The sequence below is a fragment of the Mytilus edulis genome, chromosome 7 (assembly GCF_963676685.1).
Source record: "Mytilus edulis chromosome 7, xbMytEdul2.2, whole genome shotgun sequence".
NCBI classification, from domain to species: Eukaryota; Metazoa; Mollusca; class Bivalvia; order Mytilida; family Mytilidae; genus Mytilus; species Mytilus edulis.
In genome coordinates, this window is record NC_092350.1 from 44,103,391 (window position 1) to 44,175,479 (window position 72,089).

Sequence of the window (72,089 nt, forward strand, 5' to 3'; positions counted from 1 at the left end):
TTATTTTAAGTCCAGATTTTTAGTATTCGTATTGTTATCTTAGAAAGTCTTACTGATTAAAATACTACAATAGGGAGCAATTTGACAATGCTTGAATTTAGTAGTGATTATGACCCGTGTATATACATGTAGCAAAATACTAAATACACCGTTTGGTGGTGCGCCTGTCAGATGCGGAACGTACAAATAAGGTAATAATTAACAGGTGACTATACTATTGGTATCGGTATCGGATTCGACCCGGAACTTGTTAGTTATTGGCAATATTAATTATGTGGAAAACAAAAGGGTCTGGAGTGGTGTAATTTGTAATCTACACCACTGTCCTATATTAGCTATATAATATGATGCAGGCATTACCTGTGAATGGGGACGAAGTCTGTATGATTTTTTTTTTGTAACTTTTTAAAATATTTGTGAAAAAAAGAAACGGAAATACCGTAACGTTTCCGATTTTAATTCTGTTGTTAGGGATTTTACCTGTGACGTTATTTAAGTTATGACGTCATGTTCAATGTAAACAAAATAACGCAATGCATCAGGTAACGTTTATTCATATCAAAGACAAAGAATGATTAAAAATGAAATGTTGGTATTGTGTTCCTTGAGTTCCTATATTTTACTAGACTCATCAAAGTCTCACGACAACAAGACCGGAAAAAGGAAGTAGATTTCTGCGTTCTGTGCAGATCCGGAAATTAAAAAACACGACAAGAAAAAATTTAACGATTTTGAGTTCATTAGTACAATGAAAAATTCGGGGACATTTTCCCGATGTTTTTTTTTTTTTTTTTTTATTGATTTTTCTACTGTTATTCTTTGATTTGTCGTTTTTACCCCATGACGGCTGACAAATAGGACCACGTTATTTTAGTATTATAGATAGCAAAGGGAAAGCGGTTGTATTTATTCTTCCAAAGGCGACAATACTAAAATTTTCTAAATTTACCATTTTCTACAATAAAAACCTTGTTAAAACAGTTATGAGTGATATAAGTACTATGAGTAAATTCCCGCAAACGTAATACCATTTCTTCGCGCAAACGTAATACCATTTCTCCGCCCAAATGTAAGGCGTGTCATTTTAAAATTGGCGCAAATGTAGGTCGCCCGTTTTGTTAATTGGTTTTAAATCGGTGCATTACGTTTGTCCGCATTACCATTACATTTGCGCGCAAAAATCATTACGTTTGCGCGCAGCTTTTCATTACTATTGCGCGCATTTATTTGACAGGTAAACTCAGGCAAGTTTATGCAATAACTCTTATTTATCTATGAATTTATTCAATTATTTTAAGTAAAAGTACCCTTTCCGTTAGACTAAATCACCTACTCACCCACGAGGAGGTAGAAGTTGGATACAAGCAGGATAAGTCGGTTGCATTATATTCTATCAATTCTACCTTTTCTTCACCTGAGTTTACCTGTAAGATAAATGCGCGCAAATGTAATCAAAAGCTGCGCGCAAACGTAAAACATTTTAATCCCCAAATGCGCGCAAACGTAGTGCGCCCTTTTAAATATATGTCTATTGACAACTTTGAAAAGACAGTAAATTTGTCTCACTCAGGATAACACATTTGAGTTGTTAAAAACAAGTCATGAAGTACACTAAACTTGATATCATTAATAGCAATACGCATAGGTAACAATTACATGCAATGATGTAGACTGCTGATAATAATTGAAACAGTTTTTAGTGTATGATCAAACCTACACTAAGATTGCACTGTATGTTATGCAAACAGAAAGTTATCAATTTATTTCACAGATCTGTTTATTAATATGACGTTCCATATTTGGACAACATTGAAAAATATAAACAAGACCTTTGAAATGTAGATTTGTTTTTTCAGCCCAAACAATAAAAAAAATTTTCAGGGAACAAAATTCTGATTAAACTATTTAAAACAACCGATGAACTTCATAAAAAACACCTTATTAATTACATGAAAGCATCAACCTGTTTGAAAAGTTTTCAGCATTATATAACTATATAAATACTGTATATTATGTTTTAAGTACAATAGCATTTACCGTGTCAATTCACTGCACCAGATAGGTATCTCGAAAATAAATGTCTTTTTAGTAAAACATCAGCCCGAAATTTTTGGGCTTCGAATATTCAACAGAAAAATCTGACAGGTATTTTCATTCTTTTTTTTTTTCATTTTTGATAATTTACACTTCCATCTCCGAGTTCATGAAAAGCAGATATAGACAAAGTAAAGGGATAGTTATAAATAGGTAAAAAAAAATAGTATGATTTACTTGTATTTACATGTAAAATTGATAAACGAAAATGTATTTAAAAAAAATGCCCGCATCCTATCGATTTTTACGCGCAAATGTAACGGTAAATATCGACATTTTACTGACCAAGGGCAAACAAGGCTTACGAAAGTCTAACAGAAAGCCAGACAATTAAACAAACCGATCCAAAATTTCCTAGGAAAACCGCTCTTTACTCGCCTCCCCTCTCCTTAAAGAAAACAAATAAAAACAATTCTTTTTGATGGCGCTTGCTCCTTTGTTCAAATGTTGAAGATACATTTATACAGATGAATAAACGTATATTTATACCTTCAATTCTATCAATTATTAAAAAACAATCTAAACAAACATCTCTTATATTTGATGTTTCAAAAGAAGATAATCGATCTCATTTTGTCCACGTATGCTTGCACATCTGAATTGACAGCAGTTGTAGAATGGTTCTGCATGTGCTTAGCAAGTCTGTTCTATAAATAAAAATTAAAAGAACATAAAAGATGCAAAGTTAAACAAAGGAGTCAAAAGGAAGATCCATCATCAACGGTTCCTTTACTGGTTTATGTTTTGATATTCTGTGAAATGAACTCAAACAAACCCAGAAAACTCATTATTTTTGGCACGTGCCTGTTTTTCTAAAAAAAGAAAGTACGTAAATGTTTTAGTAAGTCATAAATCATTATACAACAGTTTGAATTCCTATGATAGGAAGGAATTTAACGGTTAATTCGTTTTTTTAGAATTTGGATGTTTTCAAACCACTTTTATATTCATATAGATAGCCAGTATATAAATTTATTTTTTTTGGCTGTTTTCCCAATATTTGTTATTTAAAGCTAGAGGTTCTGTGTTTTTAGCGTCGTTCTTGATCAAAGTTGATAGAAATTATCTGTGAATGCTATAAAACCAAAGGTAGATTTTCACATTATAAATATTTGGATTTTTTTTTTTAAATAATTAATTTATGTGGTAGAAAGCGTGTTAACGCCAACCATATAGATACCAATTTTATACAGTGAAATGATGAACATGATGTTGTTTGTGTTAGTTGTGTTTATCTGTGAAGGTGTGTTAAGTTTTCCAAGCCGTGTAGTCAACCAAGATTTTAACAAATCTAGGAACGCACTTATTGCTTTGAAAATGAATCTTAGTGAAACTGTTGATACTTTGGAAACCGATGTAAAGAATACCTTGACCACTTTGAAAAGTAATATGAAAGATGTGGATGGGAAGATTTTACAATTAGTAGAAAATGATTTTAAAGGTAAGTTGTTATTTTACGACAAGATAGTATAGTTAATGCACACCAATTGCTATAATATGTAGAAATGTATGTGATGGTTCATGTAGATCCATATCAATTGTTCTTTGATTTTTTCTTTTACTTTCCTACTTATGTATAATGTAACAAATTATCAACCAAGTTATGTCATGTTTTGTTCAATAAAGGATAAAGAATCACCTTAACCCCGCCACATTATATATGTATGTGCCTGTCCCAAGTCAGGAGCCTGTAATTCAGTGGTTTTCGTTTGTTAATGTGTTACATATTTGTTTGTCGTTCATTTTTTTGTATATATAAATAAGGCCGTTAGTTGTATTGTTTGAATTGTTTTACATTGTCATTTCGGGGCCTTTTATAACTGACTATGCGGTACGGGCTTTGTTCATTGTTGAAGGACGTACGATGACCCATAGTTGTTAATTTCTGTGTCATTTTGGTCTCTTGTGGATAGTTGTCTTATTGGGAATCATACCACCGTGACATCTTTTTTTATATTAACGTTTAAGACAAGTTCATACGGTCAATTTATTTGTTTTGGTTCTGCGAGATGAGAATATATTTACAGACGGTATTTTTTCGTAAAACACTGACTTTATATTTCCGACATCAACAGTTGACCGAATATCTCGTTCGTCTTTTAAATTATTATATATTTCAATTTATCGTTTGACATCCATGAGTATTATACAAGAGAGTCAAGAAGACGAGTAGTAGTAAAATTCTTAACATCCCAATAATATGCATAAGACATCTTAGAACTGAAACATAAAGACTCAAGTGAACAAATCAACAAATTCAGATTAACCGATACGATGTCGCTTCATAGTATTTCTAAACTCACTTGAAACAGTTTCCACAAGCTTAGACCTTTTAAAACTGGAATGGTCAACCTATCTGTAAATTTACAGATTGTTTCCTATTACTGATTTAGATAATTTGACACATGCCCAGTAGTCAGCACTTTTCATTGGTTTTTCTCTATATATGTAACATTCATTAAATTGGAATAAATCGAAAATACAAAGGTTTTAAACCTCAACATATAATAGATAACCTTAGTCGAGTCAAGTTACTAGGGTTTTGTTTTTTAATCTTGATTCGCATCTCCTTTAGGAACACAAGATAGATATGAACAAAATAATCTGCCTCAATTTAACTATAAAATATGTTGTTTTGTGTTTAATTATAGATATCATAATGTGGAAAACTTGCTTTCTTGTAACATTAAACGAGGTTAATTTTCAGTTGTGTGTGGTCTTCGCCATAACTTCTTTCTTGCAATTTTAATATATTTGATTCGGACGTCACTGAAATGTCTTTTGTAGACAAAACGTGCGTCTGGATTTTTTTTATTATTTCAAATTCGTCGACGTCAACACAATATACACTTCGCTAGTTGTAATTTCAATATCCAAATGTATAAATAAAGGTAACAGTAGTATAACGTTGTTCGACATTCATAAATCGATAGAGAAAAGAAACAAATCCGGGTTACAAACTAAAACTGAAGGCAACGCATCAAATATAAGAGGAGAACAACGACACAACAGAAACAAAACATTAAAATGTAACACACACAGAAACGAACTATAATATAACTATGGCCATTTTCTGACTTGGTACAGGACATTTTAAGAAAAAAATGGTGAGTTGAACCTGGTTTTGTGACATGCCAAGCCTCACGCTTTTATGGCAATGTTATATATAACATTAAAATGACAACACTACATGACAAGACTACAATACAAATAAATTGGAGAACATATAGGACAGAGAAACACACGAATAAATAACAAAAGGTATCAGGTTTAAAAATTAATAGTCCAGACGTGCGTTTCGTCCACACAAGACTAACCAGTGACGCTGGGATGAACAATGTTCGAAAGCCAAAATAAGTACAAAGTTGAAGAGCACTGAGTACCAAAAGTTCCAAAAAGTTGTGCAAATTACGGCTAGGGTTTACAGCTGCCTGGGATAGAACATTCTTATTATTTAGAATAATTCATACTTTTGCAAACAGTAAATTTTATAAAACAAAAATGAAATTCTTAAAAAAAACACAAAGTGACGTCATATTTGATTTTGTAAAAATATTTCCCATAAATAAGATAGAATTAGGATTGATTTGAGATGAGATTTGTTATACTGATATTACATTTACTAATAACAAAAAAAATTACAATACTTATTATTATCAAATTGTGGTAGTAATTAGATAATTAATTTCATTACATACTTAGTAGTAAATACAGATAAATTGTATGTGTAATACAATTGATGGCAAGCGTGCTGTATCAGCCACCCGTGATGATATCGATATCAGCACGGTTGCAAAAGCTTTATCACACCTTTAATCTGTATGACGTCACGTCATCGATTGCAGTCACTGTTGCAAAGGCTTTATCAAATCCCTAATCTGTATGACGTCATGTCAAACCTATAATCTGTATGACGTCATTTCAAACCACCTTATCTGTATGACGTCATGTTACATAAAAAACCTCTACTTGAGGTATATGTATATAATGAAGTGTATATGATATAGCTTTTTCAATATCACACACCATATCAACCCTCATCCCAATATAATCCCTCGAGCAAAGCTCTTGGGATTATATTGGTGTCTCGGGTTGATACGGATGCGATATTGAAAAAGCCATATGATATTCTCTATGTATTATCTAGCTCTGTCGGTGTTTGTTCTGAATCAAACTGTAAACCAAATATATCGCATAAATTTCGTTGAACAAAACTTAAATCTAATAAATGAAAGGTGTGATTAATTATATTTACCATTACACTCGAATATAACAGAAAAGACGTTAAGACATTTGACAAAACCCGATGATAATAACAAACATCAACACTAAATACATCAATTTGCGATAGAAAAGTACCGTGACACGTCTTATAGCAATGCGAATTTACACTCAGCAAAACAGTCACAATCGGGAATAAGTCACGTTCGGTAATTAAAAGATCAGACGACGTAATGACAAACCACAATTTAACACATGGTAAAAATGTATAACAACAAATTTAATTTTTAACATCATTATAGTTTTCTAAACTATTACTCTAACCACTATCCTTCTTAAGAATTCACCTTCAATATATCCGTGATCATTGTTTTATCATTAAAAACTGTTCAGAATTTCATCTCTGTTGGAAACGTAGCAAGAGGGTCTATCAAAATAATCTCCAAAATATTGAGATTCTCATTTGCTGTGATCAATTCCCAATAAATCAACATGACAGTAGTGAAGTTTTGCTTTTTTTATCCCTCTGTCGAATATTTTTAATGAATGGCTATTATTTATTTTGAATTTATTGAACCATAAAATTTTTGACTCTTCACATTCAATAATCCACGAAGCCAAAAATTAAGTGTATGGTTCAATAAATTAAAAATCAATTATCGCCATTCATTATGAATAAATTTCGATCAAAAATAAGTCTCAACGAACTTTTTATATTATTTATATTAACAATAACAACGTACACACATGTTGGCGTATAAATACACAACGTCAGAGTGGGCGTGTCGACAAAATTGGAAAAAAGACAGTAAATACACCAAATTTATTTATTTGTCTCTAACTCTAAAATAACGAAGTTGTGTGTTCTTACAGGTGAGACAAAGTATATTTATATATAAGTTCCATAACAGAATTTTGGAATTGGACTCTAGATAATGTTTACGACAATTTGACCTTGATTTACGAACATCATATCCTAGTCAGATTGTTAGAAACGTTTATCTATAATTAAAGTGTAAGACAAATGTCAGTTTTTGTTATCAATTGTTCGACATTCAGTTGGAGTCCATTGTTGGTTTATTTTTGTTTAGAAATATAGGTATTTGTTCATATCCTACCAGTAACAGACTGTAGAACAGAGCATTTTCAGTTGCTTGACGTAAGTTAGTTTTGACAATATCATTAGCAAAATTGCGAAATCAGCACATTCCATTAATTCCTACAGTATCATTGTGTATCATATGGCCGTTTGTCACTGCAAAGACGTACCATTTTACCTTGTATGATGATTTATAAATCTATGTTTAGTTCAACTCATGTACATATAGGTCATAAAGGTCTTCATATCTTTCGGTATCATTTAGTAAGGGTTCCTAAATCTACATTCTATCTAATATCTCCCATTACTTCTGTTAAACTGTTTCCCTTGCCGCTTTCCTTGACAATCCTTGATATATCTCTGACTGTTTTGATTCAGAACATCATATTTGTCATTATTATAATTCACGTTAAAATGTCATATTTTGATTGGCTAATACGAGGAGGTTGATTTACTCTATCACATTGCTGAGCGGGTGACAATTTTTTTGAATGTCACCCTCGCGTCCAGACCAATCAAAAATCGACAATTCAAAGGACAATAAATTGAATTTACATCAAGTAATTAAAGACAATGCTTATGTTCTACGTTTCAAATCAGATCTTATTATTTGACTGTCAAAATAAAAAATGAAACATTTTGCTTCACTTCTGTTGATTTTTCTAATACTCGCAACGTTGTTATGTACGTGACGTCATAGAAAATACTTTCAAATACAATTCATCTGTAAAAAGATAATAATGATAGGACATTCAGTATAATAAATTAAATAACATATATCTGAGAGGGTGATAGAGCAGATTGGTACCTCTTGAAAAAGCATTGTCAACCTTTGCTTCGCCGCGGTTGACAATGTTTTCTCGGGGTAACAATCTGCTCTATAACCCTCTGATCTATGTGTTATTTATATTTTGTTAATAAACATTCCTGGGTTTTTACAAATATACTCGTTACTGTCAATTTTGTTATAATGTAATCCTGTCACTTCAATTCAAATTCAGTCTCAATTGAGTTTAGTTTATTGCCATCAATTGCATTCAAAATACCTTGTTTGTTATAGAGAGACAAAAGATATAGCAAAGAGACATTCAAATTCAAATTAAAAATACAAACGGACAACACCATGGCAAAAAAAAACCGAAAAACGATCAAAAGGCAAAATACAGCATAGAAAGCTAAAGAAAGAGCAACTCATATCGGTTTGGAAAATTCTAGACCTTAACGCGATTACCCAATTTAAGTTATGTGAAATAATTTGTATACATACTAAGTGATCGCGTATTCGTGAATACATACATGAATTTTGTTACGTCACTGGTTAGATATATTGAATATTTGACTTCTTCAATTTGATATTTTATATCATAAGCATGGTCTTGAACATTTTTAAAATTTTCATTATTTACTAAACACAATTATTGTAATGGAGCAATATCTTCATGGAAATAAAATCAATGCACTTAGATAAACCTCAATCCTTAAAATAAAAGAGGCAAAAGTTTATAAGAATGTTTTCCTTTAATTTTGATTTCTCTGTTTTACCTTAAAGCACGACAATGGGAGAAACATAACGGGCACTGCTATTATTTTGGAACCGAGAGAGTAAACTGGTTCACATCAGAGGTAACCTTCCATGAAGTATAATCTATGATATATTTGTGATTTACATATGAATTTCTTTGAAACTTAGGCATACTGTATGTCATCTGTTGCATTGTGTTGTCTTATTCTTAAATATACTCATAACAGATACCAAGATTAAAATAGTATACGCCAGACGCGTTTTTCGTCTGCAAAAGACTTATCAGTGACGCACAAATCTTAAAATTAAAAAAAAACACTTCTGTGTACGAAATTGAAGACACAAAATTCAGACAGCTGAGATATTCTTTTCCCTTAGTTTGTCAAAACGTTTAATGTTTTGTAAATAGCTTTATTTATACTTATGACCACGTTAATGATAATTAATGTATACACAGAAGTGCTGATACCCTCGGGTATGAAATTTCAACCACCAGTCCATTGGCAAATTGATTGTTTATAAACTCGTCACAGCCACCTAGACTGACATGTTATGTTAGTTTCTGTTCAAGCAATGCAAAGGCATTCAAATTATATTTGTGCCTTTGCAGTTGTTTATGAATGATTAACAAGTAAATAGCAACAAACAAACGTTTAAAACTATCAGTTTGAAGGAAAAACAAACAAAATGTCGGAAAACGAAAACAAAAATCAAATTGAGAATGGTAGCGGTATACAAACCACAATAAAAACAACTGAGTATAATAGACAACTTAGGACTGAGGAAACCGTACTCCTTTAACAGAATATTAAAGAAACAGGCATCCAAAAATATTCAGCAGTTTTTTTGGTATGAAAAGCTGCACCCGTCATGTAATTACGTATAAACAGTTAAATCCCAAGTGTACGTCAATAATTGTGATTAAGATATATATGATAGAAACAAATGAATGCCACATAACTATAATGTGCTCATCTTTCTAAAATTGGAATCTTTGTAGAGAAAATGCCGGGAAATTGGTGGATATATAGTGAAAATTGACGACAGTTCCGAAAACAGCTGGGTAGCAACAAAAAGGCCAGATAGTAAATAGTTAATAGGTTAATCGCTCCTCTTTCGTATTTTAAAAATATTCTTTGGTATCTCTTAACGAGTACTCCTTTGTTAGTATCACTTTCAGATAACTTTTAACCAACTATTAATTGTATTTTTGAAATATAATGTATACTTCTGGGTATTAATATACGACAATGAAAAAGCAACTAAACGGGATCTGAAACAAATTATAATTATTCTTAACACACGTGGTACTCGATTGTATGTCTTTTCATATTATTTACAAGTTCATGTGCCTCCAGTTGTCGAAAAATATATACAAGACTCACATGCATGGCGGGTTGTAGATCTATGGCAGATTCCAAACATGTGGTAAGTATCACGTTGTGTCATCCAAAATTGTATGCCTAGTTTTCCAGTTACCCATTCTATGGCAGATGGTGTAGTTTCTAAATCTATGTTATGATCTGCAAGCGGCATTCGTTGCAGTAACCAGAGGTTATAAAAAAGCCGGTAGTAATAACAGTCAGTATTAAAAAAAATAGATAAGGAGTACGACAACGAAATCATATTGACCATTTGTAAAATTGACCTTCCGTAATGGGCCATTAAATCATGCTGGTGATTATAATAATTATAACCTAAATGAAAAAGTTTTAAACATTGAAACAAACTTAATAAGGAAAATTATGTAAAGGAGCAAAGTGGTATCCTGTGTATTCGTCCCTGACTATATGCACTTTGCCAGACGTAGACGCTAAAATAATAAATACAATTCCTTTCTTAAATATTCGTTTCTAGAAACAGCGGTGCCTTTATTCATCGCGGGATAAGGACGGTACATGTTGTTCCTCACCCGGTCACATCTTTTTTCATGTTTATTTGTTGGTAAAACTCTGAGAGTCCCTTGTAATATGACGTTACTTAATGTCCGTAGTCTGTAGTCTGTAGTTTACCCTTTTTCCTGGACGATTACGTATTTTGAAATATACCATTTTGTTTCGGAATATAAAATCAAGAAGAACAAGTATTATCAAGTATGTTTTCGTCAACCTCTGATAGAGTTTGGCGTATGCCAGTAAAACAATTGTTCTCTAGGAATAGTAAATAAATGGTCGTCAATCAAGCATTCAAACTCATTCACTGGATTGGACAATGATCCAGGTAAACTTAAATTGGAGGGAACTATGATAATTTGTACATATCCGTATATAAGTATACAATACAAACTAAAAGTGGCATTTGTAGTATTCCATATTACGTTTTAAGTTACAGAAATTTTAGAGGAAATTTAAGTCTAAATTATGAAACACAATACTTTAAATAATTCATTAGGAAAAAACATTTTTTTAATCAGATATGATATCAAATGGTTACGTGTAATGTAGACATTCAGGAAAAAACATGCATTTACAATTGATTGCTGAAATTAGCCTTGATAGCCGAAAATAATTTTATATCACAGAAAATACCCATTACTGGATAGGATTGACGGATGTTGTAGAAGGTCAGTTTCGCTGGAGTTATGACCAGTCCCCCATGACTTACAAAAAATGGTATAGTGGATGGGGTTCAAAAGGAACAGGCCACAACTGTGTCATGTACAGTTATCCAAATGATAAGTGGTTGGACTACACATGTATGTCTCCCTGTTTCTACATATGTGAGAGTAATTTTTGTAAGTGTATATTAGTATCATAATGATATTTTTTATTTGAATACAACAAGTAATGTTACAAGCTTTTGTAAAGTTCTAATTGACTAAAATATCAATCAAAATGACACTGCGTCAAATCTAAACTATTCATAAGTAGGAACATGTAATTTATATGTACATAATAAACAGACCGAGGCAGTCGGTTCTCATGTCAATACGTTATAACAATATAAAAAAAATCAATCAGTAAAAACATTAAAATATCAGCAAAAAGTAAGTGTATATAGTTCAACAATGTTATACTTGGAATACACGTTTTACTGCATAAAAAAATATCACGTTATTTAGGTAGTGGCGTTTTATTATATTGTTCAAAATTGTACCACCATTTTTTATAGGTTATTAATTTGGAAGAAATATTTCACACTCGAAAGAATGAAGAGAAAAAACTTGAGATACGCGTGTTTTAGTGTTATTTTTTTTTTTGCGTTTTGCTAACTAGAGAAGCAACTTCGAAGATTACCTTGAAGGAGAAGATGCGATTATGGTGTAATTTTGTACTAAGGTTGTTCAAAGATCTAATTTTAGATGGACTTTTTTTTTTATCGATTTGAAGTTTGAGGTGAAACAATTATACAGGTAGTTTACCATCCAAGGTCATTATGACATCCCAATTAATTAAGTTATGAACTCATGAACATCTGCAGTTTATGCGTTTTGATGGCAAAATTTAAGAATTTGGACAATTTTATTACTTTGACACTTGATATTGTATAGCAAATGTTGGTCATTAAAACATAAATTATTACTAATAGTTATGTTATAATTTTCGTAACCAAAAAATTGTCTTCTATCCTCGAATTAGATCTAACATCGAATTTAAACTACCATGAGTAGGTGTTAGTATCAAATGTAAAGCAGGTTTTGGCCAATCTACCAGAGCAACTGTGTTGTCAATTTGTCTTCGATTTTAATGTATGTCGCCTCTTTAATGTTAAAAAATAGAGATATCGGAAATCGATTATCATCATCAATTAGATACGTTCTGCAGTGTCTCATAGTTTCAATTTTCAAGAGAACATTCACTTTTTAATACGTCCCACATGTCCACTCCTGTCTTTAGGATTTCAAAAACGGCTTTCGACATTTATCATTTTAAACTCTGGCTCCATGTATGTCGATTCAATCAATTCATTTTCTCTTGGATTAGATTGAGAATTTTGCCTTAAATTAGCCAACTTGTGTATGAGTAGTGATGCAAACATTCAACTTGCAATAAAAATGGGTTATGAAAGCAAACAAATGGAAATTAAATGATCATCATTTAAAGAGAAGAGGGACGAAAGATACCAGAGGGACAGTCAAACTGACAACGCCATGGGTAAAAATGAAAAGGACAAACAGACAAACAATAGTACACATGACACAATATAAAAAACTAAAGAATAAACAACACGAACCCCACCAAACACTAGGGGGTCTCAGGTGCTCCGGAAGGGTAAGCATATCCTGCTCCACATGTGGCACTCGTCGTGTTGCTTAGGTTTTATTACAAATCCGGTATATATTTTAATTCGGTAGGTCACATACATAAAAGGGAAGGGGATTAAGGAATGATCCATGGTGTAGTGGTTAGTGCATTGGACTATTAACACAAAGAAAGAGGTTCGATTCCCGTTCTGTGGAAAAATTACAGGGACTGAATTTTTGGCTCTCCCTTGACACCATTTGCGAGTATGGTCTTGAGGAACGATCACAGTCCGTCAGCAGAGGACGATCAATGGTTTACCCATAAAAGAGAGCAATATCTCTTGCACGTAAAAGACACCCTTGTTAATTAAGAAAAAGGACAGGATAATGCCGCTACAAGGCAGCACTCGCACCCGAAAAGTGAACAGGGATTCATATTGTAACATCTTGTTTCCAAATCCCCTGTTAACATATATGTTTACACTAAAGAATTGATTGAAAATCCACATGCATCAAATTTTTCTAGAGAAGACATTTAAAACTATTTCCCCGTCTTGCCCTTCAAATTAAAAAAGTGCAATTTTTACAATTTGGTTCAACCGTTCTTTCGAAGTTTTTCCAAGTTCAGACAATCAGAAATTTAAAACGTTCATGGCATTGGTGTAAGCTGATGTGCATTTGGAAGGCTTCATACGAAAAACAAATATTCTACTTATTTGCCGCACAATCTTATTGGCGCTTTTTTTTTATGACAACCATTTCAATTTTATTTAACCAGTCACTGAAAAAAATATGCAAATGTTTAAGTCATCTATAATTTGTCTTCACAGATATGAATTGTTTATCGTGTTAACCTTCTGTTCCGGTGACAATGAAGTACGAAATGATGTAGTAAGATGTTAATAAAACGACTATTCACCTTATACAAAATGTCTTCGATTTACCTAATTATACATTTAGGTCATCGTAGGTCATTCCACCATGCTCACAAACTATGAAGTATTGTGAAAGGTAAAATAACAAAAATACCGATCGTCACGGATTATTTAAAACGGAAATATCCTAATCAAATGGCAAACTCAAAAGTTCAAACATATAAAACGAATGGTAACAAATTTCATATTCCTGACTTGGTACAAGCATTTTCATAAGTAGAATATGGTTGATCAAACATGGTTTTATAGCTAGCCAAACCTATTTAGTTTTCTTCATTAATTCTTTGTTTATTTTGAGTAAATTGCAACACTGGGAACACAGTTATTGTCACACGTAGAATGTCTAGCCAAGGTTATAATAATCCTGAACCGACATGTTTACTACTATTGTCTGAATGTCTTTTATAGATATATTGATCGTTACTTGCATAATATAAGATTATTGTCGTAATTGAATCAATGCTTTATGTCAAATAAGAACTTGTGGTGTGCATGCCCAAGAGACAACTCTCCATGAATGTTAACAACGTATAAAAAGTAACAATGTCTAGCTCATAGAAAGGCTTTCAATACGGAGCCTTGGATCACACAGAGCAGCAAGCTGTAAAACGCTCTAATATGGCTCCAGGAAAACCAAAAGTCTAATTATAGTCTATACATATATATAAAAGGCGAGAAACAACAATGAACAACACAACCAAACGACAACCACTTAACAACAGACTCCTTACTTAGGACAGGTGCATAAAATACAGTGGATTTAAACAGGCGCCAACTTATACACCAACCTAATATAATAGTTTAACATTACAAAAAAGACAATAAAATCTCAATTGAAATAGCTTAACTCGATCACAAAGACTTTTAAACCACAACAAGTAAACATATTGGTTTAATCATCGAAACGACATGAATACAATATAAGTAGGGGCGTATTTAACATAGACGTTATAGGTAGTAATTAGAAGCTGTAGGAGGAGTGTCAACATTTTTTTTACCTGTTACAAAATGGCGCTTAAAACATTGTGCAACAGGTAAATATAATAATTTTATAACAAACCTGAAGATGTATCGTCATCCTAAATACTTATATAAAAAAATAATTTAAATACAGAAATGCATAACAAATTGTGTCATCATTCAATACGCTTACTGTAACATATCACGAGGGATATTTAACATTGCTATTAAGATCTTGGTTTGGCAAGCTACAAAACCATGTTCAATCCAACATTTTTTTTAATGTCCAGGACCTAGTCAGGAATTGTGCAGTTGTAATCTAATAGTTCGTTTCTATGCATGTTGCATTGTCGTTTGTTTCTTGTTGCACTTCAGTATTTCTGTTTTTGCGTTGTTAAATGTTGCTTTTCTCTTCAAGTTGAAGTGTTTTCCTCAGTTTTATTATGTAGCCCGGATTTTTTTCTCTCATTCTTTGGATAAATGAGTTTTGAACAGCAATTTACTACTGTTGCCTTTAGCTTTCGTAATTTGTAGAAGATTGTACGTGTCCTAATCCTTACATATTGTGTTTTTGTCCTTGTTTTCATGGGGTTTTTTTACTACTGTGTCTTAGTGTTAACGTTTATGTTACTTCTGATTATCTATCATTCTATTTTCCATTATTTTAAACGATGTTTTTATATCGCCCACCTACAACAAAATAATCCACAACTACGTATTAGACCAGGAAGACGTATTTGAATACCAAAAAATAATGTCACAGAACTAATATATATGTCATGTAAGGAGCGTCATGATAGATTAAATACATAACGTGTGTTGGCATTAAAAATAATATGTACATCAATATAAAAGAAAGTAACAGGGCGCGGAAGGGGGCACACAAGAGCGATAAGTTGAAATAAGCCATACAATTTCCAGCTGGCTAAGGTAAAACATCGGAAAGACACATTGACATCTACAAAAATATACAAGTTGTTAAATTGCCGACTGTGAACCTCGCCCAAAAACCTAGTGAACCATCCGTACATGTAAAGTATCGAACCTCGAACCGGCTTTAGCCCTTTTAAAATCGGTTTAGAAAACACAACAAAGTTCACTGCAAATGTAACAAGGAAATTTAAGTAAATGGAAGGGAAAACAAATTTGCGAATTTACTACAATGAACGTGGTCATTCATTTCTTGGTTATGCTCAAAATGCTTTTAATACATTTAATTTTATTTCTTACTCATTACTTTGTTAAATTATGTGCCTTTTGATATCTATATACAATCAAAGAAAAGATAAAGGTGTATCGCAATGATATTCAATCTTATTACCATTTTACCGTAACCACAAGTCAAAAATGGTTCTAAGCAATAAAAAATCATTGCGACGCCTTATATGTCTTAGGGTTAATATATTATTTTAAAAATAGGCAAACTTTTGATATATATGAGTAACGAACTTTATTTTTTAAAATCATAATGAATGTTTCTATTAATTTCATTTACTCCTTTATTTTCGATATTCTTGAAGTATTTGATGACTACGTTAAAATTGCAAATTCAAAAATTCAAAATTCAAAAAAAACATCTGAATACCCTTTCAAGAAAGGATTGGGAATAAATTTTCGACAACAAAGATGATTTTTTTATATGATGCTGTCATCCCTTTCAAAGTTTTAGGGATGTCAGCATGATTTGGTTGATCGTTTTGTAATATATGTGTCACAAAGATGACCGCAGATATGTTACAGCTGTTGTAGTTAGCCACAAACCCTTTTATCTTACCCTCAAATATAATTTCAGCGAATGCGACTTATAAGAGGGTTACTTTCTATTTGCAACCAAAACGGAAAGTCTTTCCAGAGCACCTGTGTTCTCCGTTGTTCTTTGGTTTTGTCGGTTTGAAATCCATTATCTTCTGATATTACTTGTTTTGTGAAAAGTGCGTTCGTGCCAGTTTTCGTTTGATTGTACACCCCAAAAATAGGCAGATAAGTTTGTATTTTGCTTAATACTTTGCCTCTATATCCTTTACTATAGATAATTAAGCTGGTCTGTAAGAATAACATCCTCATGCCTTATATATCATGTACTGTAGTATGACGCTAGATTAAAACTGCCGTGGAAAGGTAACACCCGGCCACCGAAAGCTTCATTTTAATGAAGCCCAGGTGGTCGTGTGGTCTAGCGGGACGGCTACAGTGCAAGCGATTTTGTGTCACGATATCTCAGTAGCATGGGTTCGAATCCCGGCGAAAGAAGAACAAAAAATTTGTCAAAGCAAATTTTCAGATCTTACATTTTTGGGTTGATGTTTAGACGAGTTGTATTAACCAAAAAACATATATACCTTTCTACATTGGCTAGAGGTATAGGGGGAGGGTTGAGATCTCATAAACATGTTTAACCCCGCCGCAATTTTGCGCCTATCCAAAATCAGGAGCCTCTGGTCTTTGTTACTCTTGTATGATTTTTAATTTTAGTTTCTTGTATATAATTCGGAGTTTAGTATGACGTCCATTATCACTGTACTAGTATACATATTTTTTTAGGGGGCTCGCTGAAGGACGCCTACGGGTGCGGGAGTTTCTCGCTACATTGAAGACTCATTGGTGGCCTTCGGCTGTTGTCTGCTCTATGGTCGGATGGTTGTCGCTTTGACACATTCAACATTTCCTTTCTCCATTTTATACTGTCGTGCATTATGGTGAATTATAATTATAACAAAACGAACTATATGGGTTATTTGCTTGTAATTCAAAATGTGCTGTGAATATACACCATTCGTTAATTCATTATTATTATTACCCAAAATGTGTCATCACTATAAATATTTTTGTTTCTTTACCTTGTTTACAAATTGTATAGACGCGTGTTTCTTTCCAAAAGCTAGACACATAATACTTCTTTGTTTTTTGTTTTTTTTTATTTCGTTGTTAACTCGATCTCTTTCATTGGTTTGATCAATATACATAGCTTCCGATTACCTACAGTTTCATTTCCTTTAATTTTTCAATGATAAATTTTATCGTCCACCTGCTATCAAATGATGTGCACCTACATCTTAAACCCGGAAAACATTTATTTTAACTAAATAAATTGCTTTAAGTTCAGAGAACTGACATGTATCTTGTTCAACAAAACCTCAATTCAAACAAGTTAGCTGACATTAAAAAACACATGGCATATGAAATGTATTCCCGAGATCAAGTTTTTCTAGGATTAAAACAGATAATATTATTTAATTTATTTATTCGAGACATGACAATATATTTTGACCTGCATTGAACATCCGTTGAAATGTGAAAAAGACACATTTACAATACACCTTATCGCTATTTAGTCCATTCCGGGAAAAACAGTCATTTATACAACTTCCTGTTTGAGGTCACCGGCCGAAAAATGGAGGTCATCAGTAGTGAGCTGAGGAAGAAAAAACTTAAGAAAGTGAACATCAAGAAACTTTGATATTGTATGATCCACTTTTTTCGAAATTAAAATTGAAGTAAAAAAATATTTTGTTTGAAGTATTTACGGTAGTTTAAACAGGTCTCATTAAAAAGTATCATGCATGGTGAATTGTTTAAACAGGGTCCCAGATAGCTTCAACTGGATGAAAAAGTTGTGTAATTTTAGAACTTATCCGGAATCGAATAAATAGCGATTAGGTGTATACCGTTGTAATAGATTATTAAAGTACTGTCTTAACTGCTCTTTGGTCGGGTTGTTGTCTCTTTGAAATATTCCCGATTTCCATTCTCAATTTTACAAAATTGTAAGTTTGTAACAATTAATTAAACATACTGCTATAAAAATGCAGAGCAGACTTGTGATCATCAAGTTGATATATTCAAAATCTGCTAGTTTTAATTGTGATTGTCTCATTTTGAAACTCTGACTATGTACATACTGAAAATTCAATTTATTTTAAATGCAGGTTGATTACTGCAATCAAATCTCGAATATGACCTACCGAATTTGACCAATAAACAGGTTTGTACTCACATGAGCAACATGACCGATGCTACATTTGGAGTATTATCTGCTTATCCTTGCAGATCACATTTTTTTTGACAGTGTCGGTTTAATATACATGTACATACAAAGATGTGTTATGGGTGTAAATGGGATTACTCTCCATCCAAGCCACAATGTATAAAACTTGTTTTGTTTAACCACCATTGTAGTATATAAACTCATCATAGATACCAGAAATAAAATTCAATATTTACGCCAGACGCGCGTTTCGTCTACAAAAGACTCATCAGTGACGCTCGAATCAAAAATGTTATAAAAGGCCAAATAAAGTACGAAGTTGAAGAGCATTGAGGAACAAAAAATCCTACAAATTTTGCCAAATACAGCTTAGGTTATCTATTCCTGAGGTAGAAAAGCCTTAGTTTTTCAAAAATTCAAAGTTTTGTTAACAGTTAATGTATAATGATTGTATTCTACAAAATGAGCTATTGGTTGAAACGGTATTGATACTTTCCTTTATCATCGAGTTTTCGCGAATGACTTTGAGTTTTGTTAAAACAAATAGTGTCGATACCACAAATGATGTTATCAATTTAACTTAGCACCTCGAATCAGTTTCTGTAATTTAACGTTTGTATGTTGCCTGAAGTGTAACATACATTGCTTTTGTCCTTGATTAATTTACACTTTGACTTGGTTTTTTTTTCTATAAAGATATAAGTATCGTCTGATATCCTTTTATCTTCATTTCCTTTATTTTTCAAAGATGTTATTATATCGCCCACCTGCAAAAGAATATTTCTACTTAATTCTAGGTCCTGGAAGTCGTCCAACTGAATACAAAAATCAGGTCACAGAACTGATGTATCTCGTTCAAGAATCTTAAGAATAACAAAAAACACATAAAGTTGGCTGACATTTAAAAAAATGTTGATTATGATATACATTCTGGAGATAATCAATAAAGATTTGTCTAGGATTTGAAAGGATAAAATTATTGAAAATGAGCATTTAATGTTATCTTTTAAGACAACGAGTAATATTTTGACTTTTCTCTCATTAAATCTCTGTTACGTTGTTTCAAAGATGTGTTCAAAACACCGTTAAAAGTAATACAAATTATAATCATTGTACAGTCACCAATAGAATGATTTCTGTCGAAGTCATAGAACAACATTATTATGCTTGTGTGTGTAACTAATTATATTATATTATAGGATAAACCAAATTTTTGCTCGAGGTTATTTGTGCGTTTACAAGGGCGACTAATTCAAACAAGTTTCCCATTAGTATCTATTTTTTAACCCCTTTAAATATTTATATAATAAATACTTGATAATTCAAATATTGATAAATATTCATCAAGAACCAAACAACACATTTATTCACGAATGCGCGTACTTAGTCACTAGTTGAATATTTTTTTATATTTGAATTCTTCAATTAGTTATTCCTTTCAAAGTGGTGTGGGAGTCTAAATACAAATAAAACTGATAGAATTTGTTCATACTTTGCCAAAATGTATTATTTATTTATATATGTTCAAAAGTATAATAAAAATTATAGGTCAGCGCGCATTTTTCAAGCTACAGGTTGTGACAAAATGGCACATTTTGTATGGATTAAACAGGAAATTCCACCATTTTGTGATAAGTAATTAAACAAAATGATAGAATTGTAAAATAAATTGGGAAAAGATAGCTTTCAGACAATGATTTGGGAATACCAAAAGATAAGATAGGGTCACCGTACGTTTTATCCGGGTAAAATACAAAATAGGAAAATTCCATATAGATTCCTTCAGAAAATGCACTGTTTCAGAGTTACGTCCCCTTAAAATGCCAATTTAAAAAAAAATTTAAAAAAAAACAATCAACACTTGTATTTGGAATTTATAAGTTATATTTTTATAAATTGGTTCTTTTGAAAATTCACATTAAATATCTGCATTCCTACATCAAATTCTGCTAACTTGATAGAAAATCGGGACCTTAGGTTCTGTGTTTTTTACAATCCAAGATTGCGAAAGACACCCATACCACCTCAATTCTTGTTCAATGAAATTCAAGTAGAAAATGTAAGCACCACTATTTTTTTCTACTCATTTACAATTTTTTTTTATCTGCCTTTTTCGACATCTTAACAACGCCTTTTGTTTTATGACGTCAGAGGAGTTAAATAGCCACGTTTATTTCAATTGTTTCATTGATTTCCTCTTATAGTAAATATGTTTACCTCGGTTTTAGTTTGTAACCCGACTTTCTTTTCACTCAATCGACTTTTTATTTTAGAACAGCGGTATATTATTGTTGTCATTATTTATTTCAGATGTGAAATATCGGTTTTTATTTCACTGGGAAATCTATTTAATTCATTGCAACCAATGTAATAATGTAGCATAACAGACGAAGGGGAAATCCTTTACCTCTTATAACTATCAAGCTAGTTAGTGCCTGTTAACATTGAATGTGAAGGTGATTTAACGTTTCAATTGAAAGTAGATACATTGCTGAAAATTTCAACAACAAAATACCGATCGATGTATTTTGAATTTTAGAAACATGAATTTCAATTCATTTGAAAAGTAAAAAGTAAGTTATTCATCATACGGTAGTATGAAAGAAACACACTAACAATGCGACCATAATGAATTAATAATGATTAGTATACATTTTCAATGAAATAAATTTCTAATATAAAAATGCAGTTATATGTATTAAGATTCTTTTACATAAAACCATTGCAATGTCTTGACTTGTTCACTGATGAGTTAATATGTCTTTTGATTGGGTTAAGCCATTTCAATTAATATTGTATAGTGTCTTTCTTTGTTGTGATTGTACACACTATTGTTTCAGGTAAGGGTGAAGGCTGTCACCAATTAAATCTTTTAAACCCGCTGCATTTGTTTTCACCTGTTCTAAGTCAGGAATCTATTGGTCAGTAGTTGTCGCTTGTTGATGTGTTTCATTTCTCGTTTGTTTTATAAGTTAGACCGTTGAATTTCCCGTTTAGATGGTTTATACTAGTCATTTATTGGGCCAGTTATAGCTTTCCTGTTCGGTGTGAGCCAAGGCTCCTTGTCGAAGACTGTGCTTTGATCTATGATGGTTTACTTTTACAAATTGTGACTTGGATGGAGAGTTGTCTCATTGGCACTCATACAAAAGGTAAAATCATAAAAGTACTGAACTCCAAGGACAATTCAAAAAGGAAAGTCCCAAATCAAATGGAAAAATCAAAAGTTCAAACACATCAAACGAATGGATAACAACTGTCATATTCCTGACTTGGTACAGGCATTTTCTAATGTAGAAAATGGTGGATTGAACCTGGTTTTATAGCTAGCTAAACTTCTCACTTGTATGACAGTCGAATCAAATTCCCTTATATCGTCACCGATGCGTGAACAAAACAAACAGACACAATAGGTAAAAATGTCAAAAATAGGGGTACAGCAGTCAACATTGTGTTAACCCAGGTAACACAAAACATTTTCAAAACATTTTTATAAGGTTGTTTAAATGTCTTCTCCAAACGTTGTCAAAAACATATTTTCGGGATATTAATATGTAAATATTTTGTCTTGGATTTTTAAAACATTTATTAAAAACATTTTTTTAAATATTTTTACAATGATGTTAGAATATTCATGAAAATGTTTTCAATAACATTTTTTAAGATAAATTGAATCTTTTATTAATGTTCAGAAGATATGAAGGTTCTACCTCTGAAAAACATTCAAAAAATATATGAGTAGAACTTTCCTAACAATATTACTCCGATGTTTTTAAAATATTTTCTAAAAATGTTTCAAGAAATGTTTAAATAACATGCCTTTAAGATATTTTAACAACAGTTCTTCATAATATCTGATGAAAACATTTTAAAACGTTACTCTTTTAATATTGAGAAAATGAATTTATAAAACATTTTGTTGCTAATATTTTAACAACATTTCAAAATAATATTATGAACACATTTACCCCAAAACATTTAAAAACGTTTCGCATTTAATATTGAGAAAATGAATTTATAAAACATTTTGTTGCTAATATTTTCACAACATTTTAAGATAATATTACATTGTATTATGAATACATTTACCCAAAAATATTTAATATAAAATTTTTAAACAATATTTTTCAATCATTTATTAAGTTTATGTAAAAAACTGTATTTCATTAAATGACAGTGATTGGAGCGGTACTTCGATCCTATATATAGCATTTTATAGTGCACTTATTGCTATTTTCCGGATTTTCTGTTTCATTACCGACAACAAACGTTTACACATTTAAAATCTAACTGTTCCCGATGACCAACTAACATGATCCGAAGGAATTTTGGAACCAGTAACCAACGTTTTACATTATAGATGACGTTTTGCACATAAGAGTTGATATAATCACCGGGTTTGTACCCACATGAGGAACACAATGTGTGCAATATTTGGAATAAGGTCTGTTCACCCTTTCTGGGCAACTGAGATCAGCCGATGTGCATTGCATGTGTTGTTCAGTCTTTCCTTTTTTGGTCATGATGTTGTCCGCTAATGTTGGACAGTGTTGTGTTCATGCTTTGTATCTTAACTATCGAATATAAATCATTAATATTGCTGAAAACATTGCAATAGTATAACAGACCTTTTCTGAGCATCTGAGAACACCTGGTGTGTATAGAAGGTGATACTCAGATTTGCTTTTTTTGCCATGACTCTGTCCGTTAATTGTATACTATCTATCACATTGATCTGGAAATATAAAGATTCCATTTCTGGCCTTCAACAGTGGTGTAACAGCAAAACACAAACAAAAAATATAAAATTCATTTGGTGAAGACATGACTCATCAGATGAGTTTTAAGCAACTACGTAAAAAAAACATTCGACAGAAGACACAGATAGACGACCTATAGAGTAATTACAATAAGCTGTTGGTGGCAATAATTCTATAACACCTCAGATGTATTTAGAAAGGAAAAGTCAAAATTAGTCTAGGACAGTCGTGTATTATTCGAAAACAGGTTAATTTTCAGTTTTGAAAAGATAGTTATTGCTTTACCACAATATTGTTTTATTTATTTGTTACTAGTTACTATGCACTGTGTATGTATCTCAAAGTGTATGATAACTCGTGCATTATGTAAATGAGCATTTCATTTGATATATTCAGTATTCCAAATAGTGATATACATGGACAAAAGAAAGATTAATTCATTCATTTTAAATATCTGTAAAGGTGTCATAATGGTCAACTTTAAATAATATTACAGGTACTGGGATAATATTGATGGTAATATACTCAGATTTTATAAGGCTCTATTTTATATTTTTAATATTGAAATGGAATAGACAAACGCCTACTTAAAAATTCCAAAGATCTTTTAGAGTAAATACAATCTAACTCTCTTTCATCTTGTAACAGTATTAAAACATTTGACTTTTCTACTCTTTACACAAGTATTCCACATTCCAAACTAAAAGACAAATTGAAAGAGTTGGTATTACTTTGCTTCATAAAAATGAAAGGCCAACGTAGATACAAGTATCTTGTCTTAGGGAGGGATAAATCATACTTTGTAAAGAATCACTCTGATTCAAACAAAAAATTCTCTGAAACCGATATTATCAAGATGCTTGATTTCTTGATTGACAACATATTTGTAACGTTCGGAGGACGTGTTTTTCAACAGACTGTCGGCATCCCAATGGGAACAAACTGTGCCCCTCTACTTGCCGACTTGTTTCTTTATTATTTGGAGGCTGACTTCATGCAGGAACTTCTTAGGAAGAAAGATAAGAAGTTAGCAATATCCTTTAACTCTACTTTCCGCTATATAGATGACGTTCTTTCACTAAACAATTCAAAATTTGGTGACTATGTGGAACGCATCTATCCCATCGAATTGGAGATAAAGGATACTACAGATACAGTTAAGTCGGCTTCATATCTTTACTTACATCTAGAAATTGACAATGAGGGTCGGTTGAAAACAAAACTTTATGACAAAAGAGATGATTTCAGCTTTCCAATTGTGAACTTTCCATTTCTAAGTAGCAACATTCCAGCAGCACCTGCATACGGGGTATATATCTCCCAATTGATACGATATTCCCGTGCTTGCATTTCCTTCATGATTTTCTTGATAGAGGGTTACTGCTCACAAGGAAGCTAATAAACCAAGAGTTCCAAATGGTGAAGTTGAAATCATCCCTTCGTAAATTTTACGGACGCCATCACGAGTTGGTTGACCGTTATGGAATAACCGTTTCACAAATGATATCGGATATGTTCCTTACGTCGTAACTACAATCCCCTTCCCTTTCATGAATGTGAACTACCGAATTAGACTATTTACCAGATTTGTAATCACATAAGCAACACGACGGGTGCCACATGTGGAGCAGGATCTGCTTACCCTTCCGGAGCACCTGAAATCACCCCTAGTTTTTGGTGGGGTTTGTGTTGTCTATTCTTTAGTTTTTTATGTTGTGTCATGTATACTATTGTTTTTCTGTTTGTCTTTTTCATTTTTAGCCATGGCGTTGTCAGTTTGTTTTAGATTTATGAGTTTGACTGTCCCTTTGGTATCTTTCGTCCCTCTTTTATATTACAGACATATAGAATACATATGTGTAAAAGACATATTTCATTAAATGTGTTGTATTTGGTTGTGACACCCTTGCGCTTGGTGTCAGTTTCTCATTATATAAAGAAGTTCATAGAGGTAATGCTACAATTCTATTTTGAATTGCTTGCATTACGAATTTGATACTCTGTTTGTTCTTTTAAGCTCTATGAAACTCGAATTGGATCTTAAACAAGTCAACTGTTTATAAAAAAAAAAGCGAATTCAACTCATTCTTGTAGCATACGCTTCAATTGTTGCTTTTAGAAACAGACACGTGTTAAACATTTTTTAACGGATTAATTTTCAAAACAGTAACACTTTGTATAAGTGTGCTGCATGATCTTGTTGATAGGATGTTTTTGATAGACACAACAATTTTATGTAGATATTCAAAGATATGTAACTCTCATTATGTTTTGATGAAATTTTCAATAATGTCAGAGGACAACAGAAACATGACAATTGATACCGAATAGCCTCTATGATCGTGAAAGAAGATCAAATCTTTTTCACTTATTTGATATATTATAGGCTAATGGCATTTTCTTTGAAAAGTTCATCAGTTAGTGAAAATTGATACTGTTCAGATGTTTGAACATGTACACGAAGCCATGTAATAATTGGAAAGATGATATGATCTGTACATTGTAAAATCCAGATAAATGGTACTCTGAAAATATATGAGTCGATTGAAAAACTTTCGATTTATTCAATGCCAATTAAGACTGTCATATTAGAGTGGTTTTGTACTTTGATATTTCTTATATTTTCGATATCTTAAAAAACAACAGAGGAAGTGTTATTGAATTAAAGCGATGATGACATCCCTGCAAATTTTCTCTGACACTATTAATATTGTGATTTTATTGACTGAAACAGATCCATGTTTTACGAATGACATGTTCTGCGTTCCTGAAGGAGACACAATTTGTAATCTTTCCTAAATTGCTTAATCACGGAATTTTAACCTGCCTTACGGAACATGACGAGTGTCACTAGTTGATAATATGCTACTCTCCCTTCCGCAATATCTTGACTATCAACTTTTGTAGCCGACTTGTGATAGGATTTGTGATCTACAAACACACATTTTCTGTTGAGTGTTTGTAACTGGTTGTAGCATTTTTGCGGTTGTTTGCCATTGTGTTCTCTGTTGTTCTTATACGTTAAATACTTCTTTGATTTTTCTCACTTTGTTTATTTTTCAGCACAAAAAGCTTGGATCCTATTTAGCACTCGTTTTTTTTTATGACGATAGTTTTTATTTCCTTATATTCCTCTTACAAAATGATGTTTGCTAATATGTACTTGTATTACCATGAAATCGTGTTGATTTGATGTTTCCAAATGATTTTTTATAATACACACATGTCAGTAAGGATTTGGGCAAAAAATTGACATTGATATATTTTAAACTAAACCGCTTATCATTATTCCGTCTTCGTACAACAGACGTAAAACTATGGATCGTTAAATGTGATAAATATAAAAGGTTTCCGATTGCTTTACATTATTTTCAAAAGACACCTTTTAAACTGGACTGACATTACATTGAAAGTAACTTATTCTTCAGAATAGAATACTGCAATAATTGTCAGTATCCAAAATAAAAAAAAAAGCAAAAACAAATGGCCAATAAAATTATATTGAACGGTTACATATCAGAAAATTGAATATTAATGAATTATTTTATACATTCAGAAAAAAGAATAGATTTAGTGATCAGCATGACAAATCCAAAATAATTCAAACGATAAAAATAAAATGCCTGGTTAATTTACACATCTAATAACGAAAAACAGATATTAGAAAGGCTTTCAACGACAAAATCTGTATCGCATGCGTATTCAGAATGTTGTAGGGTTAAACATGGTTGCGTGTGTTCAAACGCTCCTTTACGTGGGACAGTTGGGGTAACAATACACTATTTTGGAGTTCATGTTGTTTTGTCTTTTGTTTTCTAGGTAGTGTGTTGAGAACCTTTTTTAGCTTTTAGTCGTGTTTCCTTATATGAGAAGGCGTCGTAAGTTTCCTTCGATTAATGGGAGTCCTTCGGTATCTTCCATATATTCGTTTGTGTTTAAGCTTTTTCAGAATGACGTCGAAATTTCCGTTTTAAATTTTCTTTGAAGTTAGGTATGTTTGTTATTTTACTGTTATTGAACGGTAACTACAGACTAAACCTTGACGAATAAGTTTGATGTTTTAATAGGATGAGATAATGATCGTTCATAAAAATACATCTGTTAGTCTAGAAAAAAAGAAACTTTTAGGATTAAATCAAAGCTTGTTGATTATAATATTATTTCCCGCATAAATAATAAGTGCAAGAATATAAACTGTTACATGTTTTTGTGTGGCTAGCAAATAATCGAGACATTAATTGAAATAATAACGGTAAACCAAATAACGACAAATCGTATTATAGCCAAAAACAAATTCGTTGTTTTTTTAATATATTATGTGGCAACCATGACATAAATTTATAATGGTTTGAATTTTTCAGGGACTTGGTTGACTAATCAGTGTTTATATCAAATACCTTAATTTTAATTCATTTTTTTCTGTTTTGTTATGAATTTTACTATGCTCAACATTTGCCAATCATCATTCGAAAACATATGTTGTTAATAAAAAAAACTAGCTGTTGTCATAAGTTTGCAATGAATCAATAAATCTAGTTTTCTGCATATATAGATACAGGAAAACGTTCGATTCTAACAAAAGTATGATTTTAAAACTTTAGATTTAAATAAGATGACAACTTCAAACAAATTTAATTTGTATCAAACACAATCCCTCAACCCAAGCTCTTTCAAAATCCCTACAATAGCAACAAATAATACGTAACTTTTATTCGGTAGTTGCCATCTTATGTTACTAGGTTAGATTTGTTCCGTAAAATGTTATTTACATTCTAGGAATGATATAGATCACCAAAAAGTGATAAATATACTGTTTACATGTTGTGATATCGATGTCAACATCTGTCATCTAAACTTATATTTATGAACATTGAACTTCATTATTTTTATATACTACATCGACACTATCAATCCATTGGTTGACAATCGCAATGTAAGTTTTTTTGTTATAATATATTTGATAATAGTTTAACCATAATGTTTGTATCTCTGAAATTTGCAGTATAAAAACGTTGGTCACTGAAAATAGTAATTGCTGGTAACTATATTTGTATATTGAGTTTGTTATACGAATTTCTCAGTATATAAAAACAATAACTAAAACAGTAATATAAAAATTATTTCAAATATGATGATAAATAGTATTTGATAATAATGGTATTTTGATAATAATACAATAACTTCATATGTTACTAAAAACTACAAGAAAAATTAGTGTAAGCAATCTTGTGTGAACTGTTGAGAATTCGCTTTACCAAAAACTAGACTAAAAATATACCCAGATGGTTTTAATGGTAAAATGAGTTTAACGATTGTGTCAATCTCCATCTTCCTCACTTTCAAAATATGAGCTTTTATTTTTACTAGATATTTCCGGAAACGATTTGCGAATTGCTCCTTGCTTGTCAGATATAAATGAAACATTGCTCTTTTGATCAGAACTTAAAGTTCGTCGTACTAGTATAGCCAGATAATAATTGACTCCGAAAAATGTTAAAACGGTTTGATTTGCCAACATTTTAAACATCGATGCATATATATTTAGCTAGTATTGGTTTTTAGCAATGAATCAAATTATTCATCAAATATCTGCTAATATCATTATATAAAGTTAACTATATATTGCGGTGAACTAAAGAGGGAAATCATTAAAATAATTACCTTTGGTATGTAGATTTCATTGAAATTAGCAAAGTTTTTTACCCTAGTTTCAATCAAAGATTACATGTTTCACATATTGTAATTTACAAATTTGAAAATACATAATGTGAATGATATATTAAAAAGAGTGTACACATTATTTAATGAACTGTAAATTTATGTTTTATCAGAACATTACAGATATTTTTTTACAATATTTCTTTAATTTTTCCCAGCTATGTAGATTTAACGTTAATGATTAGTGCCCAATTTTCCCTTCGAGACAGTTTGTATATATCGTTCCTATGTTGTTACCTGAGAGGTGGCATCTCAAAGATTTTACCAAACTTTGCCTATTTAAAAATCTGATACAGGATGATCGACAAAAATAACATGCCTCAAAAGATATTAACTTTATAATACAGAAAATGTTTTAACTTTTATATATTGAGTAAATGTTTGACCTTTTAACTCTTCCAACTGAACAGGTCTGTCTGTACTCTGAGTAGTGTTGGCTAGGTTAAGCATCCATGTTTGTCCTTAAGTCACGATGAATCTTTAGTACATCACGGTCATCTATTTCATTTCTTATCAAAAGATAGATATCGCATGTCTTACTTTGTGTTGATGTTGATGGTGACGGAGCATGGACACAGTTCCCATCGTAGTACGTTTATTTTAAGCTGAAACTGTTGATGGACTTAAAATCGCCCTTGTTAGTTCCTTTATTTTAACTTTTCACTGCTATCTTGACGTAAATCTACCTGCAAAACAGTAACAAAACAAGAACCCCACAAAAACTGAATGTGATCTCAGATGCCCTAGTAAGGAAAGCAGATTCTTCTCCATATGTGGCACCCCTGGTGTTGCTGATGTTAATACACATCCGGTGATGTGTATTATTCAGAGGTTCACAGTCGGGGAAGAGATGAACATACCTGTTGTCCTCTGTAAAACAGATATTCAGTAATAGTGAACTAACGACTAAGAGATGATTTCAAATTTACAACATAAAACTATTGGTTAAAAAGCTTCCTTTTGAGCAGCAACCTTTTAACAAGGAAACCCTGAAATAACGTAAATAAACAAGGAGATATATAATCCGTATATGCTGCTTGAATACTGCTACATATAAATGGAAATTCACAATTGGGAAGATGAAATCATCTCTTTTTTCGTAAGGTTATCTTTTCTACTGAACCTCATTGTCACTTTCTAGATGTAAGTCAAGATATGAGGCTAAAATACAGAAGTTGATGATTATTTACATATCACAAGTCCAGTAGTCAGCACTTACGTGTTGTCATGAATTTCCTTTGGTACTGTCATATTTATAAATTATCTGTTTACAAAACTTTATGTGTTCAACTGACTATTATATTTTTACTCCAGGAAAAGATTTAATTTATTTATGCTTTACTTGGCGGAATCGTTAGATTTTCATGTCTTCAATGCTCTACAGCTTCGTACTTTATTTGAATTTTAAGCAATTAAACTCGAGCTTTGTGTAGATGAAATACGCATCTTGCTTACACACTTGTTTTTGTTGAAGATCTGTATTTCTGTTTTTCCATTGTTTTCCACTTGTAATTGAAGTATTTTCTATGTTTTGGTTTGTGACCCGGATTCATCTCGCTTAATCGATTATGTCTACAAATATTGAACTGTTTCCTTTATGTTACACAGATAAAAACTAGTCTCAACTGTCATTTAAGGGTGTCCTGCTATTTATGTATCGCATTATCTCATTCCTGGGGAAAAAAAGCTTAAAACTAGTGAAAACAAACTACTCCTTATCAATATTCCGGTTTTCGATGTAACTGAAATTTCAAAGCTCGCTAATATCATTTTTACCATTTTTTTCTTTTATCAATAGATAAACATCACTTGATAAATTTTTCGAGTGTTTCGGCCTTTATCGACGAACACTGAATATTTTGTTATGGGGATTTTTACAATTGAACACGACTTATTACATAGGGCGTAAATCCCATTAGAAATGGCAGAGGTGCCACAAGGGAGCACAATTCGCTAGCACTTACAGAGCACCTGATAATAACCCTAACCGTTTGTGTGCTGCTGGGTTCATTTTTACAGTCATGTTTTGTATACTGTGGTTCACCGTTCCGTTGTTTTCTTTTTGATCACCATATGGTCTGTTTTAGTTAGACTGATGGTTTTTGTTTCCTACAAAATAAAGTAATTCGTTAAAAAAAAAATCATTTCAGTAACACGAGGAACATGATTTATCTATTGGTACTTGTGTTAATTCCTTACGATGTCTTAAGTTTACCGTGCCTAACTACTGGATCCAAAAAAGATTTTGACGATTCAAGAAAAGCTCTCACTGCTTTAAAATCATATCTTGATACAACTGTTAATACTTTGGAAACCGATGTACAGAAAACAGTAGCTACGTTAAAAGGTCATATAAAGAATGTGGATGGGAAGATTAAAACTCTAGACAACGATTTAAAAATGTTAGAAAGTGATTTTAAGGGTAGGTTCTTTCACTTCTTATTTATACCATTTATATAGGTAAATATGTGATAACTAATGTCAGTCATTGTTGATCTTTTTTGTTGTGTATGGAATTAAAAACACAGGTTTTTGCTTTTTTGTCTAAATAACAACTGCAATATCATGACCTCGATTGTCGATTTTAAATTGCTTTGCAACACTGCACCGCTATTTTTCACGAAAATAGAACTGTTATCTATAGCATTATAAAATAAGGATTTTTTTTCTTTTTGCAACACAAAATTAAACCAAACAAACACAAAGTACCACAGGTTTTCTTGTTTCTATTGACCGAATGTGTACTGCTTCGAGATTTTTTTGGAAAAATCAATAGATTTTCTTCATGTATTTGTAAACGGCTTTCTGTCACCAACTGCAGGATTTCACATCCTTCCTGTATGAATGTTTGGTCCTTTTATACTGGAACTGCACATCATAGCTACTAGAAATTTAGGTTCATGTATCGAAAACACTATATCTAGTGTGAAGCATTTATATTCGAATTTATCGGTAATCCACTGATGGCTAAATATTATTTTTTCGTCCCCTTTTTTCATCAGGATATACAAATTAAAGCTTTTTGAGTCAGCTTTCATGTGAGCATGATATACTATTTGATTCCGTTTTATAAACTTATATAACAACTTGGAGTTATTTTCTTTCATAACGTTAGGTCAATCTATTGAAGAATTAACCGTGACGATACAAAGTTTCAATGAGATTTGCTTCAAGGCATAAAATAATGACCTGAATCAGGTCATTATTTTCCTGGTTAAAATATATTACTGCAAACCTTTCTTTATTTGTACAATATTTTTGTTAGAAAGCTATCGTGTGGTGTTTCCGAATGATGGTTAACTGTTTAAATTTTCAAAAATATCGTTGACGCACATATAAACTTCCGAAACAAATAATGTGAAATCATACCTTGACCTATGTCTATTCGTTTTTCCTTATAAATGTGCATGTATCTTGATTTCTGCTATCTTTGTGCTAGTTTCGTTTTGTTTACATCTTTATATACATTTAACTGTATCTAATTATCCATTAATCCAATTTTCGTATTTTCTATAGAATAACAATCCAATTCTTACATTCCTCGGTGAGTTACACCTCAAGAAAAACTTTAAAATATACATTATCTATAACATAACTTATATTCTAATTGGCCAGCTCAAACGAATATAATTTTTTTCATAAATAAAACAATACATAAAACGGATAAGTGTGCCTACTTGTGTAGCAGCTTTTAATATCATTAAATTCACAATTCTTCAAACTTAAGCCCTTCACTATCAATTCAGGCAACACTACCAGTCCAATCATATAAAAGAATATCAAGTAACACGATCAAAATATATTTACAAAAGCGAATATATATTAAAATAATGTAATGTTTGCATATACCTACAGTATTAAACAATAACCAACTCGTACAAGGGGTGGTTGGGTGGGTAAACATTATAACGAACTGTTGCTACGTCATCTATAGACAAACTTCGAATAACTTTATTTTCTGAAACGAAACCCTAAAGTAACACGTGTTCATGCTTCTCACGAATCTCATGAGCGCATATACCCGTAACATCGGCACCTCGACTTATTCAATGTTAATATGAGAATCAAAATGTATGAATGTCATATGTCTTTTGGGATACATCATTCTGTCAACTGATATAAAAAAAAAACAAATAGACAACTTTTGTCCATACCTAGTAATCTAATTCTGTCGAACGATGTTTAACTGTTCCAGTTGCTTAGACTTAATATATTAATTACTTTTGTAGCTGTTTGCTTTAATAAGTAGAGATATATAATTAAATCTATTATAAACGTTTTAAAAACAATCACAAGACGTTGAGATATAAACATGACGAAATATACCTTTTTCATTGACATTACATAAGAAAATAACTATTTAGGAATACATTAGCTGTTCCGAATCGTTATTAACCTATTATGATTTGTTCGCGGCCAATATATTTTTTTATCAAAGAGCACGCTCTATGTTTTTATCTAATGTTTTTTTTTTGTTATGACATTTGATATATATTAGGTCGACAAATCGGAATATAGCAAGTATAGTTCAACTATTCTATAAGACGTTTAATTGGTATAAAATACTTTTTTTGTAATTTAATAGAGTATAATTAAGATCGAAATAGAAATTGGTTGTTATTGAAATCAATCAGACAAAGTTTCAAAATGTAAAAGGTATCAGATTACTGAAATAGTATAATGTCGCCAATTTTCCTTCTTTCATTTACCAAAAAGCAAGACAGTGGCAGAAATACAATGGACATTGCTATTACTTCGGAACCGACATGTTCGACTGGTTTACATCAGAGGTAACCTATATTTAGAATTTTTTTTTCATTTGAAAATATAACGTAATTCACTAAAGTTCAGGTCACACATTTTGGTTACTTGTACAACCGACATAAACAGCATTGAAGGACATATAAGAAATTACATATCATAACTTTTACTCGTGAATATTAATTAATATTTGAAATTAACAGTTGACAATTGGGAAGCTAAAATTATCTCTTTTGTCGTAAAGTTTTGTTTTCAACCGACCAGCATTGTTAATTTCTAGATGTAAGTCAAGATATGAGGCAGACCTAAATCTCTCATCAGTGATGCTAGAATAAAAAAAATGATTAAATTTACTGTTACGCAATTCCGCGCTTAGCGATGTTTAGACGTTTGTGATGTTTGTATTATCTTTCATTTTTACTGGTAGGCTTTGTACGTGTGACTTTTTGTGTTTCTTTGGTACATATGACGTGGCTCTGTACTTTTATACATCTCGCCATTATGTTATTGATCTATTATAATGTCATTATGTTATTGTTCAATTATAAAGCCATTATGTTATTGTTCTATTAATAATTTGAAAATACTTTGAACGACAAAATTAGTTTGTATATCTACCCGTGTGACGTTTACATTCTGACAAAATTCACGCGATTCTACACCAGAGCTGATGTGAACCTAGCCTTTCAGTCAAAGGACTTCAAATATTTCTAACTTTTATGGGTTGATTTGAAATACAAAAATAAGTAAGCAATGAACGTGGTTGTTAAATTTGATATATTGTTGGGTACCACCTTAATGAGTAATTGTACATAATATAGCAGACATGTGTATTTAACCTTCAATTCACTAGCTTACTCAGATTAAACAAATTGTGATTACTGTTAGTAGCAGAAATTGAACATGGACTTTGGTTTATTATGCCAAAATCAAATAAATAACTGTTATGAGTTATTTGTACTGTTATGAGTTACAATTTATGACTATAATTAGCAAAGACGCATCGAAACAACATTTGATACAAAAATTTAACAATACTTTTAGATATTTGGATGATATATTGGCTCTCAATAATGACGACTTTAGTATGTATACTAAAGAAATTTATCCTGTTGAACTTACTTTAAATAAAGCTAATACTAACCATGACCACTGCCCTTTCCTCGATCTTGATATCTATATCATTAACGGGAAGCTTAAAACAAACATTTATGATAAAAGAGATGATTTTTCATTTCCTATCGTTAATAATCCATTTTTAGATGGTGACGTTCCCTTGTCACCATCTTATGGTGTTTATATATCTCAACTTGTACGATTCGCTCGTGTATGCAACAACGTATTATATTTTAGCGAGAGAAATTTATTTATTACTGAAAAATTATTAAACCAGGGTTTTCGATATCACAAACTAGTCAAAACATTTACTAAATTTTATCATCGGTATAAGGAAATAATTCTTAAATATAACTCAACATGCAGACATCTTATACGTTCAGGTATTTCTCATCCAATCTTTTATGGTAACATTCTTTACAAAGCACAAAAATGTCGGTAATCACCTCATAAGCTTACAAAACTTTTAAACAGACTTATTAAGAAGGGATATAGTAACGATACTGTTGTCAGGTCATTAAAGATTGCATATTTTGGCTTTAAAATTGATTCACTTATAGGGTCTTTGCATCGGAACTACACACATTTATTTTAAAAAAACAGTTGTTGGCATGACACGGGTTATGTTCGTCTCCTATATTTTATGATAGTATGATACTTAACCCCTAACGAGAGGGATTGTGCCTGATATGCATATGCTGAAGACATAATATTTTAATCAGTTTAATTGAGGTCTGGAACTGGCATGTCAGTTAACTGCTAGTAGTCTGTTGTTATTTATGTATTATTGTCATTTTATTTATTTTCTTTTGTCACATCTTCTGACATCGGACTCGGACTTCTTTTGAACTGAATTTTTAATGTGCGTATTGTTATGCGCTTACTTTCCTACATTGGCTAGATGTATCGGGGGAGGGTTGAGATCTCATAAACATGTTTAACCCCGCCTTCGGCCGTTGTCTGCGCTATGGTCGGGTTGTTGTCGCTTTGACCCATTCCCCATTTCCTTTTCCAATTTTAAGTATTTTATTTTCTTTTTGCCATTCACGATGCCCAAAATGAGCAGATTAATTACAATATAATTTTCAAACACAATATAAAGTATATTAATAGTTTTGCCTTACTACGTTTTGAAAAAATTATTTATATTGTACCTCCAATCTTGTCGTTATAAAGTCATCTGTTGGTTTCTTGTTACTTGGTAGCTTTCTATCTACATGTTCAAATTAAGAAGATTCTTCATTCTTTTAGGCACCCAGATGAATATAAAAAAAGAAGATGTGGTATGATTGCCAATGAGACAACTCTCCACAAGAGACCAAAATGACACAGAAATTAACAACTATAGGTAACCGTACGGCCTTCAACAATGAGCAAAGCCTATACCGCATAGTCAGCTATAAAAGGCTCCGAAATGACAATGTAAAACAATTCAAACGAGAAAACTTACGGCTTTATTTATGTACAAAAAATGAATGAAAAACAAATATGTAGCACATAAACAAACGACAAGCACTGAATTACAGGCTCCTGTCTTGGGATAGACACATACATACATAATGTGGCGGGGTTAAACATGCTAGCGGGATCCCAATCCTCCCCTAACCTGGGCCAGTGGTATAACAGTACAACATTAGAACGAACTATGAAAATCGGTTGAAAAAGCCTTAACTCATCAGATGAACGAAAAAACAGGTTGACGTGGCCGGGAACTTGTACATCCCAATAATAAAAAGACACCGGGTACATATCTGAGAGTACGTGCAGTTAAAGGACGGCTAGTTAAAGCCACTAACAACTAATAAAAAATTCATGCATCTAAGAACCCTGCTAGACAGATATTATCAAATCAAAATCATAACGTATTCTAAACTAACGATCTGCTAATTTATTGAATCTGAGCGTGCTGAGAAACAGACTCGGTATACACACCATTATTAAATCACTTATAGCCATGAACCAGGGAATTGAGGCTGTGGTTCTTTGAATCCTTCCAGAAAGACATACCCATCTGGCAATATTACATGTACATGTATAATATTATTGCAGACACCAAATATAGATGAACTACATAGCTGCATGAATAGTATAGAGTAGATGTATATGTACATGTATCAAAACAGGATATTACAAATTGAACATAAAAACTGGATTACATACACATGTATGTGAATAAATCACAAGAGCAATGTCAAAGAGTCTAGTGCATGTACATGCAAATTTGATTTCAATTTAACATGCATACATATAAGTAGGTCAATGAATTACAAGGTCAAAAAGTCTTGTACACTACAAGTACATCTTGTGGAGACTATATAGACTAGAGTATATATACATTGTATGACCAGCTATTGACCTTATCATTGTATAAGCTAATATAACAAAGGGGAAAAATTCAGTTTTCCTTGTACACGACATGTAGTCAAAAACGTGTCCCAAACTAATGTACACTAGCTAATTTACGAAATGACAAATTTCTTAAAATGAACTGTAATACATGTACCATAATCAGGTTGAGAACATCCCCTCAGATGACCCTCAATATATTAAGTATCCCTTTTAATTAAAGACATGTAAGAGGGGTACATTAAAGGTGGTATTTTTTTTTTGTAATAACCACTTTAAAGTACAAATGAGTATATATCCGTCTGTACCAAAAACTTATATTTTCTAGTCTGGAAAATTTCGAAACTTTTCTTTATTATATGACTAGATAAAATCGGAAAGTCGGAATCAATGTTTTCTAGTCTGGAGCATAGAACTAGTGGCTAACAATGCAGACTGATATATTTGAATTGTTTGAAGAAAATGTCCCCATAGAATTATACATATGGTTGAAACATGTCAAAGAATTTTGTAATATTTATAAACCTGTTATGATCTTCTTTTATATTATTAAAATTAATGGGATCTCTCTCTTAGAATAGTTGTTCCAACTAAATGTATAATGAATTTTCCCCCTTTAAATTCAAGTTAAAAACTCTCCAAGTTTTTCTTTTCTACAACAGTAAAATGAACCTTGCCCTAGGGATAGTTTATCATTTAAGGGATAGTTCTCATTCAAAATTGGGGGATTGTTCCCAATTTCACAACCTGATAATGTGTTTTGTCTTTTGCCAGTACCAATATATTTCATTAATTTATTATTTGTGTAAGAGGACATCAAACTGATTTGTATTTACATGTACATGTGTAGATAATTTGCTCAAGAAATTGTTCATCCTGATGATAAAAGTTGTTAACTACATTGACTGGCTATACAGCCCTTGCATTCAAGATTGTCTGTTATTGTTATAACAGATTACACAGTATTTTTAGTACAGATTTGCAGCTATGTAAAGGTAGAATTAGGACATTTATAGGATGCCTCATAAACAGTTAGGGACACTTTGTGGGGCCAGCAGGTGGCACAATTTGTAACACAACATACATCAGGACATGTTGTGTTTTAAACAAATAACCTAACCATGCGCGCGATGAAACTGAAAACCCCTAAATTTGATTCAAAAGGGGTTGGCACTGCATATAATATAATATACAAGGTAAATAGACGTGCTGCTGGAATAGGCCACCTTTTCAGGCTTAAACATATGTGAGCAGGTCGGAAAAACTATCACGAAATATATGATAAGGTCAATAAAATTCCATAACTTCTTCACTCATCTTTCGTGGAGTTGTCAATTGTGTTTATATTATCAACCATTTGTTTTCTCTTTGAGACATTGATCGATTCATGTTGATATTACATTCCATTCGTACAAAAGTAGTCACTTTATACACACCACATGACACGTTAACCCGGCCACACAGTATGAGAAAAGGTATACATTTTTTAAAAAGTAAATTTTTATGTAAAAAGGTTGGGAAAAGGAACCCCAACGGCAATGGTACCCTTAAAAAAAGTATTGAAATTGCCGCCATTCCTTTAAAACAACTAATCAAACGTTCGCCCCATTCTACTTCAGGGTTGTCATAACAAATGGAAAAGAATTGTCTGATTGTCACCTTATAAATTAAATGTTGACCATTGTTTTAGTGAAATTATCCCACCTGCGTGTAAACTGGAGGCTCTGTCTAAAAGTTTTACCCGATTTCATGTCGATTATCGATCTCGACTATCACAACCAAATGTGTGGTCTATTTTGAGTAAGATCTTGACTGTTTATTCGTCTGTTTCAAATTTCTTCTCCTCGCAGTTGGTCAGTCAACTGCATTCCACTTCTAGCCATGTTTTTCACGTTGTTCACCGCCGTGGTTTACCATTAATAAAAAGGCGGTAAATTAAAATGAGGCACTTTTACGAGGTAAGCAAAGAGAGACAACTCCAGCGTAACGAAGACGACGCTTCAACGATAAAAAAATATCTACTTATCATAACATTTAATGTAAAAAATCAATACTATACATTTTGTTAGAATAGTTTGAGACCGTGTTTAAAGTCATCTGACAACCTTTGAGAGAGAATTGTAACAATTTCGGTGCTGACAGTAACTGGTCCGCGGTATCTTCAAATCTCGTACGAAATCGGACGCCGTAAAAAGTCAATTTCTTGAAAATTTGGTCAATATCAAATACTGACCAATTGAAATATTAAAGTATTTTGGTTACCAATTTTCTTGTCAAATGATAGATTTAAATGTTCTCACGTTAAGAAGATCAATGAAATATACTGACAAAAAGTTACGGTAACTGGCCCTCGACCAGTATGCTTTTTCGTGCTTCTTTGTTTAAAATTTGTTTGTTTTTGTTCTGATTTTGATTGTGAGACGATGATGACTGCTTTATATGTGTAACTGTCTCAAGTTCATTTCAATTTTTGACAATTTTACATACTTTTTATTATGTCTGTTTTGTCAGACATCGTTGTAAATATAATGGAATTTCGTGCGAATTTCATACAAAAATTGTAAACAACACGTTAAATTATTTAATGCGTCCGAAGCGCTTTTCTGGATTGACCTTCATCAGGAACGCTTAGAGCCAAACATTTGAAATCGAGGATATATAAGTACCGAAACCGTTGAAGAGCTATATGTCAAAAATACCTAAAATAAATAGCCAAATTTATCTAAAGACAACTTTCCTTGAGGGAGTTGAAACCTTAGTTTCTTAATAATTTCCAAATTTATAAACGGACAATTTTAGAAAGGTTTGTTAAATCATGTCAGTACCGAAGTACTGACTACTGAGCTGATGATACCCTCGGGGACTAATAGTCCACCAGCAGAGGTATCGACCCAGTGATGTGAAAAATTGAAAACACGTTTAACAATTTAATGCGTCTGAAGCGCTTTTCTGGATTTACCTTCATCAGGAACGCTCAAAGCCAAACATTTGAAATCCGAGGATGTATAAGTACCGAAACCGTTGAAGAGCTAATAGATATGTCAAAAATACCTAAAATAAACAGCCAAAGTGAGAGGTTTAGCGCTATAAAACCAGGCTCATTCCACCATTTTCTACATTTGAAAATGTCTTTACCATATCAGGAATATGACAGTCGTCTATTCGTTAGATGTGTTTTATCCTTTGATATTGCCATTTTATTAGAAACTTTCCGTTTTGAATTTTCCTCGGAGTTCAGGATTTTTGTGATTTTAATTTTTACGATTATTTGGATAATGTCTTTCATAAAAGAACGCAAGTTTACACTATGAACAAAAAAAACATCAACAATCAGTCAAACATTTCAAAGAAATATAATAAAGAAACATTAATCCCCTGAAAACTTACATGATCTAGGCAGATTTGGAATAATAAGCACATTTTGTTATACTAATGCAGCCTTGGAGTACATATGAAATGTCATAATCGGGTAAAAGTGGCGTAAAAAAACGAAATTCTAAGACAATTCAAAATAGGAAGTCTCTCATTGAATGGCAACATCAAAAGCTCAAATACATCAATCGGATAAAAAAAAACTGTCATATTTCTGACTTAAACAGGCATTTGCTTGAGTAGACCTTGTTTTATAGCTACCTAATATTTTTTTTTAAATTCATCATAGACTAGTAGAATAGCATTTCAAAAATACAATATGTTTTTGTGTTTTTGCTACAAATGTCATTTTTTTAATCTTCGTAGAGAAAATGCAGAGAAATCGGTGGATATATTGTTAAAATTGATGACAGTTCCGAAAACAGCTGGGTTAAATCAAAAAGACCTAAAAGTAAATATTTGAATTAATAATTAATAATTCAATCCAATCTCTCATCTTTGCCGTTTTCTGGTATGGCCCATGCGACATATCAGAAATAGGGAGCGATGAGAGATCGGTTTGTAATTGTATTGAAGATTTTTGACCGTGTAGGACAAGTAACATTTCCATCTTTCAGAATAAATTTTTAAAAGACTGCACATATATGAATATACAATTTCATAAAAACAATATGCATTCAGCGTCGCAAATACAGAAGACTATTTATTTTTTGGATTGAAGCATTTAACCAATTTTTGAAAAGTAATGCCACAAAACATACATATATAGGCTTTAGCATAAAATCTTTTGGAATTATTGAATGAACTGGTTCGAAATTAACCTTTTTGACATAGACACATATTGCTTTTTCATGTTTAAGCTTTAACATTGATTAATTTTATTTATCATATACTTAGACTAAATAACATATGATTTTTACCGTATGATAATAGCATTAAATTAAAGTATTTTCCATATTTTTCGAATTGGTGCTTAGCGGGCTGATATGAAAAGTTTATCACATGCTTCGATTGTTATCACATGCCTTTCCGTAACGTTATCACATGGCATTCCGGTGATACTCGGCAAATTCCGGAAACTACACCTCAATGCTACATTTTCAGTGAAAAACATTACAAAGTAGTGTACAAAACAATTATTTGAATACTGGAAAGTATGTTGTGTAAAATAATTAAATTAAATTAAAAAAAAAAAGAAAAAAAAATATTGAATAAATGCATTTTGAAGTTTTTCTGAAACATTATTTAGAAAGTTACTTTAAAAAAGTTGACTTTTCTAAACAATGTTCATTATGTATATTGTTGAATTATTTTTTTGTCGATTTGTCAATATTAACATGTTTTGGTTTTTTTCTCTGTTGAGGCATATGATAGAAAGATTTCATTTTGAATAAATCAAATTTTGGGTCCGACGTCCGTGAACTTTTTACTCTTTCAACTTCTTTTCGGGAACCACGTAGAAGGATAAATATATGAATCTGTTATGTTTCTCTACTGTTGAAGCATATGATAAAAAGATCATAACATGTCATTTTTCATATCGCATGTATTATCAGCCCTCGGTCAATATCAGCCCTCGAGCCATGCGGCTCTTGGGCTGATATTGAACCTAGGGCTGATAATACATGCGATATGAAAAATGCCATGTAATAATCTGATATTATTTATGAAATATTTGTTGAGGTCGAATTTTTGTATATTTTGCATATATCACTGTATATTAATTTGGAATAAAAACTTAATTGAATAAATAAGTAAAAATAATGTATTCATGCATATGCCCTAAGCAAATTTACACACAGTTCATTACATACGGTATCAAGGCATACATTAAGGGTTCTTAAAACAAGATTGTTTTGTTGCAAATTTACAATAATAACAACATTTTATTTTATATAACAGAAAACAGTGGTTACTGGATAGGACTGACAGATCTTAAAGAAGGCCAGTTTCGCTGGAGTTATGACCAGTCCCTTATGACATACAAAAACTGGTATCCATCGGATGGCTGGGGTTCAAAAGGTCAAGGCTCAGATTGTGTTTTATTAAACAGCAATGCAAATGCTTACTGGTTGGACTACAATTGTACTCTTACATATTACTACATATGTGAGAGTGATTTTTGTAAGTCATTATATTCATATGGAAATAATTCCGCAAAAAACTTTTATATTCGAATGCAAAACTGAATTGTAACTAGTATTATTGTTTACTATAATTTTTGAAATTGAAACTTTATATTAATTCGTTAAAACTGTTTCTCCCTTCTTTTGATGATATTTACCCGTTATACTTAGTAAACAGATATCTATCAAAGAGGGACGAAAGATACTAAAGGGACAGTCAACTTATAACTTACAATTGTATATATCATTAATTCATAAAAAATGCAAGATCATTGAATACGAATTGGTTTACCGTTCGGTCATTTTTAATATGAATAACCCTTTAATGATAAATTTATTTTACAGGTTTCTAGTTCAGATGAAACTACTCCAAATTCGAAGAATGAAGAAAAAAACAATAGATAGTCAAATAAAAATTTGTTTCAAAATAACTTTTTTGTTGATTTTCGATTTTTTTTAGTCTCGATTAAATAAACAACTTTGACAAACACTGAATGTGTCACCCGCCCAGTAGTCAGCACTTCGGCGTTGACATGAGTATCAATTATATGGTCATTCCTAAAGATATCATGTTTACAAACTTTGAATTTTTCGAGAAAAAAAATTAGGGTTTTCTTATCCCAGGCACATATTACCTTAGCCGTATTTCGCACAACCTTTTGGTATTTTGGGTTCTCAATTTTTTACTTGTTTGGTTTCATAACTATTTTGATATGAGCGTCACTGATGAGTCATATGTAGAAGAAACGCGCGTCTGGCGTATTAATTATAATCCTGGTTCCTCTGATAACTATTAGTATCTCAAAATTTTAGATTCAGTGACAAGAGGATTATTATCACTTAAGATTTGTAAAAGATATTGTATTAAGATGAATGAAATTTTGATTTTTTTTTCTATTCTTTTGTAAATTGTTTGAAGAATTTAGGGGCAGGTTTGTTGATATTTTATATAGTCTACACCATGACAAGTTATAAATCAATTTAGAATGTCGTTCCATTAAAACGATTTTCTAATCGGTGTCGGTCTATGTATTGCCGTGCAATACTCACAAAATGCTTGTTAATTTTAATTTCTTCTAATGCGGGTGCGTGATTGAAATAAAGTACCGAATACAATAGAAATAACATCTGACCCAAACTCCATTCAGTGAAAGTTTCCGTTCTGTTTTCATTTATCCATCATTAGTATAGTATACTGGTCGGATACGGAACGCACGAGGATAAAAGCGTATGTGAAGGGTTACTGCCAGTCACCAACCGTTAAAACCGTCGCACTATGGAGAGTGTGCATGTTTAGCAGGCAAAATAATAGATGACTGCAGGTCACATTTATATACCTCCAACTTTCAAAATGTTGTAGATCTGTTCACATAGATTTGCAATTATTTACAGGATGGACAAGGAGGAAATTGAAAGGCATGACATGAATCATTATTTTCGAAAGTATCTTATGAATAAAACATGTCTTACGATGGTTGAAGGACATGTCATAAGATATGTATTCGAAAGGGTGCCAAGTCATGATATTCATAACTTTTATCGTTCACTTGAGACATATCTCGACATGACTTCTGATGGTTTTATGAATGTTACGGCATCACACATTTTTTTTAATTTGCTCATGCAACATGCAGATCCAGAATTTTAAAAAAGGGAGCACAAGTTAGGTTTCGTTTGGAGTCTATGGTAAAAGTCTGTACATAAAGCATATATGTAGCTCCATAGGTGGCGAGGCTGCCCTCTCCTTCAAATTATGTTTCTGTATGCAGCCATTCTTGCTCTCTTTTTTTTTGCATTGTGTATTCTGTCGTTCAATCTGCTAAATAGTAAAAATTTATTTTTTCTCCACTTTGTCATTAAAAATGTGTATCTTCTGCAACGTAAAATTAAGAATCCTTTCTTTTAAATGCTTCTCTTTAATAAATAGTAAGAATATTTCTTTCTTTGTACATAATTCAACAATGATCAACTTTATGATGAAATTTAAAATAATTCAAAGAAAACTATTTGATAGACTGATCTGTGTACAAGACATAAAACGAAAAATAATATGATCAACAATTGACCACCATTTATGTAAAGGCCTTTACTTTAGAAAGGCTCAGTATGGCTACATCAAAATAAAAGATATGGTATGATTACCAATAAGACAACTCTCCAATAAAACCAAATGCTTTGTACAGTTTATATACAGCTTTACAACTGTACAATTGCTACACAGTTTTACAGATGTACAGTTTATATATAGCTTTACAGCTGTATAGTTTATATACATTTTTACAGGTGTACAGTTTATACAGATGTACATTTGATATGCATCTTTAGAACTGTACATCAAGATTACTTGTACTAAAGTAGATGTGTATTTCATTAATTTGAAGAAAAACATGACAATCATCAATAATGAAAACGATACCATAATATTAAATTATCTTGTCATTGATTTGCAGTTGTATAAAATAAAAACTTTTTCGTAAAATAATGTTGATTTGGCGTGATTAACCCTATCGGTAAATAGGTCCAATTTCTCAGTCTCATAAAATATTTCTAAAAATGTTCAACATTTGCGAATACAAACATTCAGCAAATATGTGCATTTTTGCAATTTTTGTTCTGATTTCTTATTTGTCAACTGTAAATGGATATAATTTAGAGATATTGCAAAAAATAGAATCAAAGATAAAGCATAACACAGCAACTTTAAATCAACATTCGAAAATGTTGCATAAAATACTAGGAATACTGCAAGGATGTTTGTATTATTTAGTTTTACTTTTATTTAGTTATTCAGTATACGGGTAATAAGAGTTGATGACATGTAATGTACGTTCTTAATGTACACCTTAAAATGCAGATGATCGAGATAAAAAGGCGTTAGAGATTCAAAAATTTGGTTTATCCCCGCCACATGGGTATAAAAACATTAAGGAACTTTTTTTTTTTTACTTAGCTCCACAGGAAGATATATACTACTTCACATATGTCTGTCTGTCCGTTAGTGCGTCCTATCACATTTCCGTAGCTATTTCCGGATAAACTTGGGTGTATTTAGGAGAGTTTGTAATCATGGCATTTTATAATGTTTTCCCATAAATATGTTGTAAAAGATAAGAAGATGTAGTGTTATTTCTTACGAGAACTAACCAGCAAACCCAAAATGAAGAAGATGTAAGCAACTATTGGCAACCGTATGGCCTTAAACAATGAGAAAAACCCATACGGTATAGTTGCATATAAAAGGCTCCTACATTTTTATAGGTGACACGGTTGCAATAAATCGTCTAAAACTGAATTATTATACAAGAATTCATACTACCTTTGCCTTATAGTTTTGAGATTCAGGAGCGAAATCCTTTTAATCTTGTTTACATAGATTTATCCAACTTGAACAACTGAAACAACAATTCAAGTTATCAACCATACATTTATATGACAGTGTTTACCTTGCTAATTTGGCAAGACAACTATTAAAAATGAGAAAGGAAATGGGGAAAACTATTGTTTGCTTTTGAAGTGTTTTTAACTGTTAATTGTGTTTATCCACAGAACAGAGTACGGAGCGTTTGACAGAAGTTGCATTTGGAAAACGGACAAAAGAAAGTTCAGTCTATTATAGTAGTAATTTAGCTTTCGATGGGAATTTCGATACAATATCATGTACACAATTTGAAAAGATGCCATACTTGGAGGTTGATTTAGGGAAAGAATATAAGATAAAACGAGTTGAAGTTTTCAACAGGAAAGATTGTTGTGGTAAGTAGTAAAATATCTCTCCCTTTATCATATGAATATCATTAATGAAATTACATTTAAAAAAGAAGATGTGGTATGATTGCCAATGAGACAAGTCTCCACAATACACCACATGACACAGAAAGTCACCATACGGTCTTCAACAATGAGCAAAGCTCATACCGCATAGTCAGCTATAAATGCCCCGAAATTACAAATGTTAAACAAATTCCAACGAGAAAACAAACGGCCTAATTTATGTTAAAAATTTTTTTTTAAATGTAACATACATGTATTAACAAACAACAACCACCGAATCCCTTTTTTACATGTTCTCCCCCCTGATTTAATACACATGGTCCTCTTGAGAAATCAAAGAGTATGAATAAATATAGGAAGGCTCAAAATCAAAATATGTATATTCCCGGTTTGAGTGCGACGTCTTCTGGTGAACTGTTACCATATGATGTAAAACATGAAACTCAATTCATATCATGTGTCTACTGCGAATCAAAATGTTCTCATAATATCCATAACGTCGCTGGGCTTCTAAAATGTCGTATATGACTTTTTTGGCTAAAAACACTTTTTGATACCAATGATCTGGGCGGGAGGAAATCTTCGGTATTACAAAATAGCATACAGTTAGACCAATCAAATCGTTTGAAATAAAACATATTACAAAATTGCCAATGTCAGTTGTTTGCAAAGTTTGCTTCCAAAATGTTGTATGGAAACTTAAAAATCATTGTATAGTGGCTTTGGGAATGAAATAATTGTACATTTCTTTATTTCTGTGAAAATACTTTAAGTTCTCGGATAATCCAGAAATGTAAAAGTTTTTCTTTCACTGCTATTTGCAAAAATGTTTAAGTTCACATACGACATTTTGGAAGCATGCATTTTGACAAAATTTTCAAAGCCTGTTTGTGAGATATTTTGTTCTTGCAAAATTTGTAATTTACAACATTTTAGAAGCCCAGCGACGGTAAGTATATCTACTTGATGCCGTCATACAAAAAGCTACAAAATCGAAAGATACAAATTAGATGACTTCTACTATATTTCTCTGTTGATTTTTTAAAAAAATAACAAAACGTATTCTTTGCTAAGCTCTGAGTGTGTGATTTTCTTTTTTAAAAGCTTCGCATGTCTTGTGATCCAGAAATGTAAAAGTTTTTCTTTCACTGCTATTTGCAAAAATGTTTAAGTTCACATACGACATTTTGGAAGCATGCATTTTGACAAAATTTTCAAAGCCTGTTTGTGAGATATTTTGTTCTTGCAAAATTTGTAATTTACAACATTTTAGAAGCCCAGCGACGGTAAGTATATCTACTTGATGCCGTCATACAAAAAGCTACAAAATCGAAAGATACAAATTAGATGACTTCTACTATATTTCTCTGTTGATTTTTAAAAAAAATAACAAAACGTATTCTTTGCTAGGCTCTGAGTGTGTGATTATCTTTTTTAAAAGCTTCGCATTTCTTGTGATTTGTCCAAACGCACTGTTATTGATCAAAGTGTACTGTTTAGCAAAATAAAATATTTCAGGAGAACGACTTCACGACTTAGACATAACAATTGGACCATCACACAACCAAATGTCGTTATGTGCTCATTACAAAGGACCGGGTCGCAACGGAGAACACCTTTAAATGTCACCATACCAACAAATATGCACGTTACGTGAAGTTGACGATAAAGGGAAAAGACTATCTACAAGTTGGTGAAGTAAAAGTGTATGCTGTTGTTGACTGATTTCATTATCTGAACTTTAAAATGAAATGATAAAACTCTTTCAAACTATTGTCATAAATAAAGCTTTAACTTATCGTTTTCATTGAAAAATACCACTTCCAGGTCAGGAATATGACAGTTTCGATTTGTTCTACTGTTTGTTATCGTCGAGCGTAAACCTTTGAGTTCGTATGTTTTTGGTATATTATTTTTATTTCCAAAAAAGCTAACTGTTTTGATCTGAGCGTCACTGATATCGATGAGTCTTTTGTAGGTGAAATGCGCATCTGGCGTATTAAATTATAAGCTTGTTATCTTTGATAAATTATTTACACCACTGTCTCATTGCCACTGCTAGTGGACGTTACGTCCCCGATGGTACCACCAGCACATTAGTCAGGACTTCGGTATTGACAGTAATGAAAATAAAATTATTAGAAAAACTAACGAATTTCTTATCACGTGCGTAGAATACCTTAGCCGTATTTGGCACAGCATTTGGGAATTTGAGTCCTCAATGCTCTCCAACTTCGTATTTGTTCTGGTTTTCTGCCTATTTTGATCTATTCGACAATGATGAGTCTTATAAGCCTGGTACCTTTGATAACGATTATCATTCCACTCAATTCTATGGTAGTCGACAATTGTGATACTGTCAAATGTTAATCACACCATACTTTCTTTCAAACATATTTGATGATGTAATTAGTTAAGACTCATCAAGTGACGCTCAGATAAAAAAAGTTATAAAGCCAAACAAATACAACGTTGAAGACCATTGAGGACCCTTAATTCCAAAAAGTTGTGCCAAATACGACTAAGGTAATATATTCCTGCGATAAGAAACTTCTTAGTTTTTCGAAAAATTCTAAGTTTTGTAAACAGGAAATTTATAAAAATGACAAAATAATTGATATTCATGTCAACACCGAAGTCCTGACTACTGGGCTGGTGAAACAAAACACTACAAACAGTTATATTTCACCAAATATGGTGTATAAGTAAACTAGAAGCAATGCCAAAATAAATTATTAATCCAACAAGCGACAGGCAATCAGTATCAAACAAACAGAGACAAATACACATTTGGGCTAGCGACTCTTGTGTAAGCCGTACATTATCACTTTATAAATAGATACATATAAATGCATTAAAGCAGTAGTACATGTAAGAGGCGTCAGAGACGTCAACCAATCAGAATAAAGAATACTTAGAAACATGTTTACCGAAAAAATATAACCAGTGGTTTACAATGTTAGTTAAACATTTAAATTTTAATTCAATCACAATTTCCAGGCTTCTCAAAAATGAACTCAAAAGTCACTCAGTATCAATATACGGCACAATTGATTAGAAAAACAGTCATGCAAATAACTCCGTTTTGTTGACGTATCGTTGTAAATAAAATTGAATGGTATGCGACTGTCATACAAGTGAGAGGTTTAATGCTATAAAACCAGATTCAATCCATCATTTTTTACTTTTGAAAATGCTTGTTCCAAGTCAGGAATATGACAGTTGTTTTTCGGTCGTTTTATGTGTTTTATCATTTGATTTTGCCATTTGATTAGGGACTTTTCGTTTTGAATTTTCCTCGGAGTTTAGTATTTCTGTGATTTGACTTTTTTGCCCACAGCAAGATAGATGTATTTACAAAGTAAAACCTAAATCAATATGAGAGTAACACGATATGTGTCACATGTGGAATAGGGTATGCTTACTTTTCCGGTGCATCAGTCTTAATATTTCCATTGTGTTTTGTATATTCTTGTTCATGTTTTCGTCGTGTTTCGTTTTTTGCTATGACATTGTCAGTTTGTTTTTTATTGATGAGTTTGAGTCCGTTTAATATATTACGCCTCGCTTTGTCAGTCTAACAATTGTCTATAATAAATCTACATGACTGTATGTTTTATAAGAATCTGTACATTTGATTGGCAAACAACAATAGCTAACATTCTGAAATATTGTTAAAGTTCTCAATTAAATACAGGTTCATATAAATGAACTTGATATAGCAAGTCATCGCAACGCATTGTAAAGCGATCAACAAGCTTGAAGTGACACGTTATTTCAACGTTACAGCATATAAATATGTCTATAATACATTTTATTATTCTTTTATTTACGTTAATAGCATATTGTACAAATGAGCTCCGGCCAGTACATTAACAACAACATAACATGTAGTGTGAGGGGTAAGTTTCCTGATAAGTGATTAGCTTAACCTGTTAGAGAGTTCGCAAAACACATAGAGTCAATGTAGTATAATGGGGCATATTGATATTACATTTTATAGATCTATACATAATATTTATAGCTGTATGTCGATCCCTTTTTAAACAATAAAAACTGACAAAATGAAATATTAGACTGTATCAACCATGGATGGTAAGTGTATGATGCATTTTCAAAAAAAGCATTGTTCAGTTGTAATTTGCTATTAAAAAAGTAAGCAATGTTAAAAACTTGTTATCCGAAAAAGTTCGCAGTTACATGAAGGATTTGTTTGCCGTTATTTTACCCATTCTGTTGTGCATCAGTATGATTTTTGTACTTGTGTCTTGCTATGAATCTTCATTCACACATTTCTTGTGAGATTGTGTATATTTAAACGTAATGTAATGCAGACTGTATCGAACAGATCGATTTGCATTTTTGTTTCATAATGGCTATCATAAATCGGTTGATCTAAAAGATTTGTTGGTGTCTGATCTAACTAACGGAATTTGCACTACGTCTCATATTGTAGTTTTAGCTCTATATCGAATGTCTACTGCGAATCGAACGTGACCGATTCCCGAATCTGACTACTTTGCCCAGTGTGAATTTACATGTACATTAATTGCTATACGACGTATTTCGGTATAAATACATCCAACGTAAATGTATTGATTTATAATGTTTCTGTTATGTGATTTGTTGGATATTGTGTTATGTGTTATGTCTAAATAATTACATTAGATGTATATATGTTTCATTATAATACTTTATTTTGATTGGCTAACTGCACATCACATGTTATTCCTTAAGCAATTGCAATTTACTCAATAAAACTTTTCATTCGTGATAACACGTGATCCCATAATAAAGTGCACATGTGAATTAAATAAAAAAAATTAAAAAATCGTGTTTTCATGATCATAGCTAAAAAATGTAATTATAAGTATTTTTATAAGAACGAACTATAAAAATCAGATGAAAAAGGCTTAACTCATTAGATGAACAAAATTATAAGTGGACGTGGCCCGGTACCTATACATCCCGACACAAAAAGACACAATGCACAAATCTGCGAGTACTCGCAGTTATCTGACAGCTAGTTCAAAGCCACTAACAACTAATAAAAATCATGCAACTAAGACTATTAAAACTATCAATCCGTACACATCCAAAATCCAATGGATTAAGTGTAAAGACGTCATAAACAGCCAGAGAAAAACATGACCTTGTGCAATGCCAAGTTGCAGGTATCGACAGATTGTAGATCCATGAATATGTATATGCATAAAACATACTAGTACTATTTAGTTAGCTTTTAACTTACTAATAACAAAATCAATATTTATACCAATAAAAACAATATTCAATGATCGTATTACAGTGTTGAATAGGTAACCTTTTAGAATAAGATTATTTAAAAGAGCGACAAGTTTACATGGATCATTTCTAAATTTCCGGGCACGGTTAGCAATATTTCCGTAAAAGTGAGGATGTGCTATCCCGTTTGAAATAAGTTTTCTACAGGTACAACCAAACTTCAGAACCAAATCTTTATATCTATGGAAAAATTTAGTAAAGGTTTTAAGTAATTTATGGTAACGAACGTCACAACAGACACGGGCATAGCGAACAAGTTGTGAAATATAAACACCGTAAAATGGTGTCAAAGGAACATCACCATCTAAATATGTAAAATTAACAATCGGGAACGAAAAATCGTCTCTTTTGTCGTAAATTTTGTGCGGAGTTTCCCGTTTAAAACCGAAATATCTAAATCCAGGAAAGGACAGTGGTTACCGAATAAATTTGATTTATTTAAAGTTTGAATGGTTTAACCCTAGTAATTTTGAGGGCTCTTTTTTAGCATGCTGTTCTTTGTGAGCATAGGCTCCGTGTTGACCGTACCTTGACCTTTAATGGTTTATCTTTAGAAATTTTGACTTTGATGGAGAGTTGTCTCATTGACCCTCATACCACATCTTCCTATATCTAATTATTGTTGTTCTGTGGTTTACATGTTGTAATGACAATTCCGTTGTTTGTGTGTGCCTTTCCCTGCGCTGAATGTTCTTGTGTTTATTCATGCTCTATTCCAGTCACATACTGGTGTCGTTTTAGCGATATTTTGTAGCATTTCCAAAGGGACCTCCGTTTGGTTGTTTTTAATTTATATTAGAATGCAGTATTGTTCCCCTGAGCAATATATACCTATTGTTTCCTTTAACTAGATATTTTCCCTGGAGAACATCCCATTTCAAGTCATATGAAACGAAATAATTGTTATTATAATGTTAAGAAATGTATACTTGACTAAGTCTTCAATGCACATTTTTTACATTTACATGTTTTACCTATCTGCAACATAATATCTACAAATACTATTTCATTTAGTGATAGTTGGTTGCAAGCTTATTAACTTTCGAGTTTGTTCATAATTAATACAGAATTATGGAGCTTAATGTATTATATTTGCTTTTTCCGAATCAATTATCATTTTGTTATCTTCCAGCGAGGGCCTGTTTCCATTCTTTTGTAAACCTTGCCGTTGAACTGTGCATAGGCTAGGTGTTAACGAGCGGTCTCGTCGGGAATGTCTGTTCTTACTAAAAATACATCATTCTACGAAATCTAGAACGGAAAGACATTAATTCAATACCAGCTAGAATATTTTTACGATAAATGATAGTGTTAGTTTACTTGTTTTAAAGTAAAACTTGACCATTCAAGTATATAAAGCATCTTCACCTCTGTATTTCAAGTTTCATATTGCTTAAATAACTTCGTTAAGTTTATATCCCTCATTGGAATTATATTTCCCTCATTTCTGTTCTATTTGCACATTTCTTGATCATTGTGAGAAAAATATTCTTCTAATTCGTGAAATATTTGTTTTCGGCAAATGATGTTTAATTCGCTTGGTTTCTTCTAATTTTTCCTATTGTAACGTCATGAATATAGCGAGCATGTATGGTAATGTGGCACACATCTTTCTGCAATTCTTTGAAAAATGAGGATTAAAAGCATTACAGAAACAGATTAAACCACTTGAAATCATGTTTAACGATATTTCTCCAATCTTTAAACAGTTACATCTTAATTTTTCAAAAAGCACAAAAAACCTTGCGCTTTGAATATTATAATTAGACGCTCATGTGTGGAGAAAAAATGTTACACACTTGTTGCAGTAATGGAAATTTATTACTATTATTCCTTATGTTTAATTAAGTTTCCAATACAAATGTAAAATTCCTGTGCATTGTACATTTTTAAATACATGAAATATCAACATGATCAATATCTTTTTGGCCAACTTATTTGTTCTTCAATGTATTCGATCAATATTGCTTGTTCAATAGCCGAAAACATTGCATGTTCATGATGTAAGTAACAGCTGAATCTTATATTTCATAAATTATGTTGTTTCCAAGAACTTGTATGTATAATGTTTTTATTTGTATTTCAAAATTGATAATGATATCAGATTTCAAAAATCAGTCGGCTCGATTTTGAGATTTTATATAATAAAAGTCATTTATATTATAATTTTAATTTCGATTATTTATAGTACTTCTAACTAACTTGATAAAGCAGTAGGGGCATAAAGGCCTGGATTTGGCCTAAGAAAATAAAAGGTGTAATAAATGTTTCAAATTGGCACATAATGTTTAGGAGATAACTGTATTGTATTTTAAGCTCCGACAGCATCAATTGGGGATTTGATGGTCGCAAATTAAGTTTACTGGCGATGCGTTAGCGGAGACAGTAAACGGGTATTTGCGACCATCAAATCCCCAATTGATGCCGTCGGAGCTTAACATACAATATTGTTATCTCCATTCTAATGAAACCGACAGAAAATAACGTTAAAACATGTATTTAAAATCTGTCATATGCCGTCTGCGCTTGCGCGTACGTCACATAGCATCAATTGTCAATTGATGCCATGTAAATAAGTGACGTTATCCAATCAAAATGAACGTTACAAATGTTGTTGCATTAGAATTAGAAATGCATATATGGTAAAGAAATATAAATAAAAATCAAAGTCATCTTTAGAACCACGTCCACGACTCATCTACCAGTACTCCATCATCGATGTAAGCGGGCTGCCAAGCTGACAAAACTGGCCCTGAAAGCAGCCGTTGTGAAGATATAAGATCAAAATAGTCAACAAACCAAAATCTACTCACCAAAACCAAAATGGCGACCTCCAAAATGGCGTCCTCTACCACCTGTTCCTGACCCACGGCAGAAAATATTGAAACGCTCACTAATCGCCTTCGGGCACCGAGCCGACCGTGCGAGGGCTGTATAGCCAGTCAAGGTCGTTAAAAACTTCCATTTGTCTTGTTACTATAAGTTGTAGAACTTCACATGTGCATTGTACTTAATATAGTAGTTCTATCAACAGACTGAATTAGGGGGAAAAAAATCAGTTGCTGATAGTCAAAACAGTAAGTACTAAACTAATACGTTATGCATGTGCAGTCAGTATTAAAGCCATTTGAGTATGAAATGTAATTATAAACATAATTCCAGGTAAAGAGCAGTTGATACTGAAATTAAGTTAACTACACTTGTACTATACTTTTAATTATGTATTTCTAGCCTATTCATTTATCGGTACACTAATGATTGTTCTTATATATGTCGGAGCACTCTTTTGACAAGATGTAATCATAAAATAAAAGTACACATGTATCATTCAATAGACAACTTTCGAGTTCGATGCATTTCCGTCAAAAACTCTGGTTTTAGTGAACGTCATTTGTGCGTTTAGGGGCGTCGTCACATCCATCCAATGTTGAGCGAGTGATTGGAAAAATATAATTCTTTATTGTACAAATTATTCGGTAAATTGAATTCTCAGAATTGAAAATCAGCACTGCTGTCATTAGGGAATTGTCAATAATTACCTGCAGAAAAACCCTTATTTCTAGTTTATCCTGTACAATGACGATCAATAAGACGCTTGATGAACGTAAATAGTGTAGGGATACAGGCGACTCCCTCTATCTGGTAAATGACGTCATAAAGGCGCGTATAATTGAGGAGTTTTTCCGGTGACGGATGAACTCGAAAGTGGTCTATTGATTCAGATCCTATATGGATTATCAAATGAAACATTACTTTTAACATATTTTACTTGCATAAATACAAATTGGATAAGACCCATGGCAAACAAACTTATGAAGTATGTGCGAAAAAAACATGTGTATTTGTTTGCCATTTCGAATGTGTATTTTGTTTTGTCTGGAGTTTTATGTAAGTGACAAAATTTCATGCCACACCTATACCGATTCCTGGAGTGTGGTACTTCTTACCTAGCTGTTTTATGTACATCTTAATACTATTTCACATTCCCCCTCTCCTCACGGGACAAAATGTCGAGCACAGTTTGTTAATTTAGATCTGTCCGTCCATCCATCCATCCGTCCGTTCGTCTGTTTCTGTCCGGACATATACGTCTAGCTATCTCCTTCAGTTTTTGACCTAAAAAGCTTTATATTTATAATAGAGGTGTATATGTCTACAGGGTTTTAATTTTTTATAAAATTTTCTTTAAATGTCCGGTATTTTTGGTACAAGCTTTATATATAAAGAGTCGGTTATTCTCCTACAGTTTTTGAAATACAGCTTTAACACCTAATAGGTTTATTGCACACATAATTGAAGCATGTATTGCCATCGGATTTTCATTATACTTCAAATATTCTAAAAATGTCAGATTTTTGGACTTAGTCAATATTTCTTGCTACTTAAAAAACAATTAGGGTAGTTGTTAAATATTCACCAAAAACGGTAGCTGAACTTGTATTCCCTCTCACTTGCTTTTGAAGGCACAACTTGCACTACTAGTACTACAGTTTAATGTCCCTAATGCAATAAATAAGATTTTTTTAATTAATTCCAACTATTTATTCAATATCGGAAAGGTTGAACTTGGTGAATACTACAGCCGATTTCATTGAGTATGAAGTCAAAGGTAATATTTTTAGTTAGCTAGCCTGCTTGTTAGATAAACCATAAAGTCTTTGTTTGGTCAGGTTAACTACATTTTTTAAGAATATACTAGTCCAGCAGATTACCAATCTATCTGTATGATGGTCTATGCTACTTCGAAAGGAGGGTAGTAAACCTTACATAATGATAACTTCACGGTTCAACTAACAAGCAAACTTACCAAAGATTTTACCTTTGGATTCACACTCAATGAAATCGGCTGTACTTCTTGAAAGTTGAAACCTTTTGGCTGGACATTTAGTCCTGCAAGGGAAGACATTCAGAATGAAAATAATAAATAGATCAACATTGAAAGGAGAAATTAAGGTTGAAAACGAATGCACCCGCACGAGCGGGGATCGAACTCACAACATCAGTGTTGACTGGCTAGTGATTACAGAAGTAACTTCTTAGACCACTCGGCCAACGAGACCCTTTAATGAAGTATGTCTACGTTTCTAATTAAACTCGAATGTTTTGGGGTTTCATGCAATACTACTTGCCAACAACTGTTTCATTAAAAAAAAGCATAACATTTTGGATAAGAAAAGGAGATGTGGTATGATTGCACATGATACTATACACAGGCGATTAATGTGCTAATTTCAGGATATATATCGTAGAAATAATGAATTTGTAGAGAAGCTTGAAGATGTTCATGCCTCTACATATCTTAATGAGTTTTTAACGTCTTAAACCCTGACCTCATCGAAAACTTTGAACTTTGTTTTCAACATTTCAGTCTTTAAAATATTATGTTAAGTGTTAAAAAGTTCACAGTGTACGATTCTTTAAGTGACAAACAATGACATTGTACAGGCTATGCATATTTGCTATACATACTGTATAAATCTGATACTGAATCTTCAATAGTAGTTTTAATCCATTTGCGTTTTTTAATGTACCGGTAATCATCATGTAAATGTGAAATGCCATATTCAAAACTTCAACTATTATTTATGTATTATAAGTGTGCCACTTCTTATATAACTTGAAGTTTTTTTATGCCCCAGTTATGGGCATTACGTTTTCTGGTCTGTGCGTTCCGCTTCGTCTGTTAGTTCGTCCGCCCGTCCGTCCGTCCGTTCGTCCATCTGTTCCGTTTCATGTTAAAGTTTTTGGTCGAGGTAGTTTTTGATGAAGTGGAAGTCCAATCAACTTGAAATTTAGTACACATGTTCCTTATAATATGATATTTCTAATTTTAATGCCAAACTAGAGATGTTGCCCCATTTTCACGGTATACTATACTGCGGACACATTCTTGTTTATTTTACCTGTTAACTTGTTAATGTTTATACTTACTAATCATTATGTGACAATATGATATGTAGTTATCCTTTTTTTTTTTAAATAAACCAACCATTTTCTTGATAGCTATCTTTTATTTAATACTAAAATTGAGAATGAAATGGGGAATGTGTCAAAGAAACAACAACCCGACTAAAGAGCAGACAACAACTGAAGGCCACCAATGGGTCGTCAATGCTGCGAGAAACCTCCGCACCCTGAGGCATCTTTCAGCTGGCCTCCAAACAAATATGTATACTAGTTCAGTAATAATTGACGTCATACTAAACTCCGAATTATACACAAGAAACTAAAATTAAAAATCATACAACACTAACAAAGGTTAGAGGCTGCTGACTTGGGACATGCGCAAAAATGCGGCGGGGTTAACATTTTTTTTGAGATCTCAACCCTGTTTTTGGTAACAGCATATGATTTTATATTTACATCATCAAGATATAATAATAATGCCACTATTTAACCGTTGCTAAGCACTATTTTGGTTGCTAATCTTTTTATCAGCATGATATACAATTGACTTGCTTTCATTTCTTACTGCTAGTTATTCTTGCATGTATTAACCAATCTTACTAACCTGATTTTACTCTAATTTGTACAATTAAAAGTCAAAAGGTTTTTTTTGTTGTTCAATTTAATTTCTATCTATTTTGGCTGTTGCTTAGCAACTTTTAGGTTGCTATGGTCAACTTCATTTTCTTGAAAAAAATAATGATGACTCAGACATCATATATGTGAAAGAAAAATCATTTACAGTAGCTAAATCTTTAAATATTGCTATATTTACAACCTCATATGGCCGAAATTACAAATTTTGAACTGTTGCTAGGCAACATTTTTGTTGCTAGGTTGTTGCTAAGCATTTTTTAAGTAACTTTCCATTTGCAAACTCAAGCTAGTGTTAAACAAACAATGTTATTTTGAATTATGCTAATGTGTAATGAGAAAGCAATGCATATGTGATAATTAGGCTATTTATTTAAACCGTTGCTAGGCAACCTTCTTTTCACCGGAACATAAAAAAATCATAGTTTTGAATAGTTTCTATACTAAGGCTATCAATGATGTATATATAAACTTATTTGGGAAGGGGGCCAAAAACGCCTCCTATCATATCTTGTTTTTCTGAAAAGCTTGTTACTTAATCATGTTTTCAATAATTTAGGAGTATGTATGATAACTTCTAAATTTGCAGTAATTTTTGGGCCAAATAAGGGCCTTTTTGCCCGTACTCCTTTATGTATTGTAACGTGTTTGTATGTTTTCACCAGTTATCAGGGTTATTTTTTTAATTAAAAAGTTACTGAATTATAATCCTGGTACCTTTGATAACTCCCGTGCTCTCCTCTTTCTGGAGTATCACAAATGTGCGCTCATCTTTCTGCAATAAAACAACCCACACACGATCGTAAAGTTAATGATAAAAGGGACCGTGTATTTGCATGTTGCAGAAATCAACGTTATTCCAGTTTAAAATACATCGGATTAATCAATTGGGATAGCCCACATCCTTATTTATTCGAACGATGGAAGATTTTAACGACCTTGACTGGTCATTCTTTTAATTGCAAGCCCTGTGTTGAATGAATGAATATATTTTATTGCAGAAGCAAACATAATGCTATAGCAAAAAAAAACATAATATCCATTTACAATAATTACAGTAAACAAACAGAGAACAAGACAATATGGTCATAATAAGAAAATAATTACAACTGCTATGCAATGATTATTTGTGATCTTAACTTCCATGCCGCATTAAGAAATTTACACAATTGTTTAGTTAGACTCTTTGAGCTAAGCCTGTACAAGAAATAACAGCTTTCTAATAGTTGGCCATGAACAATAATATTTTGGTAAAAACTGTAGTCTCAATGATCTAACGGCAGGATATACAAGAACAAAATGGTACTCGTTTTCAATACAATTCATATGACAGCATATACATATACGATTTTCTCTTACAATATTGTCAAAACGACCAACTTCAATATTTAGTTTTAATGTTCCACTACGCAGTCTAGTCAGTATATTACTATTAAAATCATACTTTAAGTAATCTTCTAAACAAAACTCATATTATTAAAATAATATGTTAATTTCAAAATTGAATCTGTTGATTCGATAGGTTGTTGGTAGCTTTACGTCCAGTTGCAAATATTGCATGTAAATTCAAAACAAGACCACCAATTTTAAATATAGAAAACAAATCTAAATTGGGTTGGTTACATATACTTTCTTAGAGTATTAATATACCAAAAAATGTCTAGCCAAATTAATATCAAGATGTTCATCTTAATTTAATAATTTTAAAACATAAATTCAAAATGATTTCAATGGTGAAATCAGAGTTAAATACTATTTGGTATATCTTCTTTAGAATTAGACTATTTACCGGATTTGATATCTCATAAGCAACACGAAGGGTGCCACATGTGGAGCAGAATCTGCTTACCCTTCCGGATCACCTTTAATCACCCCTAGTTTTTGGTGTGGTTCGTGTTGTTTATTCCTTAGTTTTCTATGTTATGTCATGTGTACTATTGTTTTTCTGTATGTCCATTTCATTTTTAGCCATGGCGTTGTCCGTTTATTTTCTATTTATGAGTTTGACTGTCCCTCTGGTATCTTTCGTTCCTCTTTTATTTGATTTGCATTCAAACATATTTCAATAATAGTTATTAAAGGTATCAGGCTTATGAATTTATACGCCAGACGCGCGTTTCGTCTTCAGAAGACTCATTAGTGACGTTTAGATAAAAAAAAGTTATAAAGCCAAACAAAGAAAAAAGTTGACGAGCATAGATGATCTAGCAAATGCATGCACTCTGGAAAAAACTTTTGCAGTTTTTTTTTCTTTCTCGTAAATTCTGTATGATTTGGCTTTCTATGAAAACGCGTTTTCAAAAATAAAAAAAAATCGTATAATTCTATCATTCGTTGTATGGTCAAGGCCTAAATACTTCATTAATCTACAAAAAAGGAATCACTGGACCTTTTTTAAATCAAAGTAAAACCTTCTCAAAATCTTACTGTTTGTGACTACTAAAAAACATATCTAGTTTTCAGTTCTGACAAAATCGATAGTGTTCTCATATTTTTCTTTGAGTTAAATATACAACAGCAACCTGTCTCTTTTATATTCCGATAACACGATACATGTATCTAATGACATCGATGCGTGATCATTTGTTTTTCGTAAAATACGCACTATTTCTTTTTTGAAAATAACTTATATTTTTGAAAATATCACAGAAAGTGCTAAATTTTGTAAAACAAAAATGCCAATTATAATTGTTTTTATTTTTCTTATAATTTTGTCAGTATCAAATGGAGATTATTTACGAAGGTTGGAAAAAATAGAATCACAGTTAGCTGATAACACTGGAAAACTGCAAGAAATACTCAGCCGACTACCAAAGGGTATGTAATTATGTATATTCTCACAACCAGATTATTTCGATAGTGCATAAATAACAAGAATAATCTACAAATAGTTGTTCTGCAGTTGTAAGATAAGACAAATTCTTTCTGGAAATGTGTCAAACATAATTGTCAGAATACATTGTAAGTAACATTGACAATGACTATTTTATCTCTTCTATCTCTTATATCTTCATTATGGAATCGTTTTGTTGAACAATATTCAAAGCAGTATACTGTTGAACACAACTCCAAGATCCATAAATAAAACAAGTTACGAAATAAAGGAATTGATGAACTCAATAAGGAGCAAGACCGTGAGTGGAACAAACATGTATATAAACACTAATTCATAATATCTCTATAGTCAAAAGGGTGCAGTTATATGATCATAGCCATTAAGTTACAGGTTTTCAAATATTTCAATCCTTTATGGGTTGATATTTAATACCAAAAAAAGTAAGCAATGAAAGTTATATATGCTTTTTGTCCTTCTCCGTTAAATATTTAAATTTCTTGAAATGATTCAGATTGTGACACATAAATGACTCTTGTACCCCTATTTTGACAATTTTACCTTTAATGTCGGTTTGATCTTATATTTGATGCATTCCTCTCAGTTTTAGTTTGTAACCCGAATTTGTTTTTTCTCTATCGATTTATGAATATCAAACAGCGGTATACTACTGTTGCTTTTATTGTTCAGGCATCGTTGTAAATAAGATATAATTGAATTTGATGTGACTGTCATACATGTACAAGTGAGAGGTTTATCGCTATAAAACCATGTTCACTCCACTATATTTTACATTTGAAAATGCCTGTACCAAGTCAGGAATATGGTTTGGTCTTGCGTTTTTCAAATCGCTAGATTCTTAGAACTGTGAAACCTTCAATCTGGTCTACAATCATGATATATATACAACCAATGATAATGACAGACATTACATATTATCGAACTATTTACAGAATTTGAGTCTGACACAACCACTCATGATACCTTTAAATAACAAATAAAAGTCAGGAATATGACAGTTGTCTATTTTTTTTTTTTTTTTTTTTTTTTTTTTATGTGTTTTATCATTTGATTTTGCCATTTGATTTTCCTCGGAGTTCAGGTTTTTTGTGATTTTACTTTTTAGTATATTCACTGATCGGATGATTTCTGGTATTTTCAGGTTTTAGACCATGGACACATTTCTCTCTAATTGTTTTGGTCTATCAATTTGTGATGGTGAACGAAAACTCTATGTTTTTCAGTCTTTCTAGATCTCCTGGTATCCCTGTTTGATCAGTTTTTATGGTCATGTTCCCGTCAATGAAACCGGTTTTTGTAACATGTACCGGTATGTGAATAGCGTATCAACTTAGATATGGAAACCCAAAAGAAATTGAACAATTAAATTGAATGTAACTTCTTAATGAAAGTTATACGTAAAGAGGATAATAAATAATTGTACTGATATTGCCTTTTGAGTTGGTGATTTTGTTTTTCGCCAGGTTTAAGGGTTACACATGAAATCATATTAGTACAAATGTAATACTAAAGAGTAAGAACATTGCCACTTGCTGAGTAATCTAGAATATAATGATTCCTTCAAGCGCCTGCTATAAACATATCTACAATTGATATTTTAACGTGGAAGTAAAATGTATAATCAAATTGCATATTGCATGGCATAGATAATACCAGAGGAGTACCAAAATATTACTGGCTACTTGCATTACTGGTGTAAATCTATTTCATATTAATATAACTGAGTATATTGATATGATATTGTTCTTGTTTGTTTGAAAAAAATAACTAGAAATGCACTGTTATAGCACTAACTCCACTTAGCTAATTAAACCTTGTAGGACTCTGTCGGTTAGTGTCACTTAGGTTTAAACTATTGGTTTGGTAAATATTGCAACTATGCAATCAAAACTCTAATGTGGCGTACGAGATATAGTTATCAATTTTCCAGCCTTCAAGACAATTTTTGAGACAAACAAAACATGGTGCATTGATTACAATAGTTAATAAGGTACCAGGATTATAATTTAATACGCCAGACGTGCGATTCGTCTTCATAAGACTCATCAGTGACGCTCACTTACAAATGGTTATGAAGCCAAACAAATTCAAAGATGAAAGCATTGAGGACCTAAATTTCCAAACATTGTGCCAAATATGACTAAGGTTATCTATTCCTTGGATAAGAACATCCTTAGTTTTTCGAAAAAGTTTTATCATGTGTTTATCAAAAGGAAATTTACAAAAATGAAGTCACAAGTCTCTATACATCCTATTCATAAATATTATAATAAATTTATCAATGACGTATATAAACAAATATTTCAGAATTCATTATCCATTACAAAAATAAAGGATTGCCCTCTAATGCTTAATTCAACGGAATAGATAATTTGTAATTCCTGGTAAGAACAAATGTAAGCTGTACCATTCAGTACTTTTAAGCACTTTGATATGTTTTTCTTGTAATGAAATAATGGAAGCAAGACAGTGGTGTAATATTTCCTGTATTGTCACCAATCAATGTTTACGCTCAAATTTAAGATAAACAGTTTTTCAATATCATGAATAATCATTGATATGCAGTTGATATAACATTTACACATCATACTTCCAGGTAAAATAATTTGACCCTGAACTGTATTTGTTTTTTATGTATTTGATTTTAAATTTTTCGTTATGTTTTAATTAAAAATTATTCTCTATAATTTTCTCTTTTTCAGCAAAGTCTATCCTTTGTTTTTGGTGTCATGTTATTTTGTTGTATTTTTGTTGGTCAAGTATTCTCTACATGCTCTATTCGGGAATCCAATACAGACGTTCATAGTGTAGATTTAGCTAATAAAACATAAATGTGTACCTGTACTAAATGTAATGTTATTTTTTATTAATTTTTAGGAATTTGTGAAAAGGATGATTCCAAACGAACGTCAAAATGCAAAGGTACCCAATTCATCAACTTTACATCACAAATATTGCTTCCATTGAATATTTATTTCTAAACAAAAGTTCCACTTTAGAGCAGAGGAAATATGAGTTTAAATAGCGTCTTAATTGTCTTACACCAATTGATTAATACATAGTGCATACACTTTTAAAGCCAGTTTTGTATATTTGTCGGCCTTTGGACGGTGGTTGAAACTGTGGTAGAGATCATAGTATAAAGAATATGTCCCTCCCAAAGTACACAATATATAAAACTGATTTGATTTCAACAGCAAAATTTTTCATGAAATTGATAAAATTCGATGGCAAGCATTTCATAGAAGTCATATGATACATGTATAACAATAGAATGAATGAAATACTGAACTTGTGTTAAGATTCTATTCAAGATGAAAGGCACACTTTTCTATCAATCTTAAAAGTGTTTTAATATAAATCTGTTGATATTGATAACAATGCTCATAAAGATCCAGAATAATTCAGAAGCACTTGATTTGATTTTTTTTTAGAAGGAAGACCTATTGATTGTAATGATATTCCTGACAAGTGTCCAAGTGGAGTATATAAGGTGTTTCCAAAGCATACACAAGGAATTGATGTTTATTGTGAAATGGGTTTAGACGAGGGACACTGGACGGTAACTATTTTAGAGAATTCAAAAACAAATAAACATAATGATAGAATAAAGAGCTATAAGGGATTTAAATGTTATAACATGCAATTTTCTATTTTCCTCATTAGGAGTAAATATATCATAAACATACCACTAAATAGTCGAATTTCAGAAACACGAAGCTATTAGGTTTATACCACACATGCATGTATCAAGTTGATCAGAGAATACTATTATCTGCACGAAGTCTTTAAAGAGATAAATGAACAATAGGGAAAAAACGCGACAAACTTCATATAGCTTCAAAGCCAAAACTTAACAAGGATAAGCTACAATCGTTTACATTACAAACATACTACATCAATATGTAAATACTGTGCGACACGAGTTATTGAATTCAATTATTTAAAACATTATATCTTTAAAACTAATGACGTTCCAAACCTTTTCCAAATTATTTGTTTTGTTCTTCTCATTATATTGTCATGTATCTATATACAGGTTTTTCAAAGAAGAGAAAATGGCTATGTTGACTTTTACCGCGGATGGAATGACTACAAATCAGGATTTGGGAACCCTAAGTTTGAGTTTTGGCTTGGTTAGTTTGCACATGCTCATGAATAAACTATATTTTATCCTTTTCATAATCATCAGCTAAGTATGAACACAAGTTTTGTTATACAACTCGTTGTATTTTTATAATTTCTGGTATTGTTTGAATAATCACCTAAACTTTACCAAATACGGTAAATGATATCCTTTGGTTATGTACGCTTCATATAGGAGTAAGAGCAAATAATGACTCGAAATTAGAAGCATATGGACCAAAATTCAGGGTGACATGCCTGCTTGTAATTTGTTACTTCATTATAGATGAGATTACTCATGATTAGAATTTTGAAAGTATAATTTATATTCATAAATGATATTATTGTTAAGTTCGCCCCTTTGGTACAAATGTCTAACACCTATCAATCTATCTTTTACAACACTTCATCGCTATCATATATAATTATTTCATAACTGCTATAAGTTATTGGACAATAGAACCTTTTAAATTTTGTTAGCTCACCTAGCCCAAGGTCCAAGTGAGCTTTTCTCATCACTTGGTATCTGTAGTCCGCCGTCGTCGTCCGTCGTCGTTAACTTTTACAAAAATCTTCTCCTCTGAAACTGCTAAGCTAAATTTAACCAAACTTTGCCACAATCATTATTAGGATATCAAGTTAAAAAAATGTGTCCGGTGACCCGGCCAACTAACCTAGATGGCCACCATGGCTAAATAAGAACATAGGGGTAAAATGTAGATTTTGGCTTATAACTCTGGAACAAAGCATTTAAAGCAAATCTGACACGTAGTAAAATTGTTTATCAAGTCAAGACCTATCTGCCCATAAATTGTCAGATGAATCGAACAACTGGTTGTTTTGTTGCTGCCCCTGAATTAGTCATTTTAAGGAAATTTTGCCGTTTTTGGTTATTATCTTGAATATTATTATAGATAGCGATAAACTATAAATAGCAATTATGTTCAGCAAAGTAAGATCTACAAATATGTCAACATAACCAAAATCGTCATTTCCCCTTCAGGAGTTATTGTCCTTTATAGTCGTTTTTTACCATTTTTTCGTAAATTTGTAATCTTATACAAAAGTTTTCTCCTCTGAAACTACTGGGCCAAATCTAACCAAACTTAGCCACAATCTCTATTAGGGTATTTATTTTCAAAATGTTTGAGGTGACCCAGCCAATCATCCAAGATGGCTGCCATGGCTTAAAATAGAACATAGGCGGGAAATGTAGATTTTGCCCTATAACTAGGTTAAATTGTTTATAAAGTCAATGTATATCTGCCGTGAAATTTTCAGATGAATTGGACAACTGGTTTTGGGGTTGCTGCCCCCAATTGGTATTTTTAAAGAAATTTTGCCTTTTTTGGTTATTACCATGAATACTAGATAGAGATAAACTATAAACAGCTTCAGCAAAGTAAAATCTACAAATAAGTCAACATGACTAAAATGGTCAGTTGATCCCTTAAGGAGTTATTGTCCTTTATAGTCAATTTTTAACAATTTTCATTAATTTGTTATTTTTTTGTAAATTTCAACAAAATATTTTCTTCTGTAACTAATGGGAAAGTTTATTATAGATAGAGAAAATTGTAAGTAACAAAAATGTTCAGTAAAGTAAGATCTACAACTACATCGCCATCACCAAAACAATTTTGTAATGAATTCCCTTTGTTCTTTGTTTGATTATTTATCAAAGGTACCAGGGTTATAATGTAGTACGCCAAACGCGCGTTTCGTCTACATAAGACTCATCAGTGACGCTCAAATCAAAATATTTATCAAGCCAAATAAGTACAAAGTTGTAGAGCATTGAGAATCCAAAATTCCAAAAAGTTGTGCCAAAAACGGCTAGCTTAATATGCACATAGACCAAGATGAGCGACACAGGCTCTTAATAGCCTCTAGTTTTATTCGAGCGTCACTGATGAGTCTTTTGTAGACAAAAGGCGTGTCTGGCGTAGATAACAAATTTTAATGCTGGTATCTATGATGAGTTTATTGTTTATTGTTTATTGGTGTCATTAAGTCAAAAGTCAGAATAAAGTATGGATATTCATAGCCGAAAAAAATAAAATGGTTTCTAATGATAGATGAGATATTGATGATACTTATTTTTTTTTAATTAATCAATGACGTCAGTAAGCAGTTTTTTCGATGATTGTCGTGATTTTTGAGAAAAATATTAATTAGATGTGTTGAACAACCTTATTATTATCATCATGATCATGAAACTGAATGATAGTCTGTCTTTAGGTTCATTATGAGTTTCCCTTGATTGAGACTTTACAAAAGTTAGATTCCAAGGGATGTTTTCCGCATTTGGTAAATTGTTGGTCGATCATTCAAATAATATAAAAAAAAAAAATAGATTCGATCAGGGTAAACTTATTAATAAAATTGAGAATGGAAATGGGGAATGTGACAAAGAGATAACAACCCGACCATAGAAAAAAAACAACAGCAGAAGGTCAACAACAGATCTTCAATGTAGCGAGAAATTCCCGCACCCGGAGGCGTCCTTCAGCTGGCCCCTAAACAAATGTATACTAGTTCAATGATAATGAACGCCATACTAATTTCAAAATTGTACACAAGAAACTAAAATTAAAATAATACAAGAATAAAAAAGACCAGAGGCTCCTGACTTGGGACAGGCGCAAAAATGCGGCCGGGTTAAACATATTTGTGAGATATCAACCCTCCCCCTATACCTCTAGCCAATGTAGAAAAGTAAACGCATAACAATACGCACATTAAAATTCAGTCCAAGAGAAGTCCGAGTCTGAACCCTTACAAAAAATCGTATTCTTAAAGTTAAAAATTTAACATTGTGATTATATCTTTGAATGTTGTTTTCATTGGTATTATTATATTCTAATTCGCCAATTCATACAAATATGAATTATTTAATAAATAAAACAATACATGACTAGGTTAAGTGTGCCTACATGTGTAGCATCCTTTAATATTAATTACATTCAAAATTCTTCATAACGAATTCCTTCACTATAAATTCAAGCAAGCACTGGTGAAGATAAATGAAGAAAAGCATGAAACACACACGATACTTACCACATATTTAGTGGTGTCCTCATTGAAAATCTTTTATATTTTTAATGTAAGAGGATCTAAAAGGGGTTTACAGAATGCAATATAAATGATTAAGAACTTAATGAATAGATAGAGTAAAAGCAGCAATCAAACATAAGAATACTGTATAAGGGGGTTTAATATTATGAAGAATAACTGTGCTAATAAAAGATTTGGGTAATATGAAATTCATAACAGCAATGAACGACGTACAGTATCATGAGTATATCAAAATCATAGTAATACTATTATAGATAAATGTCGTAGTAAAGTAATGCGTATGAGAATTTAATAGAATACTCGTTTTTTTCAAGGATAACACAAATGAAAAAAAGTTCAAAGAATATAGAAATTAAGGACCCCAACTGGACCTTCATATCACATTATTTAATTCTGTTTTGTATTATTTTTAGGCAACACAATTTTGCACTCTCTAACATCACGAGGGAAGTATGAAATGCGGATCGATTTATTCGATTTCGATGGAAACAATGCATTTGCAAAATACAGAGAGTTTAGAATTGGTGATGAAAGGTCAAAGTTCAAGCTAACCGCAGATGGATATCATGGTACTGCAGGTACGAATTTCATTTAATGATATTTCGATGTTTAGAGTTTATTAAGTTGTATTGGTACACTAGGCTTGAACTTGGTCGGAAGAATAAGAAACCTGAATCTTTTTGATAATATAATGTCAAAATCTTGATTTTTCTTAAAGGATTCTAATTAAAGCAACATAAATATTCTGGGATTTAGATAATGTTAAATTAGCACTAGCTATGTTCTGCTGTTTGACTCAAATTCTAATGACTGATGTATACGAATGTTTAAAGTGTATCAAAATTATAATAAAACATCTTAAATAAACAATTTACAGGGCACGGGCTCGATAAAATGTAGCTTCGTTTCGGGTGTATTTTAGTCTAGACGCCATCTAAGCTCCAATTAGCTATCGAGTTGACCTCAGAAGACATCCAATGGGCATATACGCGATATTAACATCCATATAAAATGAATAAATAGCGAACTCGTTCACTTTTTATATAGGTTTGTGTTATTTCATATTATAGATATAGATTAAAATATATATTAATCGTCGCTTTTTTTGTGTGTATAATAATGATTTTTTGTTGATCTTATCAGTCAAACAAATTATTTTACTTTTATTTCACATTCAAATTGACATTTTTTCCCTTTAAATAACTGAACATGCACAATTCACGTGTTGTCCATCTCTTGTTAATGGATTAGATTGAAGATTACATTAATACGGATTCAATAAGGTAGAATTATTCACTTGCAAGTAAAAAATTCATTATCAATGTTTCCTTGCTTATTTTGACAAAATTTAACCACATTCGCTATTAAAAGTGAATGATTAAACAAAATAAAATCCTATTTTACATTTTTTATATATCTCGTAGCTAGTGCCCCTTTTCATCATTTAATATAATAGATATACATGATTAAACAACTGAAGTGGTGACTAGCTATAGAATAAAAACGAATACATTACAAAATCACAGCTCTGTTAGCCATAGTCAATGCAACGCCCAAAGTAACGTCACATTTAAATTTCTAAAACGTGTTCCCAAAATTGAGAAAGAATTAGGATGAAATTCAAGATTAGATTTGTTTGACTTATCGCACTTTTATTATATTTTAATAACAATGAAATTATAATACCAATCAATATCTATCTGCAGTAGCAATCAGATAATCAATTAATTGTATCATCCAGCTCTGCAGGTGTCTCCTCTGATCAAACTGCAAACCAAATATATCGTGTAAATTTCGTTGATTCAAAATTAAATCTACCAAATGAACTGGATGTGTAGTTATCCCCAACACAACACACGAATACAACAGAAAAAAATACGATTTACAACTACAAACGTTAAGACATTTGACAAAATCCTATGACAACAACAAACACAACATCAAAACCCAACAAATTAATTTGGGATGGAAAAGTATCATTCCACGTCCTAACGCAATGCGAATTCACACTAAGCAAACAGTCACATTCGGGAATAAGTCACGTTCGGTAATAAAAAGATTAGACGACGTAATGACAAACCACTATCTAACACGTGGTAAAAATGTCCATAGTTAGTTTGGACATTTTCTTGAAATTGCACTTTAACTAAATATTTTTAAAGTTCATAAGACCTATAAGTTTGAGGAATGTAATGGTGTTAAGATCTAATTGTTTTTTCACAGTTTTATTATCGACTATCATCTGCAAAAGCTCGATAACAACAGACATTCAAGGAGTTTGTAAATGAATAATGTTTTTGTGTATTATGTCTAACACATCCATCTGTGTTGATATTAAAAAAAAGGGGGATATTTGCCTGAGCAATGCAATGCCTGAGAAGTTGACATATGCTATATATAAGTTTTAAGCTTTTAAGACAGATTGGTTCCATGGCATATCTTTAAATGTGTTTGTTCGCTTTTATAGACTCGTGCCAAATTGGAGCTTGGTACATTGCATAAACACAGCACTATGTTTAACGACTGTATGTTGACTTCTTTAGATTTCATCAATATTTTTATTGTTTTGCTGCCAACTCATTGTCGCATGACTGTGTAAACTCCAAACAAAAAGTAAAGATAACAAACATACTAAACTTAGAGGAAAATTAATTCGGAAAGTCCATAATCACATGGCAAAATCAAGTAACAAAACGCACCAAAAACGAATGGACAAGAACTGTTATATTCCCGACTTGGTACAGGCATTTTCAAATGTAGAAAATGGTGGATTAAACCTGGTTTTATAGCGCTAACCCTTTCACTTTGATGACAGTCTCGTCACATTCCGTTATATTTACACTGATGCGTAAACTAAACAGACACAATAAATAAAATAGTCAAAATATGGTTACATCAGTCATCATCGTATAACAATTTTAACATTTTAACAGAAAACAAAAACATCTATTTACAAACACATTCATTGAATTGAGTGTATGACGTCAGAAAATTTTATGCGTCACATAAATTTGTCGTTCAATGTGCATACAATCAATTTTAAAATTAACATAGGCAATGTTACATATGTAGCATATAGGGTTAAAAAAATCAAAAGTATGTAAGAATAAATTTCAGAAATAGACCGCGTTTGAAAATAGTCCAAAAGTTATATACAGAATTTATAAGAATCCACAAATAGTAAATTCCACTACGCGATTGAATGATTTTGACGTTTAT

At 31.9% G+C, this 72,089-nt stretch overlaps 3 protein-coding genes and 1 long non-coding RNA gene across 4 annotated transcripts in view; all 4 read left to right on the top strand.

Moving 5' to 3' along the window:
• Positions 1 to 3,228: 3,228 nt before the first annotated feature.
• Positions 3,229 to 12,438, top strand: LOC139482883 (perlucin-like protein). Its single transcript, XM_071266915.1, has 5 exons — positions 3,229 to 3,535; positions 8,964 to 9,037; positions 9,937 to 10,021; positions 11,458 to 11,670; positions 12,048 to 12,438. Exons 1-5 carry the CDS (start codon positions 3,292 to 3,294, stop codon positions 12,053 to 12,055), a joined length of 624 nt encoding a protein of 207 aa, XP_071123016.1. The 5' UTR covers positions 3,229 to 3,291; the 3' UTR covers positions 12,056 to 12,438.
• A 16,225-nt stretch (positions 12,439 to 28,663) lies between these two features.
• Positions 28,664 to 43,629, top strand: LOC139482884 (perlucin-like protein). Its single transcript, XM_071266916.1, has 6 exons — positions 28,664 to 28,692; positions 31,628 to 31,899; positions 34,194 to 34,267; positions 41,439 to 41,523; positions 42,975 to 43,196; positions 43,544 to 43,629. The coding sequence occupies exons 2-6, from the start codon at positions 31,641 to 31,643 to the stop codon at positions 43,549 to 43,551; spliced, it is 648 nt and encodes a 215-aa protein (XP_071123017.1). The 5' UTR covers positions 28,664 to 28,692; positions 31,628 to 31,640; the 3' UTR covers positions 43,552 to 43,629.
• Positions 43,630 to 45,782: 2,153 nt separating this feature from the next.
• Positions 45,783 to 48,781, top strand: LOC139482885 (uncharacterized). The gene is made up of 3 exons (XR_011654992.1): positions 45,783 to 45,950; positions 46,745 to 46,951; positions 48,488 to 48,781. It is a non-coding gene; the product is annotated as an uncharacterized lncRNA (long non-coding RNA).
• A 12,677-nt stretch (positions 48,782 to 61,458) lies between these two features.
• Positions 61,459 to 72,089, top strand: part of LOC139482886 (ficolin-1-like) — an 18,720-nt gene continuing 8,089 nt past the window's right edge. The window contains exons 1-5 of the mRNA XM_071266917.1: positions 61,459 to 61,630; positions 64,545 to 64,589; positions 65,102 to 65,229; positions 65,707 to 65,803; positions 69,284 to 69,448. Coding sequence (XP_071123018.1) covers positions 61,489 to 61,630; positions 64,545 to 64,589; positions 65,102 to 65,229; positions 65,707 to 65,803; positions 69,284 to 69,448 — 577 coding nt within the window. The 5' untranslated portion in view covers positions 61,459 to 61,488. The remainder of the gene's footprint in view (positions 61,631 to 64,544; positions 64,590 to 65,101; positions 65,230 to 65,706; positions 65,804 to 69,283; positions 69,449 to 72,089) is intronic.

What these genes read in the sequence shown, in the direction of transcription:
- LOC139482883 (XM_071266915.1), top strand. Translation starts at nt 3,292, where the DNA reads ATGATGAACATGATGTTGTTTGTGTTAGTTGTGTTTATCTGTGAAGGT. An exon ending in TAAACTGGTTCACATCAGAG is followed by an intron (nt 9,038 to 9,936) that starts GTAACCTTCCAT and finishes GAATCTTTGTAG; the next exon opens with AGAAAATGCCGGGAAATTGG. An exon ending in AGCAACAAAAAGGCCAGATA is followed by an intron (nt 10,022 to 11,457) that starts GTAAATAGTTAA and finishes TTTATATCACAG; the next exon opens with AAAATACCCATTACTGGATA.
- LOC139482884 (XM_071266916.1), top strand. Translation starts at nt 31,641, where the DNA reads ATGATTTATCTATTGGTACTTGTGTTAATTCCTTACGATGTCTTAAGT. An exon ending in GTTAGAAAGTGATTTTAAGG is followed by an intron (nt 31,900 to 34,193) that starts GTAGGTTCTTTC and finishes TTTACCAAAAAG; the next exon opens with CAAGACAGTGGCAGAAATAC. An exon ending in TAAATCAAAAAGACCTAAAA is followed by an intron (nt 41,524 to 42,974) that starts GTAAATATTTGA and finishes TTTATATAACAG; the next exon opens with AAAACAGTGGTTACTGGATA.